We start from the raw sequence: 60,948 nt of genomic DNA on the forward strand, positions 1-60,948 counted from the left end.
GTGACTCACAGTAGCAAATGTTAGATTAAAGTATTCCTCTTAATGAAGGCTTTTTCTGTATTTACTGCAAAGAAAAATACTCCAGTTAAGACAAACACACAACTTTTGTGTTATTCTAACCTGAAAGAGTTAATATTGCTTTAAAAATCCTGAACATTTTGAAGTATCTGACAGAGATGAAAGAAGTAACATGTAGAGGTAAATTTTTATCTTTGATGACCTGTCATGAAATGTATTGAGTACCAGCTGCTGTGAATTTAATTTCAAAGTTGTTTTTGACAGCATGTTCCAATTATATCCTTATTGAAAGGCTAGATTTTTGGTAGATTGACAAGTTTCCTTTTTATTTTTACCTCCTAATGAGCAAAACAATCTGTTACAGTATATTGATCCAGCTTATTTATTTCTGGATATTTAAAATACGGTCTGTTGTCCTCCTCGGATAGTTTTACCACCTGCAATACAGCAATAAATATACTTGCATTTTCAAAAATGGGAGGGGAGGGCTTTGAAGGAATTATTGCTTTCTCTGTGAGAAGATACTATTTAAAACAAGACCTATGCGCTTGTTTTAGTTAGAGGGAGGTTTATTGTGTTTGAATATGAATTGACTAGACACTTCACCTAGACACACCACGGGTCATCAGCACCCTCGGGAAACACAATAGACCATATAGTCTGCTTAAATGTCATGGATTATGACTAATGTTTAAATACCATCAATATCTGTTGGCCTGGTTCTGAGCAGCATGTGAGGACCTGATTCAGAATATTGCTGTCGAAGAGTCATCCTATGACAGTGAACAGAATATATGCAGAGCATGGGAGCAACAAAGGTAGCCACTGCATCCGTTCAGTTTCAATACAGGTGCCACCAACAGAAGAGAACTTCTCAGAGTGTAGCAAAAAGAGGGGAGACAACAGCAAAAAAGTAGCAGCAGAAATTTTGATTGGGGTAAAGAGATCTTTACAAAAAGCAGGTTTAAAAACTCCCCAGAGAGGTGGTAGAATCACTGTCCTTGAAAATTTTTAAAGCTGCCCAGGACAAGGCCTTGGCCAACCTGATCTAGTTTTGTAGTTAGTTCTGCTTGGATCAGGTGACTCTAGAAGACCAGCTTCCAGCCTAAATCCTCTCTCAGTCTATTGTTTTTTTAAAAAGAAACTATTAATGAAATAATCCACTCTCCCAGGCAACATAGAGAGCATTCTGAACATGACATTGGAAATCCAGAATGCATGCCACTTGCTGGAAACAACGCCAGAAAGGCCAGAAAGGAGCTAGCATGGCTGAACAGTGGTGTAGAAGAGACAAGCAAAAGCAAGGTCTAACACAACTGTAGAAAAACTACTTATCACCAATTTATTATTTCTGTACCATTTCCAGCTTAGCACAGGGAGTATCAAGAAATTGTACCATGAATCCAATTCAGGGATTTTAAGTTGTTCTAAAATTTAAGATAGGAATGCTGCAACTGAACTGGTAGAAAAACTCACAGAATAAAAGCTCATAAGATTAAAAGAAGGATGTAGTCCTGACATAATGAATTAAAAATGTGCCAGACTGTGATTAATGGATATAAGCGATGGAGTGCAGCTGATCTGGATAACTCAGAATGAGGTTTCTGTCTCAATTGTGTTGATGTTAATTACTTTATATTTTCATTTAACTTGCTTTTGTGTTAATTTAATAGTGGCACAGGATATTAATGCTATTACAGCTAAAGTAGTCTCCTAATCGGCTGAATTAGATTATGGCCATAATGTGAATTTCCACCCATGTGAGCATTTGAATTTCTATTCTGTGGAACTCTTAAAAGTAGATTTCAAAAATACACCTGTAGCTTTTCGTATAACACATGACTATGTGCACATGCACAAGAAACTTCACTAATACTCCAACACCACATTAATTAACATTCTTGTCAGGAAATATTTCTACAGTAATTGTGTCCTTGGTTGTTTATATTGTAGTCTGCATGTTAAAAAGGCAATCACTCAACCTGCTTTTCTTGTAAGCTTGTTAATAGAGTATTTACTTTAGATTTTCAAAGATCAAAACATGGACAGAGTAATGCAATCAGTCTGTTAAAGTAGCAAAGGCTCTTGGGAAACCAGGAAGATCAAAACTTTTGAAATAAATAAGAATTAAATTCTGTATGTGTGGTAAAAACACATTTTTATTTATTCTGATAACAGTCAAGATAATGTGCATTCAAACTTCAGTAGTATATAGCATAGGTTAATTTTCTATATGCTCATGTAATGAGACAGACAATCAGAAAAGCATAAGAAATTAACCATATGCTTTGAGGCTGGGAAATGCTGAATACATCCAGCTCCCATTTAAGTTTAGGATGGTTGGTCAGAGGGTCGAAAATTTCTTACTGTGGACAAGGGGATAACAACATTCAAGTTGATACAAGAAAAAAAGTAGTATAGTTTCATCTAATATAACACAACCTCAACTGTTAAAAATATATGAACTGTTACTCATATGTTCAAAAATTATTGGAAATGGATAAACACGATAGTATCATTGCCAAATAAATTTAATTTTTTTTTTTTTTTAAGAAAAACCTTGGTATGCCTAAATATTTCTGACAGAAGCTTATGGTTGTTCAGCTCTAAATAGTATATAGTAACTTCTCTGAATATTATACATGATTCTACCATCAGTTACCCATCCTCTACTTACAGTTTTCAGCATTCAAAGATTAACAGAGTAATCCCAGATTATATTTCCCTTTTAATTATTCATTATTATATTATAATTGTCTTCGTTTTGCTTTTTGAGAGAAAAATTATTAGTGTTATGAAGCTCAGGTATTTTTGCTTCGTAAAACATAATTCTGTTGTTTTTGAAGAATCAGAGTGCATGTAGACCCCTGTAAGAGGAGATGGGATATTGATTATTATGCAGTTCATTGCTTGAATAGAGTGCACTAAAAATTAATTTGACTAATTGAAGATAGTGCTAAAAAGTATTTAAATTACACTAGGCTCCTTCCAAAAAAAAAAAAAAGCTCTAGTTATGTACTTGTTCAAATCCTGTCAGAGTTAAAACAGGTCAGCCAATACTACCAATACTATATCTCATTACTAGAAAGGTTTTCTGAACTGCAATCTAAATTTCTCTTATTTTAATTACATCTTCTTTGTCCTTCTTAATGCTTCTCTTTTTTGTGTGTGTGTTATTGTGTTTCAGCTACTTGCAGAATAAAGTCATGGCTTTTAGGTAAGATGTATTGGCTGTTACTGTTTTATTTTGTCATCTGTCTTTCCAGAAGTGAGATTATTTTCACTTCTCCACTTTCAAATCTCTCCAGGATGTCAACACTTGGTAACAAGAACAGGCAAACAAAATAGCACATAGAGAATTGTGTTGCTTAATAATCACGTAAATAGTGACTATTCTTTTCCTGCTGTGCGATGTAGTTCCTCTTCATGTGCCAAACAAATCTTGGCACAACCCATTGCATGCTTTCCAATTTGTTATAATTCCTCAGCCTCTTACAGACTTTGTATTGCTGAAGGGAGAGGATACTTATGTCGTTCTATTAAACAGTGTTGCATAAGATTGCACAGTTTGGATGGGGAGGGACCTCCAAGCAGAACTAACTTCCAAGATAAATTGGGTTGCTCAGCTTCTGCTGATGAGTTGGGAATATACCCAAGGATGGAGCTGGTATTACCTCTCCAGACAATCTCATCCCAGGCTAAGCTGAACTCCCTCTGCAGATTTTCTTCCACGTGTCCACACAAAATGCTCCCTGTTGCAGTTTGTGGTTGCTGGCCTTTCTGTGAGCCCCCTGAGAAGAGTCTAGCTCCATACTCCACACCACCCCCTTATGTGGGGCAACACTGCACAAAGGCTCCCTCCTTCAGGGCTTCAGTTTAGAATAACTCTGCAGTCATGTAAATTATAGAACAGTTTTTTACCTTTTAGACTGTTAGAAGAGCACTCTGGTAACTGACTACACAGAGGCATGCATTGAGAAAAAAATGTAGGAATGTAAGATATAATTCAAATGTGATTTGGTTTGGTTTGGTTATGTATTTTGGGAAAGTATATGAATAGTTGTCATTTTTATTTCTTTATAATATGTTCACCATTAAAATCAGCATGTACATATAGGAATCAGGAGACTACCACTTTAGCCACTTTACTTTTTGTAGTATTACTATCTGTTGCAAACTGGTGTTGTTGTACAGATTTGAAAACTTCCTATCCTTTTTCTTTAGTTGTCACCACTTTCCCGCTCCTCCAAGCCTCCTCTGTCTCATGAATTTTTGGATATGCACCTTAAAATAACTGAATTGCCCTTTATCTCATAAATGAAGTAATGGCAAGTGAAATGCTTTTTTAGAAAAAGCTTTTTCTAGAAAAAAAAAACTTGTTCTAAAGCCCAGTGGTATCCTGAGATCAGATTATAATAGCCCTGATGGATTACCTTCCTTTCCATGAGAAGAAGCATCAGTGTTCTCCCCTCATGGAAGGAGAAAAACTCTGCTAACAAGAAACTGCAAATCAGGGCTGACCTTTGTGAAAGACTGAATTTTTCCACACAAAACTGGCATAATCTCCAGACAAAAATCGTGTGACCTGGAGAGGACTACAGGAGCTGGTAGTATTTCTGCTTTTCCTTTTGTACTTTGCTTAACTTTGTTTACTGAGCCACTCCAAACAGACTTTGTTTATAGCTTGCCAGTATGACCAAGAGAAGTTCTTACTAGATGTCTTACACACTACCGGATATTGGTTGGAGTCTTGACAGTCTATATCAAATGTTTATGTTGCTATACACCAGTTTAGAAATGAAAGCTTAGGTGAGCAGACTCTATTGCTCTGAACATTTTGTATATATAGCACATCAAACCAAACATTTCATTTAATGGCTGTCATGGTTTAGCTCCAGCCAGCAACTGGGACCACACATCTGCTCACTCACTCCTCCCCTCCCCACTGGGATGGGGAGCAAACTTGGGGGAAGGGAGGATGGAGGGGGGAACAAATGTAAAACTCTTGGGTTGGGTTAAAAGCAGTAACCCATAACAATAATAACAATAAAAGAATATACAAAGCAAGTGATATATAATGTGATCACTCGCCACCTGGAAAATGATGTCCAGCCTGCTCCCAAGCAGCAATGCCTTCCCCTGGCCAGATTGCCCAGTTCATACCAAGCATGATGTCATATGGTGTGGAATATCCCTTTGGGCCACCTGTCCTGGCTGTGTTTCTTCCCAGCTTACTGTGAAAATTGACTCTATCCTAGCTGAACCCAAGACAGTGACAAAATTGGTAAGAGGAATTTATAGGGAACAGTGGTTCATGAAGCTGTATTGCAACTGACACTGCAGCAGAGGAGAGGCAAAATACCTACAATTATTCAGGGTTTTTTTAGTACGCTTCACTTCGTGTGTTTCATCTGACCGGTCCTTAATTCCTTAGCACCACTTCTGGTAGAGCGCAGGGAAAAATAGCCATCTGGAAGGGTAACTTGGAAAGGACTCGTGGAGTGCCAAAATGTGAATAGCAGTTGTTTGTGAACAGCCACAGTGCCTCATTGTAGTTTTTATTCACCATTCAGTCAGGTAGCGTCATTTAAAAGTTTTGTTTAAATAGGTAACTCTCATTCGGGGACAGATTATAAGAGTGTTCTCGAAACATCTGCTATCTGCTACTATCCTTATGGGCTCTTTATTTATAACATCAAGTACCATCCTTCCTCAGTCTCCCAAAAGGGAAAATGGGCAAAGGAGAAAGAGTCTGAGGAGAAAAAAAAAAAAACAAATCAAACCAAAGAAAAAAAAAAAAACCACAACCTAGCATGAGGGATAGGAAATGAAATCAAAGGAAAGAAGAGAAAGTCCAAAAAGTAAAGCTAGAGGGAGGGCAGGGGAGTAGAACACCCTTGTCCTAAAATCTTTTATTCTCTTGAGCTGGTTTTAACATTGTTTATTGAGCTTGCCATGTGTTTGTAGACACTGACAAGTGCTTCTGCCAACTCTAGGGCAACACTACTAAAGATATTTCTTCCTTGTTCCCACTAAATCATAATGTTAATGAATCAAAGAGAAATAGATAGTTGACTTCACAGATTCAAAGCACTGTACAAACTCTAGTTAATACATTTTCGAAACATCTGTACGAATGGGATACTGGTTAACTGTGCCTGCTTCTGAAACGAGAAGTGCTAATATTTTTCTAGGTTGCAGATAAAGTGAAAAGAGGCAGAGAGTCCGTCATTCCCATAAGGTGTTTAACCTGTTCAGAGCTCTACCGGTTGCACTCCACATGCACGCTCATTGTGCTTTCTTGGGACCAGAGCCCACTCATTATCCTGCTTTCAGTAGTTCTGGTGTCTTGCCCACACAGCCATTCTTCTGACCCTTTCAGTCTCTTTCTGGATTGCCCCATTCTCTTTAATGTTGATTTGTTGTGGCAGCTTTGGGGATGGATAGTATAATAGGTACAGCAATGGAGAGTAGGGAGATTGACTGTTCTGATTCACTGAGCTGCCACAGCAGGAGATAAGCATTTACCTAGTTCTGCTGTGCTACAAATAGGAACATGTTTCAGACAAGCGATTTCAGTAATTAAATCGAACTTCTTATCTCTCTAAAAACAATACCCAAAGGGTTTCCCCATGAAAAACCTAATAATGGTTTTACTACTTTCCTTCTGGCAACAGCTTACTGTGTGTCGGTAATTCTCTTCTCTCATAATGTATTGCAAGACAGAAGAATTCACCAAATGCATGGGGATGATGTGCAGCGATGTCCCATAGACATGAAGAGTGCAAGGATTCTTGGCAGTGCTATGGACAGCTGAGGAGTGCATCCAGCTGAGAATTGGTGCAGTGTTGCTTTTGGGAGAATCTACATTTGCATCCAGAGATCTCATTTTAGCTAATATAGAATCTCTACCTCTGTGGACCTGTCAAGTGGGAGAATTTAATTACACTGAGATGAACTGCAATTATTAAGTTCTCTAGTGGGGAGCAGGCACCAAATCCTGTCTGATTTAGGTAAATCTATGCATCACTCTAGAAGGCAGAGTCTGAAGTTACTTGTTTCCCCATTTCTTCTGCCAACACCTTCTAAATAGACTAATGTATTCTGCTCATTGATACTAGCAATACTGAATTTGTTTAGCTATGTGTTGAAGTCTTCTTAAAGATTTTAAATTACTGTTTGCCTGGTCCTTTTCACTAAAGATTCTATGACAGAAAATGGATTATTTTTGTCAAGACAAAAATGATTCATGAAAAATACCTAGAGGAAAATTATAACCATTGTTGTTTTCGTTGTTTTATCTTGTGCTGTTGTTTTTGTAATAGGAAAGTTCAAGAAATGTTGAGGAGACAGCTTCATTTTCCAACATAAAACATTTTATTCATAAAGTTAGAGCTTTCTCTCCGATGGAAGATACAACTTTTTTCTGTTTCCCATATGTATTTCTTTTATCTGTTGGATGCTTTCTCCTGGACTTCTAAATTGTTTCGTAGTTCAACGGAAGGAGACAGGCAATAAAGGTCCATTTCAATGGTAATAAAAATAGCATCTAATATGGAACAACATATTACAAGTCAAGACATCTGTTCACATTATTATGAGAGTCTCAGTCCAATTACATTCACTATAAATTATGGAAGAACAATTGCAATAAAAATGTGCACATAATTGTTTCTGAGCTTTAGGCTAAATTGAAGATTAGGTTTTTGTGTATTCTGAATTCTGAAAGAATTTTCTGAGATATCACAATCCAGACTTACTGCAACAACATACAAGAGAAATAATACTCAAAAGCTGGTTAAACACAACTTAGCCAATATATTTAAACCTTATTTGGCAAAAATGTAGTAAATAAATCTAAATAAAACTGCCACATCACATTGTCCTGGATAGATATATTCCCTTCACCTTCCCTGACGTGTTTATCGATTACTTGCCTGTATGCTACAATTAAGCACATGAAGTCAAAGGAGAGGAATCCTGCTCTCTGTTTTTCCTATGTTAGGATTTCATACCTCACATGGTCTTTCTTGATTGTTGATAGGAAGCCGCAAGCTGGAAATGAAAGACAAGTGTTTTGCATCTTGATTTGCAGCTGGGATAAAATGACTGACATGAACCTGGAAGACACTTGAAGCCTCTATGAATAAAGCAACAAAATGGGAAGAGCAGTGGTTAGACTGCAAGATAGGACATAGGTGAGAAACACCAGCTCATGCTTTGGTTAACCCTAAGTATAGTACCTGGATTTCAGTGGCCTGGTTTCCAGGAATGCTACAAAAATTTCAGGCTTTCTGTAAAGACTTGAAGTCAGTCAGGGATTACAAACTTGCATGTATTAGGATAGGTTAGCTAGTATTGTTTTGTGGGTTTTTTTATCTCCAACATTTTGTCAGCTTGAACTGGTTATTTCCTTAATTCAGTGTTACAGGTACAGTGAGTGTTTTCCTTTTCTCATGCAGTAACTAAAAGCTAAACTGATAAATCAAATCCACCTAGCTGATGTGAGACTAAATGCTATAGTGGTTCGTAATTCTAAGATGAAAACAACTGTTGATAAGTAAATAAATAAATAGATAAAACATCGCAAAAGTAATATCGTTCTTCCAATTTAGTACCAGAATCACCTACTTGGGTATGGCCTTCCAAACTAATCTTATTTTCTTCTCCTTTATATAACTTTGCTGGTGAAGAGCTAATGCTGAGACAAATAGGAAGATGGAACTACTACAAGTATCCAGAAATATTTCATAAACATATCCATGGAATACAGTTGTTTGCCATAATGGTTATCTTCAACTATGGTGTCTACCTGAATTTTTTTCCTTACCTTTTGTCTTGCCAAATTTTTCCACTTATTCCTTTTTAACCTGGAAAACCAAGCAATTTTAGTCCACCTTTCTATTGCTAAGATCTATTGTAGTAATCACTGCTTATCATTTGCAGTGATTTGTTGTATTTGTTTCTTTTTTTGGCTTTATGTACTTTGGTCCTCTCTGGCTCTCCGTGTGTGTCATTCTTTCCAAAGTGCTGATATCCTGTCTCTCAGAACTCATTAGCTTTCTCCTTAGCTACCGATCTAGTCTGGTTTTCTTTACATGTCCTGGTCTCTGAGCTCCTGTTACAACATATTTGCCTTGGTGATGGGGTTTCACATTGGCCAGAACCGCTTGTTCCTTTCCTAAAATAAACCTACCAAAAACTTCCAAAGACCTTTCTGTCACAAAAGTTAGATCTCGTTAAAACACAAAATGGAATCAAAATGTTTTGCCTGCAGTGAAATTTCAGCTTTTTTGGGTGAGATAATACAGAACAACTGTAAATAACTTTTGTAAACTTCTCTTCCCCTGCTGATTGTCCAGATAAAGTTATGCCAGAAACTACAGCTGTAGCAAACTGTGCCTCTGGGTCCCTAGGAAAACCTGATCTACCAGACTTCTCCTGTCACCCCCTGGCTCTGCCCACCCTGACTTGAGCCCCAGGACATTTCAGATAGATATCCTGTCGTCCTGCTTCAGCCTTTTCAACACCAGAGAAGCACCCACAGAGCAAACAGGGAGCCGCAAGGCATCAATATTAACCGCCACGGCCTGCTTTCCCTGACGTTAAACTCTCCCGTGGGCAAGGACTGTATTTTTCCATATGCTTGATGAAGGGCCTCAGGCATGTTATTCAGAGGAGACAATTTTACACCTAACAGATAGGAGAGGGCTCGCCAGCTGCTTCCAGGCTCCAGCCTCAGGGGGACAGTGAGATTTGGCCGCTGCCCCTGAGCCGTGCCAGGGACTGTGCTGATGGTTAGAGGGACAGGTGACTACGGGCCAGCGCTTGAGTGCGTGCATGGGCTCTGGTTTATTTGCAGATGTAGAGGTAGCAAGAGACTCATGCTGGTAATAACAATATAAAAAATATGTAACGGTGTCTTTAATTTGCAGCTCTGCCTATGCCAGGAAATTAAACAGCAGCAGAGCATAGGCCTGAGCAAAAGCAAATGGCAGCAAAGCTCACAGTGGATACATGCCTTGTGGAGAGTAACAAGCCTCTGTGGGACAAAGAAAGGAAGGATATTGTAGCTGTCTATCTCTATCACAGGCAGACCTCAACAAATTTCCCTTGGAAGTTGTGTTTAATGATGTACACCACAGACAGGTTATTAGTAAGCAAATCACTGAGAAATCTGGGCTGCCTGCTCTGGGCCGGGAGTGCTCATATAGCTTGAGAGCAGGGCTGCAATCACACTTACCTGCTGAGGTGGCCTGCAATGCAATCAGGGGCTTATCAGCCCCCCACCCTGACTGGCACCTGGCTGGAGTGCTGGTGGGGTGTAAACCTGGGCTGCTTTTTTTGTGGTGTCTTCCAGGGACAGAGCGGAATTTGAAACTGCTGCGAACTTTGGATCATGGAAGGGACCAGTACATAGAGTGGACTGGTGTGCTGGAAATGCGTGCAGAGGCTAGCTCAATGCTCACTGCTCCTTCAGGAAAGGAAAACAAAACAAAATATCAACAAACAAACAAGGTCCAGGCATCTATAAAACTACTTTTCTGGCTCAAAGCAAAAATGTCATGTCTTGAGAAAGAGAGACCATTCTGAGCAATTCTCAGACAAGTTAACTCATGAAATGAGCTACGTGCATGTCTGGATTATTACTTTTGGGAAGGTGTGACAGAAATATCTAGACTTTTTGTTTGATATTGTTTTGTGGCTATGATCTTGTAAAAATAAGTGATAGGACCTCCTGGTGGAAATAGGAGATTGTTCCTTCCCTGGGGATGAATTAAACTTTTAACATGGCTTGCAAAATGCAAGGTATGTCTGTACTCTCAGGCTGCACCTACGCCAGTTTCAAAGGCCAGCACATGCCCATTCTGGGCAAGGAGCATGTCAGAGTCTAGTCCAGAAAGCAGAGCACCCAGCTCTCCTTGGGTCTCAAGACCACACCTCTCCTCCGCTTCAGTGGGAATACGTTATTTCATGCCGGCATACTGTGCATCAACACCAATGCCCTTCTGAAACACCCCACAGTCCCAGGATGCCTGTGTCATGCAAACCCATGAGCACACAGGTTGCTATAAAGCATCATTACTGCCTGCTGCTACTGACAGACGGCTGTATCAGGCCCGTTATGGGGAGGTGTGCCTCACGGAGAGCCACGCTGTATGAGGGGTGCCTAGGTGCACTAGAAAGTGCGTGCTGAATAGGCTTTTTTTATTGACTCATAGAGTCACACAGCTGTTGAGGCTGGAAGGGATCCATGGAGGTCACCTAGTCCAGCTTCCCCCACTCAGGCTGAACTCAGGCTGCTCAGGTTGCCCAGAGCCTTCCCCAGCCAGGTTTTGAACCCATCCAAGAATACAGACTCTACGATCTCTCTGGGAAACCTGTTTGAGTGTGTTTGGCCACCTTCACAGAAGAAAAGTTTTTCTCACATTTTAGTGGAATTCCCTGTATTTCAATTTGTGCCCATTGTATTTTATCTTGTTACTGGATGCCACTGAGGAAAGCAGGTCTTCTTTACCCCATCCCATCGGTACTCATACACACTGATAAGACCTTCCTAAGCCTTTTCTACTCCAGGCTGCACAGCCCCAGCTCTCTCAGCCTTTCCTCATGCTGTAGGTGCTCCAGTCCCTCCATCATCTTTGTGGTCTTGTGCTGGACTCTCTCTAGTAAGTCCATATCTTTTTTGTACTGGGGAGCCCAGCACTGGACACAGCAGTCCAGATGTGTCCCCCAGTGCTGAGTAGAGGGGAAGGATCACTTTCCTCAAACAGCTGGTGACACTATCCCTTAATGCAGCCCAGGGTGATGTTGGCCTTAGCAAGCCCCAGCTCCTCCACATTGGGACAAATTTAAGCTCTCCTGAACTATAGGTATTCATCAAGCTTTCACTTTGTTTAATGTTTTGAAGGCAAAGGTTTATCCATTCTTAGCAATGCTCTTTCTGCAGCCTGCTTTACTCATTGAAAATTCCTTACAAGTTCCACTTACCATTAGGAAGAGTATTTTTCATATAAGGGCTGTAAACAGCATATGATATGATCATTTTTAGAGCAACACACCCCACCTCCCAGGAAAACATTTTAGCTGACAGCTAAACTTACTTTACATTTTCAGCTCTCAATTATGGCAGTTGTAAATCTGTGTATTATTAATTATTGTGCCATACAAAGCAATCAAAATATCAATTTGGCAAAAGCAGTCTTATAAAATACGCAGAATATGCAGATACTTTAGTAATTATTACTAAGGAAGTCCCCTTCTCATTAACAGGTTTTTTTTCTTATTATCATTATTATTGTGATGGTAAAATTAACTTGTGCAATACTCTATTTTACTGTTGCACTTCTCTTGAGTATTCCTAATGATACAATCAGATGTGTGCAGTTTAGCCACTGAAACATTTTATATGACATATCTTACAATGAGAAGTAGAATCATGACAAATTTTTGAGGCATCTTGACCTACAAAACATACTGTACACATTCCATTCCTGAGTTACAGAAGCAAATTTAATAGTGTGATAGCGCACAAAAGACAAAAATGAAGGAAAGTGAAAACTGTGGAGAATCAAAAGATACCAGGAAACAAAACCCACTAAATTATTATTTCCTTTTTTGTTTGTTTAGGGGTTGGTTGGTTGGTTGGTTGGTTTGGGGGGGGTTGTTTGTGGTTTTGTTTGTTTATGTCTGGTTTGTTGCTGTTGTTTGTTTTGTCTAGGTGTTGCTGTCCATTTAAGCTAGTTAGAGTTTCACACTAATCTGGACAATGAATGTAGAATCACATGGCTTTGTCCTTTTGGGTATGTCTGCACTATCGAGAAGAAATACTAATACATCCACATTAGTTGTAAACAAGCCAAATCAGCTACAAAATCAAGTCAGATAGCTGGATAAATTCATACAAGAGAACTCTTGACATTGCTGTAGAGACCTGCTGCTGACACCTGATTCAGCTGCTTTACATTTGCATTTGGCCTGAGTGCAGACAAGTGCTGGGAGCAGGGGAAGTGGTTTAATATTAGGTTATAAAAGTAACAAGCATTTGGACATATTAGACGTGGTTCCAACTCAGTGCATCCTAATACAGAAAAAGTCATATATTTCACTCTTGCCCTGGGATCAAAAACCTGCGTTACACTCTGTTTGGAGAGCTGGCTTCAGGACAGAAAAAACACCATGTGCCAAATCTCTTTATGGGGCTCAGCTTTTTTTTTTTTTTTTTTTTTTTCTGTATTCTCTCTATTGTTATTTTAGACCCTTCTTGTCCCTTACTTTATTTTTTCAGGTTGTCATAAGTGGTCTCCTAAGTTCTTTTTCCTTGCTATAGGATAGTGTAAAGTTGCTTTGGCACTTGCTAGTGTTGATGCAGTCTTCAGGTTTAATTTTGAGCTTATCACTAAATGGTAGTCTAATCTGACCAACAGATCAGTTTATGAGAATGGCTGTAGCAGATAGCAGTCCTTTCTGCTCTCGGGTTTAGTAAGACTCTTTCATATAGAAAATATCTTTGCAACTACTGATATTAAAAAAATTCGACTTTTGTTTTAATGTGCCGTGCTTCTCCATAAATGTACCAGGGTCCCTTCGGTGAAAATAAACCAAGAAAGAAATCCTGGATGGCTATAGAGAGATTTTATACAGTTTCACTCTTAGGTGAATTATTATAAGTATTATATAAATCCCCAAAATCACACAGATTATGATGAAGATGCTGGCTCATCCCCAACAATATGGAGAGCAGTGCGATATTGTGTCCTTTTCTGATTTTTATCTAGTACAGTGATGCACCTTATTTCATACAGATTGATCAAAATCAATGCCTTGCACACAGAGATTCATTTCACCATGTTCCAGAATACCTATCCTCAACTGCATCATTATGCAAGATAATTTATGAAAAATAAATAAATGGATTTTGATCTAAGCATTGCTTCAAGTGGCAAAATTTATGTTATTCTCTTTGTCTGAAGAAACTCACTGTGTGTTGGGTGGTTACCTTTTTCCTTCTGCTTTAGCTGGCTGCTTAATTAAGGTGCTGTTTTACAATACAGAATAATGCGTATTGATTAATAGCTCTCACAAAAACTGCAAGAGTAAGATTGGCATCTGGTGGGCTTGACAGATGCACAAGCCATTTACAATGCTTTTCTGTCAGGCAATTCAGTCCCCAGAAAAGGAGACTGCATGACTAATGGGTTTTGCACCTCCTCTTCGTGTGCTCATCTGCTTTCCCATTGAAGTAATTTATTAGGCACTTATGTGAGTCACGGTTAGCACACTGAAGTCAGAGTGGCTGGTGGCAGCCATTATAATAACCATAAAACAAATAAAACAGAAATAGAGAAAGTGGGAAAATGATGTCTAAGAAGCAGAGAACACCTGTTTTCCCTTTATGCTTGCACTAAATATTTGCAATGAATAGTTATAGTTATATGCAATGTTTATAGTTATATGCAGTGAATAGTCAGAATTTGATAATGTCTTTACACTCACAACTATTTTTACAAACCAACAAGGTTAGTGCATCTCTACTAAATGAAAATTTTCATAAAGGTTCACTATGATGAACTGAGTAGTTTATGTGACATCTTTACTTTAGTGAAGATTTTGACATACATGCGACCATCTGATAAACAGAACAGAGAAAATATTTCTAGGTTGTCATAAGAAGCCACTTCTGTGGCCCCTACACATAGATCTAATCCAGCAGCAGATCAGGCTCAGAACAAACAATGTGTCTGAATTATAGTTGAGACATGAAGAAACACTTCGAACCAGGGACAGAAAATCTTTGGGAACCATCAGAAAACTGCTGCTGTCTACAACTGCCAACAGGAAACTATTTGGTTGGTTCTTTGGTACAGGTGCTGTACATTAGTTATTTCTGCTTGGTCTGTAGGTATTTGAGATGAACAAAAACACTGAGTTTCCTGTGAATAAAATCAACTAAGGAAGAGGCACTTCAATTAGGAACACAGATTTGAGCTAGCTCAAGGCAAATAGTAATGATGCAATTGTAGGATTTATTCTGACAGAATCTAGAAGTAGTGTTGTCTGGGTTTTTTAGGTGCAAGGTAATAGGACAAGTCATGAATTGCTATTAGCATCCCAAAAGCTTTATTGCTAGAAGCCCTGAAAGCTGAAGAATGCTTGCATGCATCTCATAAAAGAGGGCATAATAAAGTGAATGTGTTCAGCAAGTTGTTAGATATTTTTATAAGAAAAGATTTTTGCGACTGTGACAAATATCTAGCACTTCAACACTGAACTAATCATTAAGGAGAAGAGAAACATGAAGTTCAATAAGGAGAAGTGCAAAACACTGAATCAGCATTGTAACTGACTGCATGAATAGCAGTCTTGCTGAAAAGGACATGGAGCTAACAGGGGATGGCAGGTTGAACATGAGCCAGTAGTGTGGCCTCATTGTAAATAAGGCAGATTACATGCTGTGCCACATTAAGATCATGGCGAGCAGACTGAGGGCACTTATTAGCTTCCTCTACTTGGTATTATTAATTTCTGCAGAGATATGAGTCCACAAGTTTAAAAGGGATATAGAGAAAGCAGAGAGAGTCCAGCAGAGAACAGCAAAGATGGTCTGGGACCCATAGCATATGTGAGGAGCTGGTCTTTGTTGGTCTTCTGAAGAGGAGATCTAACATAAGCCTACAGCTGTATAAATGGCAGTCAAAAGCTGATGGGCCATGCTCTTTGCAGCAGCTAGCGTTAACTTGAATAGTGATAGATTTGCATAGTAGCTTGGCGGCCCAGGGTGGACATTAGGAAAAGACATGTTCACCAGGAGTGTAGTGCAGCATAGAGTAGCTGGAATCTCTGGTTTTGGAGGTTTTCAAGACTTCGTCACACAAAACCATGGCTGACCTAGTCTGGCACAGCCACAGTCCTGTTTCAAGCAGGAGGTTGGAGTAGAGACCCCAAGAGGTCCCTTCCAAACAACATTTTTAGTTTTAGGATGGTTTTCCTATCCAAGCCGCCCCATGTGGTCTAGTTCTAAGCATTCCAAAAGCAGGTAGGAAGACTGAAGTTGTATCAGCAGCACACGAGATAAAAGTCTTTCTTAGAATTGAAGCCAAGGATTCGTAGAGATTGCTAGCAAGGGTATCAAAAGAGAGCGCAGAAGATAATTTAAAACTCTGAGACAAGGCAATGTGACACCAACAGAGCCCAAACGGAAAGGAAATGTTGAGAAGTATGAGCACTCTAAGGCCCCTTTTGAAGGTTAAGAAGATGAATTGTTATATAGCAGTACTAAAGTCAAAAGCTGCATTTCTAACACCATTTGCAGAGGCGAAGTACAGTATGAAAATAAACATGGCACTTCAAGAAGAAACACGGATCGTGCAGGAAAAAAGTATCTTTCTTCTTCAAAGACCTATAAAACCCCAAGCCTTTCCCTGCTTGTGGAAGTATGGTGAGGAAAGTCAAGATGAAAGCCTTGAGTTGTTGCAGAGACATGCTTCAACAACCATAAGCTCAACAAGACACATCACGTTGTTTCTCTTAAAAGCTGTTGTGAAGTACTTTCCCCTTGTTGAAGGTAAAAAATAAAAGAGGAATGGCAAATGATTCATCAGTTTTCTAAAGGTAAATTTGCTGTTTTAAAAGTCAGAGTAGCCATTGATTCAAAGGTAGTTTTTTTGGAAAGCTGTTTCAATAGGTTATACCTACATTACATATGCAGAAACCACATGCAGACCATCATGCAACAGTATGTGTGCAGAAACTAATAATTTCTTGAAGGTTAGTGCTTAAATCCTAGATCAAGCACAACTGCAGAAGTGGAGGAAAGTAAGTCAAATGCTTTTGACAGTAACACAAATATTTATTTATATAAATCAACTAAGACACTGTGTTTAGGTACTGAAAGAAATCTATCTACAACTATCCAAGACAAGACTGGCACAACGTAATGTCTGGTTCACCAGTTGAGTCGATTGTATCCTGTGTTTTTATGGTGTTTGAATAACTGAAACTGACGATTTATAGATTATATTTAAATTTTGACCTGAATTTTGTTATTTGGCTTATTAATGCATCACCATTTTAGAAAAATCATAGTAAATTAGCCTCGTATAGGCTAAGTTAAGCAAATACTGATCTGTTTAAAATAGACGAGTCACATGGAATGAATATGGAGACCTTAAGTAAACTTAGACAAGAAATTTGCAAGTCAGTTGTCTCTCTGCAGGTTCTTTTCCTCTCAGCCGCAATTCAAAAACAATTAATCCACTGCAGAATTAGCTCTTTCCACAAATGCAAATCTTCTTCAGCTGAACAGCACTATTGAACAGAATGAGCAGTTTTATTGGTCAAGCAATTGCGGGTCACTTCTTGGAGGAGCTTACAGAATACTTAAACTGTGAAAGTTACAGCAATTGCAAGCACAGTACAGAAAGAGATGCAAGAAAACAGGAACCTGAACTGTATACCAAGAATCCAATTTTATACTTTATGATTTTTAGCATTGTGATATCAGGTATAATCTTCTCAGCTGCTGCCTCTGTTCCACTTCCATTATTACAGATTTGAAGTTGCTAATATTTTTTGCTTTTAAATTTTCTCCATACTTTTCAATCATTACTTTCCCTTGAAATACAAGATTGAAGACACAGGGTCTCTTGACCCAATATCTTGCACTGTTGCAGACAATCTTATAGCATGATCTTTTGAAAGCTTAGTTAACAGCCTTAAGATAAATAAATAAATAAATAAATAAATAAATAGGTTTTCTTCCTTTGCAACGTAGACATGGAAATTGTAAAGACAAGAACTCTTCTGGAGAAGCAGCAAAACAGCTTCTTCAGCAGCTACATCTGTACCACAAAACAACACTCAACTGATTTCAACACATATATGGATTTGTTCCATTCACCTCCTTCAAGATTAGATAGCAAATGCAGTTAGATGTTGAATTATTTGGGGTGTGGGGCAGTCAAAGGAAGGAATAGGGATAGAGGGGAAGGAAGAGAAATCACTACAGTGTCACAATATGAACTTTTCCTAGTTATTGGACAAGAATTACTCTAAATTTACAGACCACAGTTTGAATCCCTGTTTCTCTAGTCTGCTATTCAAAATATAACTGTAACATTTGAGTCCTCACGGCCTTGAGTATTTTCATGCATTCAGTCTTGCCAAAGAGTGCCCAAATATTGTCAGTCTGCTTTCAGAACACAAAGGCACAGGTAAATTTCCCAAAGTAGTTCTGCAAGTCTTAATAAAAGTATTTAGTTTCCAGTGTGGAGCCCAGGAGCATGTTTCAAATTGCCTGTGCTCCCTACAGAAAACATGCAGAGAGTTAAGGTGCATCTGAATGTGCTTCTAAACAGCCAGCTCAGACCGATAGCCTGTTGTGAATATTTGCTTCAAACTAACATGAATCAATCTCTCCACTGGTTAGAAATGGAGCCTGGAGTAGTTAGCTCAGATGTAAATATGTAAATTGTAAACACCTTCATTTAGTCAAATTAATCCTATCTGGAAGAGCTAAAGTCTGCCTAGAGTAAACTGATAGAAAATATTTGGTACATATATGACTCTTAAGTCTGAGTCTTCTCAGATACTTCTCTGGAGACTTCTAGGGGAGATCTTCATCTGCATAAGAACCTCAAGCTGGATTCTTTGTTGAAGAGGATCCTAAATCCTTCCTTCCAAAAACACAGAGTTCATGTAATTTAAAAAAAAAAAAAAAAAAGCCACTGAAAATTACTCCATCATTCCTCTGGAACGGTGGAATTCATAACTCAGCAATCAGGTTCATTCCTTCTGCAAGTGCAAGAATCAGGACTGTAGCTTCTTGTCTCCTCAGCAAGCTTCCTAATGAGTGGACCACAGGCTGTTTCGGACACGGCATCTAGGAGACAGGGACAAGGAAGAAAGGTTTGGATTCTAAGTGCCACCTCCCATCTTTGCCTTTTAGAAACGTGTGCTGTTTAAAGTGGAATTGCGGGCTGCTTGGAAGGCAGCTGGAAAAGAGCACACCAGTGCACGCTCTCACGTGCCCTACTTGTCACACCGCAGACGCACGGTCCCCTGTGACCCACGGCCATACCCTAGCTGCTGCACACAGACCTCCCATACACACACACGGAATGGGGAGCCCCACACCCAGGACAAGTCAGAAATTGAGTTTAAGGAGAAGACAGAACAGACTGCACTGTTCAGGTACCAAGTATGGCTTTATCACAGAACCTAATGCACTGTAAACATTGTTATCTGAGCCATCCTGTAAAAACAAAATTATAGTGCTAGGCAGTGCATGTGTAGGTTGCCAGTGTACAATCAGTACAGAACTGGATGTGGCTGCTGTGATTGGGACATGACTGACCAGCCCCATTTCCTCAATAAAAAACATTGCATCTGCTCTAGTGGGGACAGAGGGTTTGGGGGTTTGTACATTGTGTTTTCACTATCAGGCATTAATTATGTTTAAGGTCCATAAATCCAGTCTTGTAGTTTTGAAAAAAATAAAACACTCTGTATAAACTCTGTAGCTTGTTTTTTGCTGTTCATGTAGTACTACAAAAAGACCTGTGTAGCAAGCAGGGAAATTTCAAGAACAAATCTCCTTTCTGTAAGTTTCTCTCATGTTTATCCAGATTCAAAAAATATTTTCTTGCAAGACTTATTCATGGCCAGTTCTACATCCTGAGATCCAGATTAAAATCTTCCTTAGTCCTTAAGTGAACTGCAAAAATATGTGAAAAGCCCCTAAAAGCAGCTATAACATATAAAATGAATACAATACTCTACAAATATTTCATTGCGGAGAATTTATTAGGCAGTTAGTTTATAGCAAATAGATTAGAAGCAAACAAACAGACAAGATTCCCCAGACTTCACAAACTGATTTTAATGGACAAGTACAGTTGCAAGAGCAACCAGATTTAAAGCATGTTACGCAGTATCCTTAGTATTTTTAGTTTACTACCCTTTAAGATGATTTCTTACAAGGACAAATATTCAGAGCCTTCTTATTGCAGGAGAAAACAAACCATCAGCTTTAGACCCTATGTTGTCTAGAATAATCTTCGCCCTCCCCTTCCACAATTCTAATGCTGGAGACAGCAAAACATTCACCTATTCATGATTTGCATGTGTTTTTGGAAACTGTAGACTGATGTTCCTGTCATTATTTGACTGAATAATCAACACTGGCCACTGGTAGCAGTGTAGCATAAATACATAAATTTATTCTTTGTAATATGAAACATCAAAGGGAAAGTCAATTAGGAAAGAATCTTTACTAAATTAAATATAATTGACTCACCTAACTTGACTTCTGGCACATGGAAGGTGGCTCCTTCTCCACCTGCAGATCTGCAAATGCAGAACAGGTTGGGTGCCCTGGTAGCAGGCAGAAGCAGGACATCATAACTGGGGAAGCATCAGAGTTGTCCAAATGTAAACCATATACTAGCAACAGGAGGAAATGGCAAGGGATTGTGGGGGTAGGTTTCCATTTGCAGAGGACAGAAGCCCCCATCTGCCTACTTGGTTTGCTACCTAGAATAAGTAGTTGCTTGCCTGGGGCTCACATCCAAGGTGTTGCAGAGAAACAGCCAAGGCTCTTGAGCTATTACTCCCTGATACTTATCCAGGTGGGCACCAATGATGCTGCCAGGGGAGACCAGGGGAGGTAAGAGTGACTTCAAGGATCTGAGACTTGAGGATCAGGAGCTACAGACTGGCCAGCCTCACTGTTCCCCTGAAAAAATCATGGACCAAGGCCCCTTGGAACACATTTCTGGGCCCATACAGGAGATGCAGGTGACTAGGAAGAGTCAGAATGGGTTTACCAATGGTCAGTCACACCTGAACAATCCTATTGCTCTCTATGAAAAAATGGCTGAATTTACGGGCAAAGGGAGAACAGTGGATGACTTTGACCTTGCTGTTAGCACTTGTCAGCCCCTTTCAATACTCTCTTCCTTCTCTTAACTGAAAGAATAAAAATGACATGTGATACTTTTCTGTAGTGTTTCTGCCAGTTAGCAACTCGGTTTGCAGCACCTTCTGACCACGGTGACTTGAAGTAAAAGAAGAATTTACACAAATAGTTACGTGTGTCAACTTTCTGGCTTTGCCATGCTGCAGTTATACAGAATGTATTCTCATACTTACTTCCATGAAAAAAACAACACAGCTTTTCATTGCATTGGCAGATTATTCTCTTGCAGAGAAGCAATAGTACACACCCAAATCTCTTGGTGGAAGTCCGCAATCCAGCAAGGGAAAGTTTTCTTCAGTCCAAAACAAGATGCTGAGTGGATATGGGCTGGCCCAGCAACTGGGGTAACACCACAAATGAGGAGAGGCAAAACACAATCAAAGTGACAAGAACAGGATGAAAAATTGAAGATATCAGAACAGCAGCTGCAGAAGAAGCTTTCTGAGCCTTTGTTTACCCAACATTAGCTGGACATGTCTTTATAATCACCGACAACATTGCACCTGCAGGTTTGAAGCATTTGATTGAAGACTGAAGTCTGTCCTTGCTCTTTGGCTGAGTGGAGGTTCCGCTTCCTTTTGTCTTTCCTGGACTTTCCTCACCTGGGTGCCTCAAGGCATTGTGTGGAGATGTGCTGACATCTTGAGAACCTGCTCTGTCAGGTGCCATCAACACTTACCATTCTTCTTCACCTTCACCATTGCTTTTAAGGCCTTCACTTTCCAGGCAAACCCATCTGAAGCTGTCTACTACAAATCCCTATAGGTGAAGGAGCACATTCTTCCCTGAAGATCACTGCACTCTGCCCACATACACACTCACAAGGGCTTGAACAGACTATTCCTGTTTCAGTGCAGCAGTTTCCTCCACAAGCAGCCACTGACTGGAAGGTGTTTTCTGATAGCAATCAGACATTGAGTGTGGGCATAGAGCACAGGTACCTGCTTTCTGCGTGGCAAGACCTACACTTTCTGCATGCAGAAATCATTCCCTCACCTGGGGAAAAGCTCCCCAGCTGTCTGACTCCTGAAGACAACACAGGAGACACAATCACAGAACAGCCTTCTCCCCATGCTGGAAGCCCACCCACACCTTCCCTTTTCACTCTACCACCTATTTTCCTATCAGCTGTCTGCTGGGATGTCCTCTATCACTACTTCCACCCATTTTAAGAAGGGTAAGGTGTTCTTTGGAGGATGGCAGTAAAAGACTTTCCCCTCTGCCTCTTTAGTATTCCTTCCTTTAGTAACATCTTCCTCAAACCTAAGGAAAAAGAGGAATTCTTCCCAGAGCCTAAGTACACCAGACAGCCATTGCCCACAAAAAAGAGGGTCATGAAACCAGGACCATAAATGGCTTCAAAGGAGTAGAAGCAAAAGACCTGAAAAGGAGCAGACGCTGGTAAGAAGGAAAATCACCACCAAGGCAAATAGAGGACAAAGCTGGCCCTTGGGGAGGAGGAAAGTTGCTTGCTATTCATCCTCAGCTTTTGAGTTCTCACCTTAGAAAGTCACAGCTAGATTCAAACTGGTCAGCTTTCATGTCTGCTTTCCCACTCCTAGTCCCATTCCTCAGCACTTATGAGACAACTCGCACCTGGCAGACTTCTGCAAAGCTACAGAGCTTCTCTCTTCTCTTTTTAGGTGCTCCGTCATAAAAAAAAAAATTTACCCAAACACTTAGACTAATCATCACTATTCCTCTTCCTTCTCTTCATCCCTTCACGAATACATCCCATAAACCTGTAAGTTTTTCAGAGGAAGCTCACCTTGCTTAGGATAGTGTTTATTCCTCTCACATGCAGCACTTTCAACACTTCCTCAGTGAGAAATCCCACCTCTAGCTTCCAGAGCTATGCAAAATCTACAACCACTTCCTAGTTTTTGCTCTGGGTCTATTTGAAATAGGCTTTAACCATGTCAGGGGCAGAAGAAAACATACTCCTTAGTCCTCTGGTTATTTCTCTTGTCAAGGCCCCTGAGGTCCTGAATTGCCCTCATCCGCCACTTTTGAGATCTCCATCAATGCATCCTCCACACATTCATTGGTCTGGATCTCCATTTAAGATCAGACCTGGGCCATTAGCTCTTGTTCAAACTATGTTGTAGGTGTATCTGCCTTTACTCTGGTCTCTGGGCTTATTTCCTTGCTGAATCTGAGACCTATGTCCTAAGTAGCTGGTCTCCAGTTCTGCCTCTGACTCTTTCTCTTGCATGAACGTCAGATCTAACTTGTAGCTTTCCTTCTGAGCCTCATCTGCTGCTCCTGGCTCAGCTTTCTCAGTGCACCCTGGATCAAATCTGTCAACTCAGTTTTCCTGGGAATACCAAAACGGTCTCTTTTCAGCACCATACCCCACCTGCTGCATCTGGATGCTGAAGATCTGTGTCCTGGCCAAAGAGAGCACTGTCCCTGTCTGTGCTGTGATCATCCCCAGTTCTTGGGTCATCTCTCTTTTGGAGGAGCCTTGTTCTGGCTGGTCCCTGACACCTCTCACCCTGTGTGGCACAAGGCAATCCTCCTGCCATCATGAGGCCGCATCCACAAAACTGTGCCAGCAGTTCAGGTAATGCCTTTGCCTAGCTTTTGCTTAATCACTTTTTCCCCTTAGGCATGATGCCAGTGTAACTCTAGCCCTGTAATATATTATTTTGTCACTGCTAGTAGCATGCCATAAGCTTTCTATTGAGCTTGCAAGAAACTAAAGCTGACGCTTGTCAGGCGTGATCTGTCTCAATTTCATTTGACCTGCCTGTAGCATTACTTTGTATGTGGCAGCAATTTCTCTGACTTTCCAGGTATCTATATCTGATTTGCTTTGTTTTTCTTTGTGTAATACAACTACAGTTTGCTATAGGTGGCAAGCAGTTGTTCCAGGCAGATTGAGGTTTCTAGAGTTCTTAACACAATGACATTGAGTAGAAAAATACAGATCTGTAATGGTAGCGGAGGCCTTCATGTGGAGACACAGGACGTGGCATAGAGGATTATAGGTACGGGATAAGAGAGATTAGCACGTGGTTGGTACTGGAAATGCCATGCTATAAACAATTCACTAATGGTCAGTTAAATTGCAGACCTGGAGCTGGACAAAAATGGGTTTAGTGACAGGAAAAAGAGTAAAGAAATAGTATATTACATAAAGAAATCCAAATTTACTATATATGGTGCCATGTAACCTGGAGCTGTAAACCAAGGAAGAAAGAGGAAGGGTGTGAAGGCATGTTAAGAAGCACACAACATATATATATATATATATATATATATACAGTATTATGTATATTATACATGCACATATATATGTGTGTGTAAAAAAAAAAAACAACCAAATACCACACACACAAGCAAACAAACAAAAAACCTAAGAGAAAGAGTAGGAAAAAGAGGGTAAAATGAAGAAGAAAGAAAAAAAACCTGTCAGTATGAACATCATATTTTGTCTGGTAAAGGACTACAGATATTGTCAACTTGCTGTAACGTTCCCTCTACTGCCAATACTAGCATGAAGCCACTGACCTCTGGACCTGTAGGAGTGGTGGAAAGATGAAGATAACCCCAGGAGAAAAGGCAGAAACTAAAATGTGTCTTCATTACAATTAAAATTGTATTACTGCTGTTACTATGGCTTTTTACCTGTACATAAGTATTGTACCTGCATTAAATATCTTTTCTGTAATAATTAGATCTAGACGAATGATGATCCCTGAATTAGATTGCGAAGATTTCAGCTTTACCAGGAATAAATTCTTGGTCTAAATTACAAGGTGTGCTGCTTCTTTACCCATAGAAAAGATCTTCAATTGAATGCTACATGAAGGGTCTAAGTCCTCCTTTCTGCACTCCATCATCTCTCCTTGAAAGCCCCTGTACAGAATGCTCATTTATCACTTCACATTGGTTTAGAGAAGAAAAATTCTGAGCAATTCTTTTCCTGGCATTCAAAGTAACCACACAGACTGAAGAAATTGTTTTCATTGCTACCAACGGTATTAGGCAGGCATCAGAAAGCAAGAGGACTTCCACAAGGGAAGAAGTTTTCTCTTAAATTAGGAGACAGTCCTCTATGCCCAGGTAAGAATCCAGCTTTCACCAGATCTGTGACTATACAAGGCACAGGATTAAATCTTATTTGAGAGGGATATCACAATATGATGCCTTCTAGGAGTTTGTGTGTTGCCTTCTGGAGGTGTTTTCGGGGCCCCTGAGTTCTAGAAGGACAGGGAACTGCTGGAGAGAGTCCAGCACAGGGCAACAAAGATGATGAAGGGAGTGGAGCATCTCCCTTATGAGGAAAGGCTGAGGGAGCTGGGGCTCTTTAGTTTGGAGAAGAGGAGACTGAGGGGGGACCTCATTAATGTTTACAGATATATAAAGGGTGAACGTCATGAGGATGGAGCCAGGCTCTTCTCGGTGACAACCAATGGTAGGACAAGGGGTAATGGGTTCAAACTGGAACACAAGAGGTTCCACTTAAATTTGAGAAAAAACTTCTTCTCAGTGAGGGTGACAGAGCACTGGAACAGGCTGCCCAGGGGGGTTGTGGAGTCTCCTTCTCTGGAGACATTCAAAACTCGCCTGGATGCCTTCCTGTGTAACCTCATCTAGGTGTTCCTGCTCTGGCAGGGGGATTGGACTAGATGATCTTTTGAGGTCTCTTCCAATCCCTGACATTCTGTGACTCTGTGAAGAAGTTTCCACCATGGGGACGGCCAGAACTTGCACCTCTTGAAGGAAATAGATAATCCCAACGCATGAAGTCCTCTAGAGGCCTTTCTAGAGCTAAAATTTAGGAAGCTCTGTCACAAAATCACAGAATCATTTTGGTTGGAAGAGACCATTAAGATCATTGAGTCCAACCATAACCTTACTCTAGCACTAAACCATGTCCCTAAGAGCCTCATCTATGTGCCTTTTAAAGACCCCCAGGGATGGTGACTCCACCACTTCCCTGGGCAGCCTGTTCCAATGCTTCACAAACCTTTCTGTGAATAAATGTTTCCTAATATCCATGCAACTTGAGGCTGTTTTCTCTCATACTATCACTTGCTACTTGGGAGAAGAGACCAACACCCTCCATGCTACAATCGCTACAACCTCCTTTCAGGTAGTTGTAGACAGCGATAAGGTCTCCTCCCAGCCTCCTTGTCTCCAGGCTAAACAACCCCAGTTCCCTCAGCCACTCCTCATATTACTGTTTCTCCAGACCCCTCACCAGCTTTGTGGCCCTACTCCGAACTTTCTCCAGTACCTCAATGTCTTTCCTGTAATGAGGGTCCCCAATCTGTCCCTCTTAGCCTTTGCTCTCTGAAGACTGATACCAGGCACACAAGGGGTGAAACTGAGGCCTGCCAAACCTGAACAGGAGGAAACTTTTCCCCCTCTACTCACTAAGAAGTGGACATGGCAAACACCTTAAAACTCCTTGGTAGTCTTCACTTGGAGACTTCCATGTTGTCCCTCCCTCTTCCTGGGTCCCAGTGTGTGAGTGCTGTTCTAAGGTATAAATTCCCCATTTGAATTTGGTTTCCCCTGGTCAAACTGTGGTGCAGACTAAGGACAACCATAACCAGCTAACCATATTGCAGATGTTACAATATCAGAGATAATAAAACTCTTAATCTGTCCCACTAAACAGGCAGGAGCAGTACCTGTGTAAACAGAGTTGAGAATCTCCATAGACAGCTTTTGATCTGAGATTTCTATCCAGTTTCCAGTAGAATCATTGATATTTGTCTGTGTGTCACTTATTACATGTTTACTTTTTTCTTATGTATTTGCTTGGCCACAGGTGATATTACTTTCTTGGATTGTTTTGCCGTTTCTGTATACATTGAATTAAAATGCTTATGGATGTAATCCACACATGGCTTCTATCAGAAAATAGGCATGCTCCAAGCAAATTATTCTTTACAACAAAACTAGTGACTCTTGCAAAGGTGAGTTAGGAATTCATAAAATTATAAATATTTAGTAGTGGAATAAGTTACTGTGTTACATTCATTGATTTCTATAGATACAGCCTCCGGTGTTCCCTTTGCATGTTTGTTTACACAGTGAAAGTATAATGAAATAGGTAAGCACTGGAGCTAGAGTTGCTATTTAAATTTCTTTGTGTTCAAGTAAAAGTAAAAATGAGTTATTTCATTAGAAGAAGGAAATTAAACTATTTCTATCTGTTTTCAGAATTACAGGGTTAGTAGTACTGCATTTGTGTTAAGCAGGAATATGTATATCACATTGGCCTCTCTTCTTGCTTCATAAGTATAACGTGGTCTGGGAATAACCAGATGACATTCTGAGAAGGTCAAAGTGCAGGAAGGAAGAAGCAGTATTGTTAATCTTAGTGGGGTGAGATTACAGGAGTTATGCATTTAAGTGTTGTCCAATTATCCCTCCTGGTGCCTAAACTAAGATTTGAGATTCTCAGCAGTTGTTTGCTTGATACCTAAGCCCTAAAACTTTTGGCTAGAAGTGCTGACATTTATATGCTAACACTTCACATTCTGTAAATACCTGTAGAGGATGGTGTCACCTAGTACACAGACAGGAGCTGAGGAGGAAGGAGAACATGGTGAGTAGAGAAAGCACTGCTGTCATCTCTTTTATAGAAGAACCCTGAGGTTGACATCAGAGACAACGCTGCAGTGATGGTGTTCCTCTGCCTGTGGAAATCTGTATCTAAAGCTCTTTTTGAATATTCTCACCATGAAACTATATGGCAGCTTCTCAAATGGCAGCTCATGGGCTAATCTGGACTGCAAACATCCAGCAAGTGTCCTGCTGATAGCAGAAGACTTCCTCTGCACCAAGTGCTTCATAGGACATGATAAATGTATGTGAATGAGGGAAGGGACAAATATAATTTTAGGCTTATGCAGCAAGAGTAGAGTAAATCAAACTGAAGTACCAATGCTCATTCCTTTTTTCTTCAATCTGGCCATTTGCACATGCAACTTTACATTTCTTTAGTTTGACAGATCTTATTGCCCCGAAAAATTGTTGGAGCAATCCCAGCTGTGGAACTAGACCAGAGATGTCAAGTGTAGATATAGAATCATAGAATAGTTTGGGTTGGAAAGGACCTACAAATGTCATCTAATCCAGCCATCTGGAAGAGCTCCCTATGGAAAGAAGAATCAAATATAAAATACAGTGTTATTAATTTTCTGCTACCTCCCACTTTTTGCTCAGCTGCTTAAGCCTTGCGGAAAGAGAAGAAAATAAAACACAGAACAAAACCTGTAGAATAAAATATATTATTATAGAAATGCACAGGCAAGATTCCTGTTCTCCGGGCTTTGTTTCAAAACCTCAAATATGGAGAGACAACCCTTGGTCTCCAGTCTTGTGCTTTTTGAAGTTTTCTTTTTCTCTTGAAGGGCAATACAGATTGCAGATCTGATGTTCAGAATTCCTAAATTCAAACTCATTTTTAAAGCTTAATAAATGTATACAGTGCTGTAGAATGACATGTCCGGGAATAACAGTAGTTCCTCTTGGTATCTCTGCTATGCTTATCTCCATGGCAGCTAAGCAATTTAGAAAAGAATAAACAGGCAATTTATTACTGCATAGTTCTCTCCCTCAGCCCTTTTCCTGGTTTTCTGTTGTTTGCTGGTAATATATATTATGATGTCTGGATCAGAAAAATGTCAAGGTTATCTAACAGTGCAAAACACTTTATCTCCAGCCCTTGAAAATTCTGTTTCTGCTGAAGCTGTAGTTATTTAACCTGATCCTGTCCAATCTGGGTTGAGGAGGGGCTTAGGAGGGAGTATTTTAAATACCATCTAATAGCTTGTCCTAAAGACAGGTCTGTCAAGTCTTTCACTTCACTTTTGCAGTTCATAGGCCTGAACTTGTTTACCTCATCACAGAGCTAGACTAATATTTCTTGTGCTGGACTGGGATTCCCTCCAAAACCTGGGACTCTCTAATGCTGGATAAGCCAACCGAACCAAAAACCAGCTACATGAGGGAGATGGGCTCCATCAGAGGTGGAAGGTGCATGCCTCTCTAGAGCCACAGTCCTGAACACCAGCCTCACTTCTACCTTAATTTGTGGGTATTACATGAACCAAAACAGGAATTATTAAGGGAGTTGAGGAGTCCAGTAGTCTCTGGGATGCAGGAGATTCCTCTCCCCACTGAATCCCAGGAGGTTTCTCCTGTCCCAGTACAATGGCTGTGGCTGATGCTCTTCCATTGGCAGCCCTGGCCAGGAGCAAGACTGACTGTGTGTTCCAGGCACCCAGGTACCCACGTGCAGGTACACACAGGTGCACACAGGTACCCACATGCAGTATGTACAGCACTGACAGGGTCAGCCCCATAGACTGACGCAGACCAAATGGCGCCTTTACTGGCACCTGCATGAACACAATGGTATTCACATCAATGTAAATACAGGTAACTGAGTCCTGTTCCTCCTTTCCAGTTTATCAGGCTTAAAGTTCACCAATGCAAGCATACACACACCTTCAGTCTCTTGGGTTACAAGCACAGGACATTCACAAACCCCTCAGACATTAGCACAGGCTCTAAGCCTTCCTGACCCCACACTTGGGCCGGGGGCACCTTATCCAGTCATCAGCTCAGGCCATAAGTCTTCGTAGACATGGATCTTCAGCTAGTCCAGCTTGAAGTAAATCACACATACACATGTGCACCACACACATACACACAGGGCTGAAATTAGCTTGGCAATATCTGCATACGATGCCACCCAGTTGTTGGTACTATGGGCCCTCATGACTCACAGTCCCTTCTCTGGTTGCAGATACTTAGTCTTCTCCACACAAGTACAGGCTAGAGATTACACAGTAAAAAATAGTTTAAAAGGGGATTTAGTAAGAAGATGAGAGACTGCAGCTGATGCAGGACTTGATCAAACAACCGTATCAACCAGCAGCTTGCTTATATGTGACTGTGCCCTTTGTCTCCACTTCTCTCAAATTTCCCTTACTTACAATTCCCTTCACTCATCTTGATCCCTCTCTTTTTCCATCCTTATCTCATCCCAAATAAACAACACATTCTATTTACTTTTTCCCAGTTAGTCCTGGTTTTGCTACATCCATAACCACATTTGGTATTTCTGATACTGCTACCTGTAACATCTCAGCCTTACATGATATTATTGATATGGTAGCCTGGACACCATTTTCCTGCCAAGATTGCACCCCCTCAAAGATCTTCAATATTCCCCTCCAGTTACCTGTGGAGCTTGCCCTTCTCTCACATAGCCCTCCATAACCAACTGTGAAATCCAGCAATTTCTCATGGTGTTGCACTGTAATATTTGTCAGCTGCTCACTCTGCAATTTTTTTATTTTCAGCAGTTTATCTTGTTATGTTCGGCATTTTCTCATTGTCTGTTCTATTATCCAAGCCTCAGGATGAGACCCAGACATCTCTCTACATATTTCAATGGGGAATGTAACCCATAATGTGTCCTGGTGCAGAAATCACAGAAAAATACAAATAATGTGTCCCTTGCATGGAATCAGAGTAAACATGGTTGGAAATGACTTCTGGAGGTCACCCAGGTCAGTCTGGACAATTGCCAAGGAAGAAATTCACTGTCTATTTGGGCAACCTGTTTCAGTGCTTAGCTATAATACTCTCACCATGGAATAACTACTTCCTTATATGTCATTGGCATTTCTCTAAATGCAAAACTTTCCTCTTGTCATTTCACTGTGCATTTCCAACCAGAGCCTGGTGCAATGTTCTCTATAACTCAGTTATAGTTACGTGGAGACAGCAGTCTGATTCCCTCTTAGCCTTTTCTTCTCCAGGATAAGCCAGATCTATCCCTCTGGCCAGCCCCAGCCACACGACCACGTTGGTAGCCCTCCACCAGGCTCACTCCAAGTGGCATCACATTTTTCTGGAACACCACATGAAAGGGAAGTTTGCTCCTGTACCATGAGAAGTCCCCTTTCCCTATCCCAGTCACATCACAAAGACCAGGTGAAAAAAGTCAATGAAAATTAACCAGTTTACTTAATGAAAACAGAATTCATCTGCATTTGCCAGCAAGCAGTTCTAAGAGACTCTATAAGGATATAGAGATATATCAAATACATTACAACTTTCAGCTCTATGGAATCACTTCCCCTTAATCAAGGCAATCTCCCATACAGTCTTGGATTTGAAGCATAAGAGGCAGGGAAGCTATTACAGATCTTTAAATGAATGGAGAGATACTGTCAGAAATTCAGAAAAGGAACTGAGTACCACCTGGCCAAGGATGTTAGTATTGTCTGAGTTGCTAAGCAACTATATAATAGCTATTCATTTCAAGATTAAGTAAATTTTGTCATTTAAAGAATGAATTACAGTCTACTCCTTATTATTTAGAGGAAACCAAAATTTGCTTTGTAGTGATATAGTACTTCTCACTCCCTTTATGCATTACAGTATCTTCTCATTAACATTTTCATACAATAGTTAAGAAATATAAAATCTTTAATCCAAATTTGGATACCCTGATAGAGGCAGCCTTCTTTCTTCTGTTTTTCACCTTTCCTTGAGATGTTTTAATGTCACCAAACCTGAAACCAGTCTCTACCACTCCAGTCCTCCTTTCTTTGTATCTGCATCTCTGTCAGAATATGACAGAAAGACATATTATAGTAATCAGTGTCCTGCTGAAGGCACAGCATCTTGTTTGATGCTTATGAGATTTATGAGCTGAAATAAGTCCTGGTCAGCATAGATGTTAACTATTTCAGAAAATGCTGTTGAACGAGTTGAGAATACTATTTTTTTTTAAATTGTGACATATTGAAATCATTTACAGTTCCCAGCTTGTAGTGCTGAAATAGATGACAAAGTGTGTTCAGACATTTTGAAGGTTGTTCTACCGCCTCAAGATAAACAAAAGAATTTACTGACATGAAGAAAGATGCTATAGAGAAAGCCACACCAGATAAGAGCGGAAATTATTTAAAAGAAAATCAACAGCTTGATACACTTTCACACATAAATATCTATTTATGTGCTTTTGTGATTTGTATCATATGATAAATCTGTACCACACACTTAATAGTAATACATAGAACATTACATAAGTTATCAGTTAAAATGATTTGGCTTCTGATTGCACCATCAATACAATGAGTCAAACAACAATTGTCGACTAGTGAAAACTGGAGAGGTTTTACAGATCTCAATAGATCGATTTACTCTGGTCAAGCACCTGATTCATTTTCCTTTGCACATCAATCTCCTCACTTGGCACTTCCCAACTGCTCTCTGGAGAAGGAAGGTGATTTAACATTTGCAGTCTACCTGGGGATTTGTTTATTTTTTAATAAGGAAAAGTTTCTTGTAGGTGCTACTTGAGGGTGTACAATAGCCCTAGAACTTACTCAAAGAGCAGCTCTTAAGCACACAGCCACATCATGAATATTTATCCAGCTGCATGCAAAATCTCTGAGCATCTTGGCTATGCTTTTCTCCTTCTGCGAGATATCCTCCTTTGTTGGGAGAGCGCTGCCATGGCAACCAAGGGCAGCAGAAGGCAAGGGAGCTGACAGGCATGGATATAAAGCAGGTTGGATTTTCAGGCTAATTACAAGGTTTTGTGTTCTGGGTCACCTTGTAAATGAGATATGATGCTCAAAAAGCTGCGGCCAAAGCTGCTCAGCGGAAAGTGGAGCGAATGCACAAAGGTTCTTCTGGCGTTTACCCTTTCCTGAACACAACCTGTAATTTTCATGGTAAGCAATTGCAATGGCTCTAGAAAACTGTTTGCTGGGTTGTCTTGCTAAATAGACAAAAGTTGTTTTTATGAGCCAGACTGTAAAACTGTTCACTTTGGATCCGGTGAGTGATTTGTATCAGTGGACTTCTACCCTCAGAATTCCTTTGACACACTTGCTAAAATGCATTAAAACTAATTTTAATAAAGCCTGAATGAAATGAGTTTGAGCAGCTTTGCAGGCTAATGCTGCTTCAAAATATTTTCTCATCTTGATCAGTGCAGAGCCCTTTCCGTTTAAGGCTAGCAAGTTTTTTTATTATCTGTGCTGTATATGTAGAGCGTTTCTAGTCTGCCTGAGGAACAAGTATGGAGGCAGCTGGAACCTGGTTCCTACATTTCCTCCACCTGTGGCCTGTGTTTCTGATCCACTTTATGAATCTGCAACTTGAACCACACTTGCCACGAGAATATAGTGAAAATTCGTGTTTGCACTGCTCCTTGGAGATGCCTCACCCTACCTCCTGTCATTTTCTTGTTGACATTGGGCTGGTGGTTTATTTACACAGTAGGATTCAATTTTAAAGTGCTGCTTCACATAAATAAGCACCAAGGAGAATTTTCTTCTTAAAAAAACTGTACAAGGTGTATATATGGTAGACTCAGACCACACTGGGGCTTCTTCCTGGTGCAGGGTAGGGATGTTGTGTGAACAGGGACCTGCAGACAGGACCTTGGGAGCACTGTGGGGCCCCTCAGTTAAGGTGCAGCCTGATGCACCTGCACACAGCACCTTGCCTTTACATATGCATATCAGCATGTAGAATATTTTGCAGCTGACAATGTTCACCTGGGATGTTGACAAGGACATCAGGATGGACTTCTGTCCCTTGCAGGCTATTCCCAGCATGTCATGAGCAAGACTTACTCTGTTACAGCTTTGCCTTTGTTCCTGTCTTCCTTTAGCAACGTGGATCAGTCAGTTGCAGAGAGAAAACATTCAATATGGTGAAACATTGCTTTGGTAGCTCAGAGAGGTACAGAACTGATACAGCTTGCTCATCAATTTGGGACTCCTAAGGTTTAGTTTTCAAGTTACATCAGAACCACTGTTTCTAACACCTGCTCTTGGACTTTGCCTGACTTTTAGTGAAACGTTTTAACCTACCTCAAGTTCTATAGCTTAGTCTAAGAATGCCTGACTGAAACTTTATGGTTCCCAATATTTAGAATTTCACAGGAATGTAGTAAGGCTGGTAAGATGATCTAGTCTCTTCTGGCTTTATATATAAGCATTTATTTTAAAGGTTCTTTATCTTCTTTCTAATTCTTTTGGGTTAATGTTTGTAGTCACTCTGTATTTGTAATTTCTTACCTTAGTTATGACAAAACTAAATGCTGGTGTTGTATAAGAGCTACGATGGTATTTGAAAATCCAGTCAATTTGCATATTCTCCCCACAGCGATGAAGCAGCTTCTTCCTTTAAGACATATTGGTTCTTTGAAATTAGCAAGCAATTTGCTGGTCAGTGCACCTAAATGAGAAACAGGCAGTAAATCAATGTCTATGCTCAGGTCCCTGGGCTCTACACTTATTGCAAATGCTGCAAAATTAAACAAGATTTTTATTCTTCCGTACAGAGTCAATTCAGACCAATGGAAGAGTGAGAGAATATTGTCAGTTCTTCAGGCAAATCCAAATCCTTCATCCTGCCCTTTCCGATGATGCCTCAGAACTGCTGCAAAGACAACTGCTATAAAAATGGATCAGGGCAACCTTTCTGTCTGTCCTTCAAATTAATATCACCTCTCCCAAAATACTGCTGCCTGTGCAATACTTTTTTTTTGTTCTGTAGATATCCCCAGAAGATAAACCAGCTGCAGTAATTTGCAGCAATTTATAATTATTGATGAGTCGTGAGGATACCTTCTTTGTAGTGAATACATATCCAATTAACTATGTATCTCATTACCAGGACTGTCTTCAACCCCCAGTAAGATTCTACTGATAACTGGACAAAATTGTATGGACAGTGTTCTGCAGTTTTCAAGCTCTTCAGTGTACTGCATCACTTGCAGAAAACAGACTAGCAAAATTGTTATAATTCGCTTCAATTTTTAATAGCTCTCTTGTGGTGGAGCTTTAATCTGTATGAAATTGTGAAAGCGCTGAGTGAAGAGTGCAGCTGTTGCAGCTAATGGAGCTAGAATTTGACCAGAGCTTTCTGATGAATATGCAATACTATTGCACAAAATATATATTAATATGTTCACTTATAAAAATAGAAATTATTAGAAAATATGGAATTCAAAAAAAGGGTCCCAAGTTCTTACGTGAGAAAATTTCAGTACAGTATAGATTGTAAAGTACAGTACGGTGGTTAATTAATTAGAATCTGAAAGATGCACCATTCCTGGTTGTGTGCAGTTGGATAACTGCATACCAGTATACTTAAATATTGTTTTTATATGTATTTACATATAATTGCTAGCATGCATCTGAGGTTATTCAAATGATTATTTGTACAACTGTATGTCACGCCAGTTTGAACTTTTACATATTGTCCTGGTTTTGGCTGGGATAGTTAATTTTCTTCCTAGTTGCTTGTTGTCCTGGTTTTGTTAAAAAACAAGTTTCTCTTTTAGTGAATTTGCCTGTCAGCTAAAGCCTTCATATTAGCTGCATTTTCCTGAAGATACATGTTTTGGTAAACATAGGAATGGAATGCAAAGTTATTGATAAGCATGGATGGACATCTCACGAGAGAGGCGAAGAGAAACCAGTGACCAAGAAATTGACCAACTGTGTATAACATCCCATTCACGTGAATACTTCATATAAAAGTGGGAGATCATAAGGATCTCATCTTTCCCTTTTTCCCTTTTCCTCATGGCCGACATTAGGAGAGGACCTTGCTAGTCGTCCTTGCGAACTGAGTCCTAGTGAGAGACTGAATCCAGCTCCAGTTGGCTGCAGAGTCCAATCCAGGACTTCAGGTGCTGGCCCTGGAGTTGCTGAGACTTTCAAGATTGGTTTTGAATATTTTGTATTATTTTCTCTATTCTTATTAGTAGCATTGGTAAAACATTTTTAATTTTTCCAACTCTCTTCTCTCTGTCCTTCTTTCCCTCCCGATCGCCTGTCCTGAGTGGAAGCGGGGAGAGGGAGGGGAAAAAGGGGAAAGGCAGGGCGGAGAGGAGGTTAACAATACATCTGCCAGGGTTTTATTGTCACCCTGCAATCTAAACCCTCGACACCTGTATAGTGCCTTATTTTGCATTTAGAATGAGAATAATGTTGATGATACTCTGATTTTTTAGTTGTGGCTAAGTAGTCAAGGACTTTTCAGCTTCTCACACTGTACCAGGCGCAGAAGAAGCTGGTAGGGGGCACAGCTGACCCAAACTGGTCAAAAGACTATTCGATACCATGTAATCTCACACTCTATATATTTTGGGAAAAGAAGAAGGAAGGGGGACACATTTGGACTGATTGTGTTTGTCTTCCCAAGTAACCACTACATGTGATGGAGCCTGGCTTTCCTGGAGATGGCTGAACACCTGCCTGCCCATGGGAAGCAGTGAAAGAATGCCATGTTTTGCTTTGCTTGTGTGCGCAGCTTTTGCTTTACCTATTAAACTGTCTTTATCTTAACCTCTGGGTTTTCTTACTTTTCCTTTTCTGACTCTCTCCTCCATCCTACCAGTGGGGAGGGAGTGAGCGGCTGTGTGGGACTTCATTGCTGACTGGGGTTAAACCATGACACGTATACATTTAAATATGTCTGTGTTTACCTGAACATCCCCGGAGTGCAGTAGAGGTAAGAAAAGGAAATGCCAAAGCTGTGAGATAAACATTCATTTTTTCTGTCCTTTTCAAAATGCATTTGATCTAGTTCCCAGGTGATTTGCAGGGTTGAGTTAACATGATATAATCTTAAAACTTAGTCTATTGAGCTGTTTTCAAAGTGAGCTTAATTTTATAGCAGTGGTAAGAAGACTTAAACAAACCAATGCGATTTTATGCTGGAGGATCCCTGGGCAAAGGAGGATGTCTTTATATGACTCAGTTTAATATTTACTCTTTAAAAGCAGCAAAGAAGAAAACGTTCCTTGTTGTTCTTTGCTATCACGTATAAAAAAAGGTCTTAAAACATTCTATTGATGTTGACCCAAGATAGATTCATCCTCTGAAAAAAATATTGCATGATTTTATATATGAACTCTGAAGTGGCATATACTTTACAAAAATGTTTATTTAAAAGCTGTGTACACTGTATTTTCCTTAAACGGCATGGTTCTGGAGAAACAAGCTGTGTGCAGAAATCTTTGTAGGACAGGAATCTAACTTTCCCAACTACATTTTTCATCCTGAAATTATAAAGAAGAACTTCTTAGTCATCCAGGAATAGCAAAATCAAGATTACATACCAGGGAAAATATGTATTAGAGAAGGCTGTTGGAGTTCCCTAAAGGTGTATGTGAGTTTTTGGACACCGATGATGCACAGATGAACTGTGTTTGGATTCCCTGATGGCTTTCAGCGTGATCTCATCTTAAAGAATCTTGAAGAATCTCAGGTTTTAAAAAGACAGAAACGAAAACTAGGAACAGTTCAGAGAAGAGTGGCGAGTTTGATCTGAAGTATAAAACAGCTTCTGTATGGGGAGTGGCTAAATAAAGTAGCCTTCAGCCTGGAAAAAAAGATGACTGAGAGGGTCATGTTATAATAATCTATATAACCGCAGGTGATGTGAAGAGGAGACATATGAGATGCCTGCTCCTTGTATCTTTTAGTACAAAAACTAAGAATTAAATTAGTGGATGGCTGTTACCAAAAAAATGGGAGCAAATGCTTCGCACAATGCAAATGAGAGCTGTGGGACTCCTCGCCATGAGATTTTAGAGATGTGAAAGTTTAAAAGGGTTCAAAGCCCAATCCAACAAATTCATGGAGGAAAAGAATACAAAATCCATTGAGACTCATAAAGCTCAAAGGCAACATACAACAGCACGAGGATGTCCCTCCATGCTAAATCAGTGGGGGCGAGGGGAGCTGTGGAACCGCTACCTTGTTCTGAGTCACGATTTTATCTGCCTGGGAATCCTCTCTTCACACATCTATCCCATTGCTTCAAGCTGTTTGTGTTCCTCAAATATTAACAAAGGTAACAGCAATATTTCCATGACAGGCTTTGTAACTGATTAGTTTGCAAAATTTGAAGCAAAATAAACATTAGAAAGAAGTGTTTTTGCTAACTGCTTCATTTCTTTTGCCTTCACCGTAATCTCAGTGAGTTCCAGCATGTAGTCCAAATGATTCTTTCCTCTCCACTTGATGAAAATAGAGCTTCATTGCTGAGCAGCAAATTAGATTTTTCTCGCGAACTTAATGCTCTGCAACCATAACTATCAACCTTTAGAGACAGCAGAGCTTACACATATGCTGAGCAACCTCAGGAAGTTCATTCACATAAAAGCAGAATTTCAGAGCAAGGAAATAGCGTATCTATGAAGCTACGTGTCTTCTGCAATGTGTGGCATAAGAAAAGAAATTCCCAGGCTAGGTAAAAAGCATCAAAAAAGCTGTCACGTAATTTATGCTTATTGTACTCTGCCCACATATCTGAATTTGAAAGTTTTTCAAGTTCCTTAATTTGAAATAAGAGTTCTGAAAGAAAATTTTTGTCAATTTCTTTAACATATTCCAACAAGATTTGTTATATCACTGAATCCATATTTTGTTTTATTAAGCTCCAGATACCTATCCAATTATTCAAGTGTTGCAACCTAATATGTGATTACCATAATTTATATTAAATGGCCTTAGACCAAGCGACATCTTATGTTTGATAAGAAATCTATTCAAAGGCATTTTTGTCTGCTGAAACATCTGGAGTCTTGGGCTTTGACCATACAAGAGAATCTCTTGAAAAGGGATTGGCCAAATGTAATAAAATAATAGATAATAATCTATTATTTAAAAGATAATAATACTTGGAAACAAGTAACAAGCTTGAAGAAGGAATTTCTTATATATTTAAATATAATGTCTTACTTCAGCAGTTTGTTTCTAAGGTGCCTATGGGTAAAACATTTTCCCTACAAAAATGGCTCCTATCAGTGATTTTGGCAACAGATAATTATAAGCTTCTTTTTGTTTACTGATGAGGACCAAAAATTCCCATGACAGTACTGAAGTGGCTTGGTATATATCATTGCATCTATATAATCACAGGAAATTTGAATCCTTAGCAACATTTCAAATAAAAGTTGGTGAATGTCAACAATTAGCATCAAGAGTAAATACTAATTTTGCAGCAGAATTGATATAACTAAGGCCCAGGTTCCCACAAAGTAACTTGTTAAATAATGCAATATGACAATAATTTCAAGTTATCTTTTCCCAGACTGTATATAAGAGTAGCTTTGTCTTCCTTTGAGGAATATTTGGAGAAGTTTGTTTAATATAATGACCAAATTACAAATACCAAGTAAATTAAATTCAAGTCAGATCTTTAGGAATGGGAATATTATGTGCTATTTCTTAGCACATAAAGGGACTTTTCTTTCAGGAGAAAAGAAGGAATCATTTTCAAAATTTTCATACTGTGCAGAAAGATGTTTATTTTTTTACTGTCTGCATTACGTCTTGTTGAGACTAAATACAATCTCAGGATGAAATATGTCACAATACAGAAAATACAGATTCCTGATTTGAACTGAGAGTATTAAAAGAGCTGTTACGGAAGTACCTTGCAGTGTGTGCTCCTCCATTATCTTAATTAAGAAAATATACAGAAGCATCTTAAGCATATGGGAGCAGTGGAAGCGCACGCAGTGAGCACAGTGCTCCCCAAGCAGGGCAGACGCTCGTGTCACCTTGACTGTGTGCTCTGCAGAGCTGGGGGGGCATCTGGCAGCTGCCCAGAGATGCCACATCCATTAATCATAGTAAAGTACAAAATGACTCTGTGTTGAAACAAGAGAATCCAGAAATATTCTTGGCAGCGATATTTCTCTTTTATTAACTCACTGTTAAGATCAGTATTTGGAATACTTCTCACACATTTTTTTTTTAAGTCTTTGTTTATATAATTTACCTTTTAAATACATTGATTTAGAGAGGTTTCGGTAAATCTACAAGTTCAGTTAGCAGTTTCTAACTGACTTAGTTAAAATCTCAGAGATCACTCAGGGCAAAAATAAAAATAGATTGGATGGTATGGCATCTTTATGATCAGAGGAGAGTCAAAGAGCAGAGTGCAAAGCACCTGGGATAGCTTTATTGGCATTGTACAATAATAACTTTCAATCACTTGGGAACTGCCTTGATCAAAGAAAGTAATTTATGCAAACAGCACAATATAGAATGTTTGGGAAATCATCGAGCGATTACCACCACTTAGTAGTACTTTACCAAGCAACTGAATTAGAAAGGTAAATCAATGAAAACCAAACTGCTCTGCCTGAGATGACTGTTTGCATCAAGAGACTCTCTCCTGAATGGTGTGACAGTCACAGGTCGCTTCATCTTACTCTGAGAACTGGCTAACAACAAATCTGCATGAAAAAACCCAGCAAGAGCTGTGAGCCCATCAGTTGCAGCATGTAGCGCCTGTAACAGGTCTGTCTTTACCTGTTAGACTTCACAGCTTTAAGTTAGATATTCTATACTGGGAAGCCTAAGAAAAAGAGGCTGCAGAAGGCTGGCCACGCAACTGCTTCTACTTCCAGTAGACAAAGGGATAGAGAGGATGATGAACCTCAACATGTTGCAGTAAAATCCTTGGCATGTTCTGCTGGGTCTGTTCAGCCCGGAGAAGAGAAGGCTGAGAGGGGATCTCATCAATATCTCCAGGATGGGTGTCAAGAGGATGGGACCAGACTCCTTTCAGTGGTGCCCAGTGACAGGATGAGGGACAACAGGCACAGACTGAAGCACAGGAGGTTCCATCTGGATATGAGGAGAAACTTCTTTACTTGGTGGGTCCCAGAGCCCTGAACAGGCTGCTCAGAGAGGTTGTGGAGTCTCCTTCTCTGGAGACATTCCAACCCTCCTGGACACATTCCTGTGTGATCTGCTCTGGGTGAACCTGCTTTAGCAGGTGGGTTGGACTGGATGATCTCCAGAGGCCCCTTCCAACCCCAACCATTCAGTGATTCTGTGATTCTTGGTCCGTTTCTTTTCAAGTCTGAGGAAAATAATTTTATACTGTCTTTGTTTATCCTAAATGGAGTACAGGAGCACATTCTCCGTCTTCAAGAAGCATGTGCTCTGCAGCATTATCTAGTATCTCTTAATTTCATAATTTCATATAAAAGAGATAATGGTTAAAAATTTAAGCAGTTACCTGTAATTACATGTTCCCTATTATTTCCAAAAGCTTACTAAAATTCAAGGGTACACTTGAAATTCTGAATGCTCATAAGCTTTCATACCTTTATTTCAGATAAATTTGTATTGCCTTTTAAATATTTTAGATGCTTTGTTGCCTGGCTGATGTTATTTTGATGTTATTTTTAAACAGAATTCCAGATCACTTCCAACCATGCAATCCAGGTAACAGAATGGAAAAGAACAAACATAACATTCTCCTCCAACAAATGTCTTGAAGGTGATCATCTAACCAGTGCATATATCAATGTAGTTCATACATATATTCCTTTTCAGAGAACCAATTAACAGACTAGATAAAAAATAGGTTAGATTTCTGTGTTACATATGCAACTGAAAATGGCAAACTCCATTGTTTCTAGCAATTCTCATTCTACACTTTAAACACAAATGCACTTTTTCCAGCTACCCTTTCTTCCCTAAAACAAACATAAATTACAAGTTACCTCTCTTCCATATTTTGCTAAATATGGATTGTTTGGGGTAGTTGTAATAATGGCATAATTCGCATGGCTAGCCTAGAAATATTAAGTAAAGCAACCATAAAATAACAGAATAAGAAAGCACTGTAAATTTAGAACTGGATCCGAGCAGAACATGAAACTTGATGATCTGGCATTTTTTTCTGTTTGGTTGTTGTTTTCTTTTTTAAATATTCCTGATGTATGTATCCCCCAAGACAAAAAAAAAAAAGCTTTCTCACATGGACAGATTTCCCATGAAACACACACTGCTGGGCTCCCATGATTACAGGATTTTATTCCCTAATCCTCCATCTCCACTAACTATCCCAGTCACCATGTTTCCTGTGGCCACCTCGATATCCAGAGGAAGTAGATGGTCCATACGTTGCATGCAAATCACCTCTCTTCGAAACAGGGACCTTCCTCCCATCAACAAGCAGAGACATCAGTGTTAGGAGGGTAACCATCTTCATTTTGGCCAATGTTGGGTACTTATTTTATTAACCAATGACAATAACAAACTATACGCTCACGGAGTAGACATTTCACATATATTTATGGTGCTACAGCTGTGGAAGTGCTTGCATCCCATGGCTCCCCCACAACTACAGGCGTATCTCCAAATCCTGCAGGAAGCTATGGCCAGCACACAGAGGCAGATTGCAGACCTTCAGCCTCCCTAACATCTCCTGCACCCAGTGTGATGCTGGTTCCACAGGTCCCCAAACCCTTCACTGGGTATTGGGTGGGGATATAGAATCATAGAAACATTTGTTTAGAAAAGACCCTTAAGATCATTGAGTCCAATCATAACCTAACTCGGGCATTAAACCATGTCCCTAAGAACCTTGTCTAGATGCCTCTCAAACACCTCCAAGGATGGTGACTCCACCACTTCCCTGGGCAGCCTGTTCCAATGCTTCACAACCCTTTCCATGAAGAAATGTTTCCTAATATCCAACCTAAACCTCCCCTGGCGCAACTTGAGGCATTTCCTCTGGTCCTATCATTTGCTACTTGGGAGAAGAGACCAACACCCTCCATGCTACAACCTCCTTTCAGGTAGTTGTAGAGAGTGATAATAGAATCATAGAATCATTTCAGTTGGAAAAGTCCCTCAGGATCATTGATTCAAACCATAACCTAACTGGAGTACTAAAGGTCTCCGCTCAGCCTCCTTTTCTCCAGGCTAAACAGCCCCATTTCCCTCAGCCGCTCCTCATCAGACCTGTGCTCCAGACTCCTCACCAGCCTTGTCGCCCTGCTCTGCATTCTCTCCAGCACCTAAACCAGATGCAGCTCATCTTCACTGCCTGCTCAAGGACTTGCCTGGCAGGCATTAGCTGTTCAGCAGCTGTAATACCCTGGTTCTCACCAACAGCCTCTCACTGTCACTCCCTGTATGGACCACGACCAGCACCCTGATGGCTTACTCATCACTTCACAGATGATCTAGAGGGGCCCACAATTGCTCAGCTGTGGCTGATGCTGCTGCTGGAGCACTGACGAGGGCTCAGCTGGCTGCTGACAGGCACAACACTGTTTATAAACCTGGCTGCAGAAACTGTGGGGAATTTAAAAAAACAACACAAGCCCTTATTGTCCACCAAAATTAGGGATGGCCAAGGCCATCAAAGAGGAGCTGGCTTGCCCCACAGCCAGCCTGTCAGACCTGAGTGTCATTCAGGAGAGACCCTGACTGCGTGCCACCCATGTGCTTACAGGACCTTGGCTATGTTTTGCTCCATCCCCTTTGCTTGCCCTCCCTTGCAGAAGAGGAGCTTGTGGAGGTAGGTCTCATAGCCCACAGAGAAAAACAGTTTAAAAAGATGCACTGGCCAAAATGGACAAAACAATCTTTTGAAAAGGTCTGCTCGTTCATCACAAAATGCTGAAAGAAAATAATACTTTGTATAGTTTTGGCAAACTATACAAATACTATATTCTACATTAATGCCCACTGAATATGATCAGGTGACAATGCTTACGGGATGGAGGAGAAAAGCAAGATGCAGGAGAAAAGCAAGATGCAGAAGGAAATGCACAGCCTAAGGAAAATATTACCCTTTATACTATAAATTAACTGTAATTATACTATTATTATTATTATTATTATACTTGTAATTTATACTTGTAAATTATACTTGTAATTTATACTATAAATTAATTGTACACAAGGTACAGGGGACCTCCTAACGCAAAAGCACATGGGGATTCCTGTGGAGTGACATGAACGCTGTAACTGAGACAGAAAGGACACTTACTGGACAACTCACCTAATTTCAAGGGCTTCCTACACTGAGCCCACCAAAGCATAGAAAATTCACAGAGACTGTGAGCAGAGTTTCTCTTTCACCATCCTCTGCCAAAAACATCTCATGTTGCCCTACCCTGCTGGTGCTCTTGAGGAGGTGGGAAGTAGCGAGGCTGTGGAGAACCGATTCAGCTGCATAGCAGGCAGAGAGCAGCTGTGACGCATTGAAACAACATACAGAACTTGGTTTTTCTCTGTTAAGGAAAAGAAATTTTCAGCGCACACAAAAATATTTAAGATTCAGAAAGTTAAATTTTGAATTCTGTTCAGTGTTTTTGTATTCAAGGAACAAATGCTCTTTCCAGCGCATATAAGAGTATCCCTGTCCTTCTCACGCCTTCTTTTCCTGTCAGCAGGAGTAAATCCATACATTATAAGCTCTACTAATCCGTTATTAGTTTCTAATGAATATACAGCATGGGATATAGATATGGAAAGAAGACGTTACAAAAAAAAATATACCATATTAAAGCCCATCAGCTCTGAAGTGGTCAACACAGACCTAGTCAGCATATAAACTGATGGAGAAATATATAATGCTAAGCTCCACACAACGTTATAGAATGTAAATACTGTGATTGTATTTTCACAGTAACAGCCATTGTGCAATAATGTTATAAATTAATACACTAGGCCCAAAACTCAAAATAACCACATTTGTAAAAACTAATTTGAAAATGAGGACTACATTGTAAAATATTGTCTTTAAACCAAAAATTATAAGCTAAGTGGTTTTGAATGGCATCACAGCAAAGGAGTTGACTCAAAGGAAGAAGCAGAACATAAATCTAAGTATTCTTTTTTTAAAAAAAATAAATAGTCATAAAGATAAGGTCTCCCCCAATAGAAAGCCTTGCTCTTATGTAGCAACGTTAAAGTCTCTAAAGTTACCAGGGGATAAATCCTAGTTAGCGTAAGGAATTGCAAACAGGTACAGAGATACCCACTGAACGCAACGGGCTTAGAAATGTATGGAGAAGATGCACCACACAGACAGAATCACCTTGAAAGTTCATTTCTTCCAGGGGCCTCACCTTTGTTGCAAAGTAAAATTGACTTTGCACATAATTTAAACTGTTTCTGATTCCAAACATCTTTAACACATCTTGAGTGCATCAAACACAGCATAAGCAGCCAGTCAGAAGAGGTGATTATCCCGCTGTATTCAGCACTGGTGGAGCCTTGAGTGCTGTGTGCGGTTCTGTGCCCCACCATTTAGGATGTGAAGGTCCTCGAATGTGTTCAGAGAGCAACAAAGGTGGTGGAAGGGCTGGAAGACGTGTCCTGTGAGGGCTTCGTACTTTTATTTGGGCATTTATTCACTGAGAGGGTGGTCAAACACTGGAACTGGCTTCTTAGAGAAGTAGCCAATGCCCCAAGCCTATCAGTGTTTAAGAAGCACTTGGACAATACTCTTACTAACACGACATAACTTGGTCAGTGCTGGTCAGGCAGTCAGAGTAGATGATGATCATCAGTTCCTTCCAACTGAAATATTCTGTTCTAAAACCATTTATGCTCACAGCCCAACGTGTTAAAAAGCAAATAAAAAAGCCTCTTGCAGCATTTCTTCAGTACTTCACCTACAGGCACGGGCGCTAATCACAACTGGCCCTACCTAAAAGCAAAAGTCCCTAGCTTGGTTAAGTATCTACTGTCACCTGCAGCACACCACAACAAAAAAGCCTCAGTATTGAGACCAAGACATCAAAAACCTCCCATTGTGATAAGGTGATAGCATTGTAACAAATAGCACAAAAACTGGTTGGAAGGGACATCTGCAGGATGTCTAGTTTGGCTGCCTACCCCAGGAAGGGCTTTTTCTTTATTGCCATTTATCTGCCCAACTTAGTACAGCAAAATTGTGAAGGTAAAAGTGTGATTAGCAGTAGAGCAAATTACAAGGACAAACAAGTGTTCAGACTATGGCAAGATAATACCAGGCAGCAATTAAATCAACTTAGATTGCCAGGTAATAAATAAGTAACGCAGAGGAACACGTGATTTTCTGGATTTCCTTTTGTTATGCCAAAGCTTGGGCTGGCATTGGGTTGCTTCAGCTGGGTAACTGAGCACAGACAGTACTTCAGGTGTGGGAACTACGGCACCAACAACTTGGAACACACCAAAATCCCCATCAAGGTCTTTAACTGACTAAGCAGATCTGCTCTAGAGCACGTGCATGTAGTGCTATTTTGGGCAAATGCAATCACAAACAGTTCAAGTTTCAAAAACTCCCAAGATTAAAACAGGTCCTTGTCCTCCTGCGTCCACTGTAAAACCAGTCATCTGTACATGCACTACACCCTTAGGTAGTGAACCCAACACGCTCCTTTATGTTGTGACTACATACAAAGTTACAGATTTCACACAGGTTTGCAGCTGATCAGAAACACTTACGGGGAGAACCACTGATCCCCAAAATCTCCTGCTTCAGGTATTGAAAGGGACATAAGCTTTTAACAGCCAAGTTGTGACATACATTTTATTTCTATCACTGTGAGACTGAGGAATACGCTGTTTTTCACAGCTTTCAGTTCATTCTCCAAAGCATAGTGCACAATAGAAAAACGTTAGAATTAAATTTTTCAATTTATTATTCAAACTGCTTACAGAAAATGAATCAAATTAAACAAAAGCTTACATTAAATACTATACAAAATATTAACATTGAGGTGCTAGTCCCCGAATACACTCGCTTTCTATAACCTCAGCCATCTGCACTGCAGCTCATGGAACAAAACAAGAGCATCTGAAGGTTTTCTTGGCTGCAATTCATTATGACACACAGGAACTGCAGCCTTTGACAGGCTCCTGTTCAGCAGAATTTGGCAAGTTGAAAGCAGTAAACTGTTTGTACTGTAATAAAAAAAATGAAAAATAATTAAGTATAACAAACATATTTCTCTTCAAAACAGATGAGCCCACAATCCTGGAGCACACTGTTCAGAAGACAAAAAAAAATACATTTTCTGCTCCAGCAATGCACTTTGTGGGAAATGCTATGTATTGACAACCTGTAGGCATGTACATCTCCAAAACCTTTCAAGAAGGAGGAACAGATTACCATTGGAAGTTTCAAGTGTAATCTTTGAGTAGAAGTCTTCAGAAAGGTTCAGTAGCCTCAGACCAGAACCATCAGCAATCACCAAGAACCTTTACAGACCACTGCTGCCATTTTCAGTACAGTTGTTACAAAGGCTTGGATTTACCCTCTCTACAATCAATGTTTTTATAGAGTGGTGTCTGCTTATGGAATTGAAATTTCTAGAGCTATCGAAGGCCAACTTAAGGAGAAGGATCTTCTCCTCTAATAGCTTTGTACTTTGCCATGTCTTCTGGGAACACCTTTGTCAGTTCTTGAATTAACAGACTTTTAAATTTCTGGAAAGAGAAAAAAATTTATTTAGATCTCATCAAGCAATGTTATCGGATTAACAGAAATGTTTGCATACACCGTATTACATTTCAGTGACCTAAGAGAACAGTACCCAAAAAACCCCCTCAAAACCACACACACAAACACAGAAAGTAACGTTTACAAAATTCAGATAAAGTGTTCAAGTGAAATCCACTAGGAAAGCACCAGGCAAACAAAAAATATTTTAATTTCTCATAAATTAACTAGTATTTTCAAATAAGAAATACAATATAGTTGGACCTCTCTGGTAAACTCTGGTGCATCAATATCTGTCTGACCTTATTAAGCAAAGGTGATAAAGGACATATCCCCTTGATTTGATATGGAATCTCCTCCACCTCCAAAATGCAACTCATGCCTGGCTCAGAAATGCATTCATTCTTCCTACAATTTTTACAACCATGGAGCATATCAAAAGAAAGAGAAGCTTAGAACATATACAGCTGTATTTACATTCTGCAGCACAAATTGCCACCCTCCACGTTAATTTTAAGTTCAGCCAATGAACGTTCTGAAACGCAAACAGCCCTTTCTCAAATGTCACTAAACTTCCTTTTCTAGTTGTATTTTTCAGCAGTAAATCCAGCAGTTAAGCAACAGAGCAGGACACTTCGGTTCATACGAGATTAAAGTAAGAGCTCAGAAAAGCCTAAATACTTGTGTACATTTTAAGTAACTTTATAAAGATTAAGTGATTCTTATATAGCATGTTTGACATTTTAATACTTTAAGATCCACTCAAGACTCAAAAAAATATCTCTTCTGTTTTGTTTATTCCTAAATTTACTCACATCACAGTTACAGATCTATAACTCTGTGAGGCACACACTAGTATTCAAAAAGAATATAAAAGTCTGCAGCACTACATACAACTTTAACCAATATAAAATCACAGCGACATCTGTATCTCCAACTGTGGGATGAATTACATGTTTCTTTTCTAGAATCAGCTGTATTAACGTCAATTAAGATACAGGGATGAAGAGCAATTCCCAATACAAAACACCTAACAGGGGAATTTAATAAATGCACAAGACCCACATGTTTACAGAAAAGTAAAAACTTATCAAGTACATTATTACGTTAGTACTTTCATTATTTGTAGTTTACCTTCATTGTATCAATTTTTCCTTTTACTTGCTCATTTTTAGCCAAAGCTCGCTCCAGACACTCTTTGGTGTAAAGCTGAGGATTGCGGCCTTGATCTATGTACCTGAAAATACAAAAGATAACACTTAAATGATCATACTCCTACTAGAATGTTCTCCAAGGCACAGAATTATTCACCTTGCTGTATTTTTGTTACTACTGTTATCTGAACCATGCATTTTCCAGTTTATCTCAGCCATTTTCAAAAGGAGAACAAGGCTGTGGCCAGCAAACACATGTCTTGGAATGCTGGTTTAAATCTTTGTTTCCAGAAAGCCTGGAGATTTGGAAAAAAAAAAAAAAACAGATGAAAAGCAAACAAAACTTATATCTATCTAGTTCCTCACAGGCAACAAGTACACATGAATGAAGAAAGATGGTTCTTTTCCAAGCAATTGAAAGGGCACTAACCATAAAGTAGCTTAGTTGGTACATGATAAGCAATAAGCACACAGGAATACGGCACCCAGCAATTCAAGAATGAGGAGGAAGGGAACCTAACATAGTCAAAAGTAAAAATTAACACACCTGTATTCGGAAACATAAAGTGTACTTTTGCTTTGCAATGCAAGTACTTGACAAAGGGAAATTCCATCACTGAATAAAGAATAGAACATTTCAGACTGTCATCCTGGATTTATAGATAGAATTGAAGCCCAACTGAAAAAAGTCCTGTATAGCCAGTAATACATTAGAATATCACAAACCAGTGACACTTGGACTTAAAAGAAACACTAGTAAATTAACTGGTTGGCTACATCATAAAAACAGTCTTGTACAGTTGTCCCTCCACATTTATGATGTTGCTTTTAATGTTCTTACTCCCTGCCAACAAGAAGATTGCCACTAATGAAATTAAACACCTAAGTACTGGCCTGATTTATTTTCCTGTGCAATTCAAAATCTTGATTCTAACCTAGTGTAAAAGTGTATTTCCAAAGCGAAAGTTTACTTACTAAATCACTAGATTTGGCAGAATCTACATTACTGCCTACATATGTAAAGACAATGTAAATGGAAAAAAAAAAAAAAAAATATATATATATATATTTTATATATATATATATATATACAAATATATATATATATTTATATATATATAAAAATATATATATATTTGTATATATATATAAATATATATATATTTTTTTATATATATATATAAATATATATATATTTGTATATGTATATATATATATCTCTCTGAAAGCAAATGTGTAATTTTTCACTTCTCTTGCATTTTTGCTTTCTCACAGGCTGAAGATACTTCTTACCTCCTTCTGCCTGCTCACATTCTCATGAGGCATTCAGAAGATGGAGTATAAGAAAGAAGCAGTCCTCAGGGAAAATATCCACAGAATCACAGAATGTTCGGGATTGGAAGGGACCTCAAAAGATCATCTAGTCCAATCCCCCTGCCAGAGCAGGAACACTTAGATGAGGTTACACAGGAATGTGTCCAGGCGGGTTTTGAATGTCTCCAGAATAGGAGACTCTACAAGCCCCATGGGCAGCCTGTTCCAGTGTCCTGTTACCCTCACCATGAACAAGTTTCTTCTCATATTTAAGCGGAAGCTCCTGTGTTCCAGTTTGAACACATTACCCCTTGTCCTACTGTTGGTTGTGACTGAGAAGAGCCTGGCTCCATCCTCATGACACTCACCCTTTACATATTTATAAACATTAATGAGGTCACCCCTCAGTCGCCTCTTCTTCAAGCTAAAGAGCCCCAGCTCCCTCAGCCTTTCCTCACAATGGAGATGCTCCACTCCCTTAATCATCTTCGTGGCTCTGCGCTGGATTTTTCTCCAGCAGTTCTCTGTCCTTCTTGAACTGAGGGGCCCATAACTGGACACAATATTCCAGATCTGGTCTCACCAGGGCAGAGTAGAGGGGAAGGAGAACCTCACTCGACCTACTAACCACCCCGCTTCTAATACACCCCAGGATGCCATTGGCCTTCCTGGCCACAAGGGCACAGTGCTGGCTCATGGCCATCCTGCTGTCCACCAGGACCCCCAGGTCCCTTTCCCCTACACTGCTCTCTAACAGGTCGTTCTCCAGCTTATACTGGAACCTGGGGTTGCTCCTGCCCAGATGCAGGACTCTACACTTGCCCTCCACACTAAAAAACACAGGCTACCTCAGATCACACCGACTGCTGCACCTCCCCTTCCACGTACACAGCGACTTACTCAAAAACTTCTAAGGGGACGCTGATATCGTGAAGCTGCTGCCGGCATTTGTCGATATCCTGCAAGCCCGTCACCATGAAATTCCTGTAAGGAGAAAACGGGTCGTTTTGGCACAAGGTTTGGAGGGGGTTAGGGGGAGGAAAGGGGAAGCGAAGAGCCCCGCGGCCTGGCAACGAAAAGGGGGGTTAGGCTGAGCGCCCTCACAATTTCTGGTTGAGCCCAGCCTGGCTGCTGGGCTGGAAGTCGCTGACGATAATGCCGAGCTGCCGGATGTTCTCCACGAACTTCTCCAGGTGCTCCTCCAGGGAGTCGAACTTCTCCGCCATCGCCATAACCTGCCCGTCCCCCTCACCACCACTTCCGGCAAGTGGCGCATGCGCTTAAGGAGCGGGGAGGCTGCACACGCCCTCCCGGCGGGCAGACCACGCCCCTTTGTCGGTAAGCCACGCCCTTTTGCCCTCAAGCCACGCCCCCCGCGTCCCCCCGCCCGCTCCGCACCGAACCCGCTCCCGCCGCGGCCGCGGCGGGAGCGGGTTCGGTGCGGAGCGGGCGGGGGGACGCGGGGGGCAGCGCAAGTTCTGCATCTGCTTATATTACTAGAAAACAAAACCCAAAACAAAACATAGACTCGTTTTGGTTAGAAAAGACCTTTAAGATCGTCGAATCTAACCATCAACCCAACACTGCCAAGTGCACCACTAACCCATGTCCCTAAAAACCTCATCTCCGCGTCTCTTAACCCCCACCCAGGGATGGTGATACCACCACTGCCCTGAGAAAGCTATTCCAATGACCAACAGCCTTTTCCGGGCAGAAATTGTTCCCAATATCCAATCTAAATCTGCTGTATCCCCCCCACCCCGGCACCCAGTGTGGGAAATGTGGAGATACCAACCAGCTTGGCTACATGGAACCTAAACAGCAGAATAGGAATTCAAAAGGAATTTCTCATGTTTACACAGTCCCACTAAGAAAAGATAACAGATTTAAGATTACTGGCTACTTCAGGAAATTTACTTTGCAAAGAATACAGTGAGAAATCAGAAGACCCCACCTTTTGGGGGTTTTGGTTTTGATCAGAATAAAACTACAGGAGCTATTTCGCATGGACATGAGAGCACAGATCCAACGCAAGCAGAACACAAACTTCCATTCCAGAACCCGCAGTTTTCACTTACTATATTGAAAAACTATGGTGTGAAAAAAACACAAAGCAGTTTATTTTTATAAAGTAATGCATGCACCTCCGAGAAGTACGACAGTTCAAAATTGCTGATGCCTCTAATTTTAATTCTAGTACTACTTGTTTTTTAGACCATCATTTAGAATCGCTCTGCTTTTGAGCATTTCCCCTCCCTGTGTCACACAGACATAAAACTGTTCCTTATTTTCAGACCCATTCAGGACTTGTGTCTGGCTGGAATTTGCTTACTATCTGCTATCTGGTATCAGGCTGAACTCTAGTCCTGGTCAATTTGTAGTGCAGAGCCCACTCCCCTCTTGAAAGCTTTTCAAAAAGGTGGCTATGTACTTTTTCTCACACTGCCCTTGACTGTTAGGTGGGGCTGGCTGTGACTGTCCTATCACTTCACTGCATTCCATCAAATTCCTCCTTACGTTACTTGCCTCAGTAGCCACAGCTGCACACTGCTGCCTGCTGGTACCAGCTCTGGGTGAGGGACCATCTCTGTGGAGTCCTTACCACAAAAGGACCCAACTCACAGGTAGAGGTCATGCATGGAACTAGGATACGGGTAACCGCATAGATCTAAAGGGCAGATATTTTTCTGCCTGTCCCAGTCCTCATGTCTGATCAGTAGAGATACTCAGCCCATGCCTGACCCCGCTCACAAAGGCAGCCCTTAGACCTCCCTTTTATCTGGTAACAAAAACGCACACCCGGAGTTCGGGATACATGGATTCCAATCTCTCTTTTCTGTCCACAAGGATCAGAGCCTACAAAAAGCCTTGGCCTCAGAGGTTAGGATGTATTTGGCAGTGGGGTCCATTCAGTCCCTATGGCTGTTCTACTTTGTGTGGAAATTAAGTTTGTTTGAGCAATGGGAAGGCAGAGCTTGGCATAGCACAAAAAAACAAATGAAGGAACCAGTGACTGAGTATCTGATAAAGGTTCATCATCTTCCTTATCTGCCTTGTATCTGCTAATTATATGTGTTTTTCTAAATTGTGTAGGAAATAGAAGAGGTAACAGACAGAGGTTCATTTGATGATAAAAACCACGATGGAATTATCTGGAGAATGACAAAATATCAGTCCATATTAAATAATCCAGCTATAATTTTCCCTGTGGGAAGATTATCTGACATGCTTGAATTCCCACAGCACATCACAATAACTGTGTGTTTTATAAATAGATTATTTCGAGTGTGTCTCTTCTCAGTTGAATCTGAGAAGACCAGTCCAGTAATGTCAGCAGGTAAGGATCTGATGGTTTGATTCACAACAAAGGATTTGAGTGAATGTTTGCAATAAGATATGGTATTCAATCAACAGTTTTAATGCATTTTATGCATTTGTAGCTATAACTTGCAACCATTTCTATTCCACAATGAGAACCATTGAAATCAGCAAATCTTAATTTATTGGATGTCTCTTTTTATTAGGTTGGGTTTTTTTGTTTTGTTTTGTTTTTCATTTATGATATCAATGACAACAACAAAAAGCAAAAAACCCTGTAATGGTCAGTTTCTCATCTGGGTTACCAGGCAAGTTCAGTAGCTGAAAGTTGTGTATTTGCTAAATATAAAGCACTATTCAAAAGTTCATAAGATTAAGTATGCTAACCCAAAACTAAAAAGGAAGTGACTGTATGTCCTGGTTTTGTTAAAAAACAAGTTTCTCTTTTAGGGAATTTGCCTGTCAGCAAAAGCCTTCATATTAACTGCATTTTCCTGGAGAACCAGATACATGTTTTGGTAAACATAGCAATGGAATGTGAAGTTATTGATAAGCATGGATGGACATCTCGCGAGAGAGGCAACGAGAAACCAGTGACCAAGAAACTGACCAACTGTGTATAACATTCCATTCACGTGAATACTTCACATAAAAGTGGGAGATCACGAGGATCTTGTCCCTTTTGCTTATGGCCGACATTAGGAGAGGACCTTGCTAGTCGTCCCTGCAAACTGAAGCCTAGTGACAGACTGAATCCAGCTCCGGCTGGCTGCAGAGTCCAATCCAGGACTTTGGGTGCCGGCTCTGCAGTTGCTGAGACTTTTAAGATTGGTTTTGAATATTTTGTATTATTTTCTTTATTCTTATTAGTAGCATTGGTAAAACATTTTTAATTTTTCCAACTCTCTTCTCACTGTCCTTCTTTCCCTCCCGATCGCCTGTCCTGAGTGGGAAGTGGGGAGAGGCTGAAGGGGAAGTGAAGGGGAGAGGGGGTTAATAATACATCTGCCAGGGTTTTATTGTCACCCTGCAATCTAAACCCTCGACACTGTAAAAAGCACTAAATATTAAGGAAAATATAGTGCTGTGCAAATGTGAAATTGTGAAAATAATCCTAGGCTGCAAAGAGCAATTAATCAGTTGTAGGCCTTGACAAGTATTGTTACCCTATGATCACCCTGTTTCTATAGCTGGCAGAATGTTCTCTGGACAGCAGAACTCTCAGGATTTCAAGATTTTAATAGAAGTATTTGTAATGTAGAGATGTCCATGCCATCTTTAATTTATATTTAGTAGGCTAGTTAGGTTTGATTGAAGGATTTTGCTAGATAAATGTGTACAGTGCCTCTAAGATTAAAAATTGCTATAAATACATTGCCAGTTGTTAAATTTGTCTCATGATCACCAAGTTGGACAGTGTCTGCCTGTTTGGAGTAAAAATTAAAACAAACAAACTTGTGTTTGAATGAAAAAGAGAGAAAAGAAAGTCTGTCAAATAATCAAATAATAGGTGCATAGAGACAGCAAGATTTAGAAAGACAATTGCATGGTTCATGTAACCATATCGCACTCCTACTCTGATTTCCATGTAGAGAGCAGGCAATTATCGGCTTGTAAGCTGGACATCTGCACTGGGCAGTTAAATAGGCTTTGTAATATAGGATAGAATGAGAGGCCATGTGGATCAATATGACCCCTTTGGGAAGAGTAGCGCTGATTACGTAAAAGAAAATCCTGTTTCGTAAACCTCTAATGAATTTTTCAAGGGGTCAGCAAGCGTGTAGATAAAAGTGATCTAAATTGGTACAATCTACTTGAATTTCCCATCAGCTTTTGGTGAAATCCTTAACCAAAGTCTTTTAAGGAACAAAAGCAATGGAATAAGGGGAGAAATCCTAGGTTGATTAAAGAATTGATTACCACATAGGAAATGCAGGATAGAGGCAAACATATAATTCTTGCAGGGGAGAATTGCTCCTAGAGGAATTCTTCAGGGAACTGGGCTGAAAATCGTGGTATTCCATGTGTTCATAGATGACCCAGAAAAGGGTCAGTGATAAAATTGCCTTATGAGGAAGTTACTTGGTAAAGTAAAGAAGAATACAGGTTGTAGGAAACTGTAGAAGGACCTGAAAAGGTTTGGTGGCTGGACAACAAGGTGTCAGAAGAATTCAGGTAGATAATGCAAAGCAATGCACATAGCAAGCAAAAAAAACCTAGTTTCACAGGAAGATTCATGGCTTCTTGAGTATCACCATACAGGAGCAGGACTTTAGGATCACAATAGAAAGTTCCATGGAAACATCGGCTCCGTGCTCAGCAGTGGTCAGAAGCTATATGGAAAGTTAAGGATTATTAGGAAAGGAATTTGAGAATAAAGTAGAAAACATAACTGTACTACTGCATAAACCCACAGTTCACCCCAACCTCAAATACTGTGTGCAGTTCTGGTTCCCTGGAGTAGACCTGGAAAAGAGTCAGATAAGGATAGCCAAGATGTGACATGGCTTCTGTACTATGAAAACATTAATAGACAAGGACTCTTCAGCTTGAGACAGAGCCCACTGATGAGAGCTATGACCAATACTTTGCTGCATCCACAAAGCCATGAGCGGTCTGGAGCCTCGACTGTCTTCCAGCACGAAGACTAATGGCCAACAAATTAAAGACAATGCAAGACAGCTTCAAAACATGCAAAAAGAGGTGATTTTTGTCATACAAGGTTTAACAGCCTTGTACAATTATTTGCCAACGGATGCTATGGACAGCAAAAGCTTAGCAGGGTTGAAGGGGAAACTGGACAGACGCTTGGTAGAGAAAGTCATAGAGAGGTAGGTAAACCACACCTGGCTCAGGAAATCCTGTGAACTGAAGGTAGTCCAAGGCCAGGAGCATAGTCAGGAGTGGTCTCATAGACATTTTTCTTGCCCTCGTTCTTTAGCATTTGCTTCTGGTTACTTCTGAGCACAGGATACTGGCCCAGGCGGAGCCTTTATCTGCATCTGTGTGGTTACTGTTATGAGGTCCTGCCTGCCTGAATTGTCGAACAATGACCCGTGCTGTGTAGGATGTACACAGATTGCACGGTGCTTTCTTACCAAGCAGAGCATAAAAAGGTTGATTTGAGACTGTTCGTGTGGCCTTCAAGTGTGGAAAATTTCGACTCACCATTTTCTTATTTGCTGGCATATATACTCCAGATAAATGACATTTCCAGTATAATACGGCACAAGATTAATTACTGAAAGCACTGGTATTGTCACTTTTTCTTCTCAGAAATAGAAAAAGCAACAAATAATTCATCTCTTTGTCCATCTCTGGAACTGTGATTCTCCCAGCTCCTGTTTTCTGTGGCTGGCCAATAAATTGGAAGAAGTAAGTAAAGCAGATAAAACACATGGAGTTCCAGTGATGTATGTTTTCTCTCCTTTCATCTTTCTCGATTTTTGTCGTTGTTTTTATCTTTGTTTTTGTCTTTTTCTTCTGCATGATTGTATCTAATGTACCGATCACTTCTTTCTCATTCTGCAGACCCAGAAACGGAGGTTGAAATTTCAGGTCATTAATCGGGAGCATCATCTGCCTAAGAACTCCATTTTATGAGCCAGCTACCCTGCTTTCTTTTAATTACAACAGGTGATAAGCAAAAGAGAAGCAGGGAAGACAGATGTGAGCAGCACAGAGAGTACTATTTACTTGCTCTTCATATATCAGGTTGATGGTATTTATGTTTAGAATGTTTTTCAACTCAGAAGCATGCTGTATTTTCACATTTTACTGCATTAGAAATGTGAAACAATACAATAAACAATTAAAAGAAACTCATTATTCAGCTGAACAAGAGCTGTCATTATAGTTTCCATACAGATCTGATATTTAGCAACTTGCTCATTAATGACTCGAAATGATACACAGCTTACCACAAATTAGCAGGATTATGCATTTGTGCATTATGGCTGGATCTCAGTCTTACCGAAATCATCTAAGTTTATTTATCTAAGAAGCAGCAGGATCAGGATTTTGTTCATGCAATAATTTTGTTCTTCCCAGTCCCGCAGATCTCAAGATGTTCTAGGACCTGATCCAAAGATAACTGAGCCCCATAAGACTTTCTATTGATGGTAAAGGATATTAGATGACAGTCTGTTCTCAAAACTCCCCAAGGACGTCAGCAAGACACAGCAAAAGATATATATATGTTTCAGGACAGGAATATTATTTCCACAGTGTAATGACAATTCATCTACATCTGCAATACTGAAAATTTTTATGTCATGGTACTCTTAATATCCCATAAATTATCACTTTTAATTTTGTTTTAAAAATATGCTGAGAAATCAAGATAATTATCTGTTGTTTTATTTTTTCCCTTGGAGTATTAATCTTATTCATCAGACTTAGTTTATATTGCATCCATATTGCTGCCATATGTCATTTAAAGCAAAATTAAGATCTATTCTTCTGAAATGCAGAGCTGCTTTCAATATTTCTCAAGTAGCTTCATGTGATTTTTTTTTTTCCCACGGGTGTGAGAAATACATATAGATATTGCACTCTTACAAAACTATTCTTTTCATTATATAATACCAACAAGTGAGGATGATTTGCCTATTGCTGCTTTTTTTTTTTTTCCCTGTAAGTCAGAATAACTAGTGCACTGTATTTAAAACTGATGCTTTTTTCATTACCAGAGATGCAGGAAAGAAGGTGTAGGAAAATCCCGGGCAGTAAGATTTACTAAGACTCCCAGACCAGATGTGTGCTAGCAAATGAAATGGACCTGGACCATTCTCCAGCACTGAGTCCCACTGGCATAGAGCAGCTCTTGTTTGTATTCAAACTCCTGAAATGTACCTGAAAGCAATTCTGGAAGAATATTGGTTGTCCGGATGAAAAAGCTGGCTGGGTACCTTTGTAACAGTTAAATGACATGGATGCCTTCATCCCTGTGTTTGTGCCCTTCCCTGTCACTCTTCATTTTTCTAAGGTAGATCTATTATTCATGGTGTACAAGAAGTAATGCCCGCGTGGGTTCAAGCCAGTACAAAACAGAAAATCAGAAAAATCACTTAGCATTCACAATTATACTCTGTGGCAAAAAGCATTTAAACAACCAAGTTGTGCAGAGCCATGGTTGCAGCCAGTGTGCAGCTACTGGCACCGTGTCCTTGGTGCTGGGAATAGTCCTGGGGTTTGCACAGATGTGCTGCAGGAGAGGCTGGAATCAGCAAGCATAAATATATATGTATATATGTATAAATCTAAGCAGGCATTCCTTCCTGAAAGGCACTATGAGACAGGCAGGCATTCAGGCACGGAGCTAAAGACTCTCTTTCCATTATTCTTTTGGAGGTGGTTCAAGTAACTCTTCAATTTAAACTCATTCTTCACACTCTCGTGTGTTCATTTCCCTTCCTCTTTACAATCTGCCTGCAATGCTGGAAATAGACTTCGCTGTTCATGTCCAGCATCCAGTCTTCAAATACATTTTACTTAAAGAAGTCACCTGAGGAAGACTCTAATTTATAGCTATTGATTCTTTCCACACTTTCGTCTACCTGATGAAGAAATGCTTTATTGTCTAGTTATTTTTGTTCTCAGGTATCTATTATGTTCTTTAATAAAATAATTGAAGCATCTCTCAGACTTCTATATAATAAATTAAGCACACTGAACACTTTACGTAATTGTCTTTAATGACTTTCAGCTTTTTCAGTGTTTCTACTTTTAAAATCAGTTTCATCAAAAAAGAGAGGACAACCTGGACACCAAAATCTGATTTTGATCTCTGCAGAGGTATTGGTCCCTCTTCTTATATCCTTTCCTGTTGATGCACTGCAGGACTGCAGAATTCCTCTTTGCCATGAGATTCCACAGAAAGCTGTGCTGATCCGGTACATTACAACCCCTAATTTCCTTTAAAGTTTGTCGCTATAGGAAATATAGTCTCCAGTTACATGAACTTGCATGATTTCCTCCTAGTGAAGATGACTTTGCAAATTGTTTTTATTAAAATGCATTTATTTTACAAACACAACTATTCAATTTACTCTGCCTCCACACCATTTATCACTTCACTGGCCTTTCTGTACACTCTTATTTGCAATTTCATATCCACCTCCAGATCGTCAATAAAACTATTAAATTATGCCAGTGGCAGTCCCCTGGGGAACTCTGCTGGCAATATTGCCAAATAAAATCCAGTTTTGGAGTGACCCTGGGAGCAGATCATCTGGTCTGCCACATTGTCCCCAGAAGTGATTTTGGAGTGATTGGGCCAGCCTGAGTGAGACAAATTCCAGGTGAAGTCTGGCCTAAGGGATTGCTCTGGGGTCCTCTTTTTCCGAACTGTATGGATGAGATTCTGTCAGATTTGCATTGCTCAGCCTACTAGTCCAACACTATCCCAAAAGGCCTTGTGTCCCTGGATGTCTCCACAAAGCCCTGGCTCAGGTTATACCATGTACACCCTTAACACCTTATTATAAAACCACCACTTTCATGGTCATTCGGTGCCCCTCAGTTTCCAAGGGGGCAGCTGCAATAGTAGCACAGGCTCTCAGACGGCTCTCTGTACTGTGAAGGCTGAAAAGACAGAGAAGGAAAAGCCCTCTCTTGTGATGACCATCTCACAGACCATGCAGCTTGGCTCTTCTCTGTGCTTACTGCTTCCTTTCTGCTCCCCAACAGAGGTCTTCACACAAAACCTCAGAGCACTGCCATCTCCACCCCTCTGAGGAATGCCTGGTGGCCCTGCTGTCCCAGCAGTCCTTCTGGGGTACAGTTTCAGTAAGTTCAAGCACCATAAGTCAGGCAAAATGTGAAGGCAGTAGTGTTGCATATGATTCTGCTGTGACAGCCAGCTGTGACTCAGTGGTTGTGTTTAGAACAAGCACTGTGCATCACCACTGCTGTATTTGTGGTTTAGGTCTACAACAGACCTAATTTAATCTGCTATGAAGGCACGTCTTAAACCCAATAAGATTTTCTATTTCTAAACCCATACCTTAGTCTGGAAACAAGGATGTCTGGGGTCCATCCATCGCGTCTCGGATATCCAGATAAAGCAGTATTCTTCAGAAACCAAAGAGGTTACTGATTTCTTCTATCATTAATTACAACATCTTAGCTTTCACAGGAACAACCACATATGACACAGCCAGCTGAGATTTGCCCTGTAGTACAGCCATTTCAGTTCTGGCAAACATCTTCTGAAGTGCAGAGCTGCCCAGTGACTGTGGTACCTTCTGGTGCTTCCAGAACTCAAGTAGGTTTGCTCCTACTGTCCTCTTGCAGAAGACACTGCAGAAGAAACTGCATGTTGTTGCTAAACCTAATAGAGAGAAGCCTCCGTTTTTTGGCTTGCTAATGATAAACTCAGCAACTGATCTACAACTATGTATACAACTATGTATACAGCTGCTGATAATCCACGATCTCTGTGTGCATCTTCACGTATACAGAGTGGGCAGGAAAGGACCACTGACCTGCACTGATCCCATAGCTGGGGCAAAAGCCTTTTTCTTACAGCATTCATTACTGCAGCCACAGGGCAGCAAATAATTTGCTCTTTGCATGGTATATAACACAGTGCTCGCTACATTCCTCATTACATTGTCTCTGCAGAAGCAGCAGTGAAGCATGCAAGGAACCATCATTTCCACTTCCGGAGAACAAAGGAGCTGCCACCCCAAGATGTATTTCTGGAACTTGAGTGGTGAAGCACATGGCTGTCATCTAATAATAAAAAGGACCAGAGTTGCAGTCCAATGCTGTGGATTTAGTACACTTGCTGTTCTAGCTGTACCCATGCTGTGAATGCTATCATTGGTTGGTCCTGTTAACATAGTACAGGTCTTTCGTCAAATTCCAAAATGTGCTTTG

General features: G+C 40.2%; 1 protein-coding gene across 1 annotated transcript; it reads right to left on the reverse strand.

Moving 5' to 3' along the window:
- Positions 1 to 46,468: 46,468 nt before the first annotated feature.
- MED10 (mediator complex subunit 10) lies at positions 46,469 to 50,999 on the reverse strand. Its single transcript, XM_080340520.1, has 4 exons — positions 50,851 to 50,999; positions 50,647 to 50,730; positions 48,413 to 48,515; positions 46,469 to 47,265 (listed from the first exon to the last, which is right to left on the reverse strand). The coding sequence occupies exons 1-4, from the start codon at positions 50,976 to 50,978 to the stop codon at positions 47,170 to 47,172; spliced, it is 411 nt and encodes a 136-aa protein (XP_080196646.1). The 5' UTR covers positions 50,979 to 50,999; the 3' UTR covers positions 46,469 to 47,169.
- Positions 51,000 to 60,948: the final 9,949 nt, after the last annotated feature.

Source organism: Nesoenas mayeri (genome assembly GCF_963082525.1).
Source record: "Nesoenas mayeri genome assembly, chromosome: 2".
Lineage (NCBI taxonomy): Eukaryota > Metazoa > Chordata > Aves > Columbiformes > Columbidae > Nesoenas > Nesoenas mayeri.

What these genes read in the sequence shown, in the direction of transcription:
- MED10 (XM_080340520.1), bottom strand. Translation starts at nt 50,978, where the DNA reads ATGGCGATGGCGGAGAAGTTCGACTCCCTGGAGGAGCACCTGGAGAAG. An exon ending in GCTGGGCTCAACCAGAAATT is followed by an intron (nt 50,731 to 50,850) that starts GTGAGGGCGCTC and finishes TTCTCCTTACAG; the next exon opens with GAATTTCATGGTGACGGGCT. An exon ending in GTCCCCTTAGAAGTTTTTGA is followed by an intron (nt 48,516 to 50,646) that starts GTAAGTCGCTGT and finishes TTGTATTTTCAG; the next exon opens with GTACATAGATCAAGGCCGCA.